At 33.9% G+C, this 50,999-nt stretch overlaps 1 protein-coding gene and 1 long non-coding RNA gene across 12 annotated transcripts; both read right to left on the bottom strand.

Moving 5' to 3' along the window:
• Nucleotides 1-31,868: 31,868 nt before the first annotated feature.
• Nucleotides 31,869-37,169, bottom strand: LOC110665728 (uncharacterized). 7 transcript variants are annotated; one of them, XR_002496967.2, is made up of 8 exons: nt 36,033-37,167; nt 35,358-35,486; nt 34,478-34,633; nt 34,131-34,312; nt 33,294-33,386; nt 33,104-33,170; nt 32,584-32,711; nt 31,869-32,513 (listed from the first exon to the last, which is right to left on the bottom strand). It is a non-coding gene; the product is annotated as an uncharacterized LOC110665728 (long non-coding RNA). The 7 variants fall into 7 exon arrangements; XR_002496965.2 differs by having other exon boundaries at nt 31,869-32,711; nt 36,033-36,294; nt 36,897-37,167; XR_002496969.2 differs by having other exon boundaries at nt 31,869-32,711; nt 36,033-36,187; nt 36,897-37,167.
• An 876-nt stretch (nt 37,170-38,045) lies between these two features.
• LOC110665727 (myb family transcription factor PHL6) lies at nt 38,046-44,395 on the bottom strand. Of its 5 annotated transcripts, none has more exons than XM_021825970.2 (9): nt 44,076-44,395; nt 42,261-42,342; nt 41,243-42,148; nt 40,748-40,949; nt 40,440-40,516; nt 40,307-40,346; nt 39,040-39,112; nt 38,861-38,930; nt 38,046-38,562 (listed from the first exon to the last, which is right to left on the bottom strand). In XM_021825970.2, the coding sequence occupies exons 3-9, from the start codon at nt 41,945-41,947 to the stop codon at nt 38,236-38,238; spliced, it is 1,494 nt and encodes a 497-aa protein (XP_021681662.2). In that variant the 5' UTR covers nt 41,948-42,148; nt 42,261-42,342; nt 44,076-44,395; the 3' UTR covers nt 38,046-38,235. The 5 variants fall into 5 exon arrangements, with proteins under 5 accessions (XP_021681662.2, XP_021681664.2, XP_021681663.2 ...); XM_021825972.2 differs by having other exon boundaries at nt 41,243-42,165; nt 42,261-42,335; XM_021825971.2 differs by having other exon boundaries at nt 41,243-42,161; nt 42,261-42,335.
• Between the last annotated feature and the right edge of the window lie 6,604 nt (nt 44,396-50,999).

Here is a 50,999-nt window from a genome sequence, read left to right as displayed (position 1 = left end):
TTTTATATTTTAAATAAAATATAAATATTATTTTAATAAATAAATTTATAATATTTAATAATATATATTATAATATTTTTATTATAAATATTATTTTTTAATTTAAAATTAAATTAAAATTTAATAAAATAAAAAATTAAAATTAAAAAAATAAATAATTAAAAAGATTTAAGAAAAGTTGATGCTCTAACTTTTTTTAATTTTTAATTATTTTATTTTATATTTTAAATAAAATATAAATATTATTTTAATAAATAAAATTATAATATGTAATATTATATATTATAATATTTTTATTATAAATATTATTTTTTTAATTTAAAATTAAATTAAAATTTAATGAAATAAAAAATTAAAATTAAAAAAATACATAATAAATAATAATTATTATTAATAATAATAAAATTAAAAATTTAAAAAAGCGTTAAACTTTTTTTAAATTTTTTTAATTATTTATTTTTTATTTTATTAAATTTTAATTTAATTCTAAATTAAAAAATAATATTTATAATAAAAATTTAAAATATATATTATTAAATATTATAATTTTATTTATTAAAATAATATTTTTAATTTATTTAAAATATAAATAAAATAATTAAAAATTTAAAGAAAAATTGGACGCTACTTATAGTAGTGTCCCATTTTTCTTAAACTTTTTAATTATTTATTTTTTTATTTTTTATTTTATTACATTTTAATTTAATTTTAAATTAAAAATAATATTTATTATAAAAATATTATAATATATATTATTAAATATTATAATTTTATTTATTAAAATAATATTTATATTTTATTTAAAATATAAAAAAAATAATTAAAAATTAAAAAAAAAGTTGGACGCTACTATAAATAGCGTCCAATCTTTAAAATTTTTTTTTAATTAATTTTTTATTATCTAAAGGAAAGCTGAACGCTATTTTGAATAGCGTCCAGCTTTCCTTACAAACTTTTCATCCGGACGGACCTTAAAAACGCTATTAGAGTTAGCGTCTCATACTCAGCTGGTCACAATTCACCACTTTTTGGTAATTAATTTTAAACTCACCTGTTTTGGTAAATTTTCATTTTTTATTACCCTTTTTGGTAATTAACCCCATTTTGTGGACTTCTCATAAGCAACGTATAGTGGCTCGCAGCTCCACCAAGGTAGAATATCGGGCCATCGGAGCTGCAGCAACTGAGGTAACATGGCTAATGTCTTTACTCCATGAAATTTCCATGGTTCCCAGTCAAGCACCGGTTCTTTGGTGTGATAATGTCGGAGCCACATGCTTGACAGCAAATCCGATATTTCACTCTCGCATAAAGCACATTGAGGTCGAGTATCACTTCGTGCGCAATATGGTGGCCAAAGGTTCACTTCAAGTTTGGTATATTTCTAGTAAGGACCAAATTGCAGATGTCTTTACCAAAGGCTTATCCAAAGGCTGACATCAACAGCTCACTCATCAACTAACAATTCGACCCAACCTTGGCTCGAATTGAGGGGGCGTGTAACGGTACAATCAGTTTGACTGAGGATAGCTCACTTGAATTCAAATATCTTATCTCGTTCACTGTAACCACTTCCACATTTTGTGTAACAGCCTAGATACTTCTTTATACCAGTGTATATAAATAGTATCAAATGCAATACAATAATATAAGTTCAGTTCATGACTTACATCTACTTTTTATCGGGTTGACTATGGCACCGTTACACATGGTCTGATGATGGAGAACATTCAGCTGAACAGGGAGCTGAATATTTATGGAAAAATTTCAATAATTGTCCCTAAACTTATATAATTATAATATTACAGTCCTTTAACTTTAAAATGTAATATAAAATCTCCTGTACTTTTAAATTTTGCATAGTAACATTTAATTATTGATTTTTTAATTAAAAACTGATGTAAATAGCTCCCGCAAGGCGTTTAGTCAATATTTCTCTCTCATCTCTTATCTAAAGTGTAAAATTATTCTCTTTACGCATGAAAAATTATTCTGATTATAGAGAAAAGAAGGATTCAATTTACACATAGCTTAAGAGAGAAAAGAGAAATACTGACTAAGCTCCGTGCTGGAACTGTTCAGGTTAGCGTCTAACTAAAAAATTAGTAATTAGAGGTTAGAGGGATTCTACTGTATAAAATTTAAAAGTTAATTGGGTTTTATGTTAGATTTTTAAGTTGAAAGACTGTAATATTATAACTAGATAAGTTCAGAGATAGGTATCAAAATTTATCCTTTATATTTATTATACTCCCATTTCTATGATGAACAGCATATATCAACGCCCTAGTAAACATACAATTTTTCCCTCAAAATGAAAAGAGATAAAATATTTATTATACTCCCATTTTTATGTCAAAAAGCTTCTAAATAATTTTAATATAAATAATATTTTTATTCTCACATTTTTTCATTTTACTTTAATTTGAAGAAAAATATTTTAAGTCAATTAAGATAATTTGAAAAATGAAATTTTTTTTCTATTCTCCTTTTTTTTCTCTATTTAATGTTCAAAGAAAAAAAATTGAAAAAAATCAAATTTCTTTTTCTCAAGTAGAGAAATTAATGGAAATTTCGTTATAGTAGGGACAATTAATCGAATCTAGGGAGTTTAGGGTAGAGTGCCTGCAAGACTGTAACACTGTTTGATATCTATCTATATACATATATAATAGCAAAGGACCATCCAAGTTTCTCCCTTCTACATGATAATTCTTAGAACGATAAACTATTTTTCTATTTTTAAAAAATTTCTTGTTTTTTTTTATTTTTTTAATTTTGACTGGATTAATTAATATATTTTTTAATTTAAACATTAATATTTAATTTATAATTGATTATGACATTAGAAATCTAACCATATTAGTCATACCATTGAATATTAAAAGTTTATTGTATATATATTAGTTGTATCATTAAATAGGAAATTTTATTGTATATTACTGTTTTTCTATTTTGTGTTTTCAATATTTAAAAATTTAATTATTGTAAATATTGCTTTCAGAAGATGTTTAATATTTTCAATTATTATATTAATTAATTAATTATGATTAATTGTACATTAGCAAATTTAACTTCAAATTTAACCGCACAGCCCTAGCGAATGAGATGCATGATTCCTGGGAAAGTGCTGTCACAAGGGAGCAATTCTTAGGGCTGATTAATTGGATTGAGGCTCATAGCCGAGAGCCAGCCTCGGCTAAGATATATGGTAGCGGTAATGATGCTGGACTGGCTTTTGTGGCATCATCAGGTCAATGATTTCCGGTTTCAATGTTATTTGGACTAATAATAAGGTATATCAAAAATTTAAAGATGAGATACAACAATCCGCAAGTATACTGCTCATTTAAGCAGTAAAGAAAAAATATCATTTAACAGAAATTTGATGTTTGAATACTAAATTTCAAAATTACGATTATTTAGACTAACAACAAGCTATATCAAAAATTTAAGGATGAAACGCAGCAATTTAAATTAAAATATAAAGAAATAAGTAATAAAGCTAACAATTAAAACTCTAAGCAATATGCTAATTTACTAAATTACTAGAAAGTAAGTAAAGACTAAATTAATTGATGATTTGATTCCAGAGTTGAGATTCATGAAGTAAATTTTATAGGGATTTGGGTAAGCAAAACCAAGTTTAAAGAAAATACAAATTTAAAGGAAATTAATTCTGATTTTCTTTTATTTCTCTTTCAACCAAAGTAAAGAGTATTTTAAAGGAAACTAAACTCCATTCTCATGCGATATTTAATCACTTAAAATCCTTTAAGCACTTTAATTAACTTAAAATTCCTCTTAATCTACTATTTTATTTCTAACACTAGGCAACTAATTTTAATATCTTGATGAGATCAAAGATTTTCATCTCTCAGTCCTTCAATCTAGGATTAAGAACAAAACTTAAAGGGTACCAACAATAGGTATCTAAATAAAGCACACAAGATATGAATCAAAACTTATATATATTAAAATCTAGTTAAAACAATCTAAATCCATAAATAAACTTAAATTATTACACCTAACTCTGAAATTTTAAGTACCTACTTACTCATATTTATATTTATAAGAGGAAAATATGAAATAAAGTAAGAAAACATGGAAATAAGCCTAAAAATAAAAAAACCCATAAGAAGAGAATTCAAATATCTGAAAATAGAAGTTGAGAAAATATCACTATGCTATGCAGTGCAGGTTGGTCTTCCTCCAAAGATAGTGTTCTTCCTTCCTTTCTCCTTTCTTGATTTTTCTCTGTCTTTTTCCTTATGGTAAAAATGAGAATATGATACTTATATATCTCCTAAAGTTTTGCCCTAAAAGTAGTCTTAAAAGAGATAAAGACAAAATATATAAGTGGTGTAAAGTGCAAGAATTTTTTTAGGTAAGCAAATCAATCAGCGCAATTCAACATGCCTCGGCTAAGTTGTGCCTCGTGTTGGTTTAGAAGAAGAGCTTTAGAATCTGCACTAACGAACTGCACTGGGCATGTTAAGGTCCCTGAAATTTTCAACGAGTTTTGGTCTCAAAATTTAATTTGCACGACCCAGTGTTGAATACAACATGCCCCGTGTTAACTTCTGTCATTGACTCTTAACTATGAATGCCCTTCAACACAAGACATATTAAGGCCCTTAAAAATCTCGGCTGGTATGTTCCATTAAGCATATTTTCTTCACATTTCTCACAACTTTAAACTTTCAAATCATCTTGAATTTTTCTCATATATACCTTTTTGCCTTCAAATCATATTAAAACCTATTAAAAACATCAAAAATCTAAAAATTAAATATAATGCAACTAAAATTAACAAATTAACTAAAATAAATGATAAAAACATAAAATTACTAAATTAAAAGAGTAAAATAAATATAAAATTATCCTAAAATACTTATATAAAATGAGTTTATCAGGAGAGTGTGCCTGCCTTTGGGTCATATCATTTTCCTTGGGCGGCAACACTGGATACGTCTTGCCGATGCCAAGTGTAGCCCGGAACGGTGACTGGGTAGTGTATGTGCACCTATTGAAAGGGCAAATAGAGTTGATAGAGACTGAGGCTGCCAATTTTTTTGGGTCCCTGATTTGGGATTATCTTAACCTCCTTTAACCACATTCAATAGTTACGCCTTTACCATGCAATTAATTAGCTCCTTAATTATATTTGTAACTTCAGTTTGATTTATTTTTCGACAAGATTGGTGAATCAGTTAATGCATGTTTGATGTCGGAAATGAATTTGTATTATCATCTATATATTCTGATAATAACTTATATTAATTATTGCTTATAATATCAACAGCCTGTGGCGAATGGTGAATCTACCATGAGGCAGCAGGTCAATTGCCACCACTGATCTTTATATATTTTTCGAAGTGAAATTTTTGTATTTTTAGGATTATTCTCGCTTAATTACTTGCTCTTACCCTCACTCAATTAGTCACTACAACTCAATTGCGACAAATATATATATATATATATATATATATATATATATATATATATATATATATATATATATATATATATATATATATTGATGAATAATTTAATTTTTATAACAATATTATAAATGATTTTATTTTAAATTATATATATGCTGTGTAACTTTGATTAAGAAAATATTTCTGAATTCGATGCTATTAACTATAAATTTTTAATTAATTATGAGATTTTTTTTTTCAAATATAAACATCAACTATACATAGAACAACAATTCTTCAAATTTTAGCAAAACTTTGAGGAAACTGATCAATTCTCTATTAATGCTTATCAATATGTTGGACAGATGATAACCACTAACCATGAAAAAAGTAAATTATATAATACACTTGAAGTTTGTGTTTCTTCACTATAAGATCAATTTTCACAATTTATATGCGGGTGTAAAGAATATTAAAATTTAATATTTTTTAAAATCCCTAATGCATTCTTAATAATAAAACTCTAAACAAAAAGAAAGCAATCTTAATTTGCATATATAAACATCATTAGTATGCTAAGGTTTAGAACAGAACTGAAAAAAAAAAAAAAAATTTCTTGCACTTCCCATCCTGCTTTGATCCCACAACGGTTGGCCTTAGCAACTCTTTCAATCTCATCCTTTTTTTTTATTGCATAACTATTAGAAGAGTTGGTATGCATCAAGTGCGCTCAATAATAAATTATTGATAAAAAAAAGGATGAAATACATTGTAAGATTTTATCTGGTAATTAATATTACTATATGAGCCAAAATCAATCATTTTAATGTGGCCCAATATTAATTGATATTTACTTTAATTAATACAAATCTTAATTATACAAAGGTTACGTTAATTGAAGTAAATCATAATTCTAATTGTATAAAGATACTTGATGGACGTACCAGATTAAGTCTTGGATATATATATATATATATATATATATATATATATATATATGAGTTGGTCCTCTCTCTACCCATATGATTACACACATTCTCTTTCATAAAGTCAAAGATATTAGGGTCATCTCAAGAAAGTCTTCTATCTCTAAATTCTTGTGTGTAAATCAGTTTATTAAATTAAAGGGTCTGTCTCAATTATTAGCATGACTCAATTAAACTCCGCATCAAATACGCTTTCTAGATCTGTGAGAATTTATTTGTTCAAGATCCATTATTAGGGTGATAGTTGAATTTTACATTTATGATTCATATTATGTTTATGATTGTTATGATCTATTAAGATTTATTTTATATATGGTATTATAGCCCTAGATTTTGAACAATTAAATTTCTCCATTAAATTTATGGTGATGAACATAATATTAAAAATTTTACTTATTATTAGATATGGGTATAATTAAAGTGTAGTTCGTGAAAGTTTTATGATTAATGTTAATAATTAAAATAATTAAAATAATATTATTAAAATTTGACCCAATTAAATTTTGGGTATGAGGATTATTAACATGACAAAAAATTGTGTTATAAAGAAATTTAAGTTTGAGATCATATTTTCACAAAAGAAATAAATTAAATAAAAAAAATATGTTTTTTACTCAATCTAATTAAAATTTGTAATTAAACCAAATAAATAAACAAATATTAGTTTTATTAAGATACATAATTTATATGCATGTCATATGATATTTGTTTTAGTTTGTTAGTCACTGAAATGGCCAAATTAAAATAAAATAAAATTAATAGTTTATTAGTCACTAAAGTGGCCGAACTATGAATGATATTTACATGCAAATAAAACTTATCAATTATTCATACCAATAGATGTCTATGATGAAAAATGGATTATTGATACCCATTAGTCATCAAAACTTAAGGATTTTACTCAAAGGTAAATCAATTATTCTATGATAGTGAGAATTATGAGGATAATAATATTTTATCAAATATATATTGGATGTCCAAAGACAACATGTATAATTGATGTAAGTTAATTATTGTCCAATCAAGTTTAAAGACATTTAATTTAGGAAAGTATATTATAGTATCTACCCAAAGGAGAACTGTAGTATACTCTAATTGTTTGAATTGTCTGAATCTATTTTAATTTGTGTATGTATAAAATATTTTGCAGCAATTACTTTTCATTGGCAAGCTTCATCTGTTATTGTATTCAATGGGCTAAACTTCTCTGAATGGTGTGAGTAAGTCAAGTTCCATTTAGGTATCTTGGAACTTAACTTAGCATTATTGGAAGACAAACCCACTGCTATTACAGATACAAGCAGTGAAGAAGAGAAGTTGTACCATAAGCAATAGGAACAGTCAAACAGATTAAGCCTTATATTTCTGCGAATGACTATTGCCAACAACATCAAGACAACAATTCCACAAACTGAAAATGCAAAAGAATACCTTAATTTTGTGGAGGAACGGTTTCGTTCTGTAGACAAGTCACTCACTGGTACTCTAATGGCGCAACTCACGACTATGAAGCATAATGGGTCGAAGAGTATGCACGAGTACATTATAGAGATGAGTGATATTGCAGCAAGGCTAAAGACGTTAGGGATGGCGATGGATGATTCCTTCTTGGTGCAGTTCATTCTGAACTCACTAACTCCTGAATATGGGCCATTTCAAATTAATTACAACACTTTTAAGGATAAGTGGAATGTTAATGAATTGCTCAGTAAGCTAGTTTAGGAGAAACGAGACTCAAGAATCAAGGGACTCATTCTGTCAACATTATGGGTCAAGGAGTTGGTAAAGGACTTAAACCAAAGGCGCCTTTTTATTGTCATCTCAAGGTGGCCATCTTGCCGTGTACCCCCTGAGGCGGGGTGTGCGACTCTGTGAGTTGTCGCTCTCTGGTGGAGTTTAATCGCCCCTGCCTGCTAGGATTCGAACCCTTATCACCACGGGTTTGCTTAGCCTCTTACCAATTGAGTGCACTCAATTGGTAAGAGGCTAAGCAACCGTGGTGATATGGGTTCGAATCCTAGCTCAGGCGAAGGGATTGAACTCCACCAAAGCGGACAGTACCGATTTGAGTTGCATCGCCGGCCTCTAGAGGGGTACGCCGGCAAGATGGCCACCCATAGAGGGGCTTGAGCTGGGGCCCACTAAGCCGGGGTGTGACACTACTACTCATGTATCTAACTTGATACAGGGATTTCTTACAATCCAAACCACAAACCCAACTAAAGACTTCCTATTTATGGGGAACCGAATGAAGGCCCCAATTGAAGGCATAGGGACTTACCATTTGATCTTGGACAATGGTTATCACTTAGATCTTTTACAAACTCTATATGTACCTTCAGTTTCTAGGAATGTTATTTCTATTTCAAAACTTGATGAATCTAGGTTAAATGATAAGTTTGTGAATGAGGGGAAGCATGAAAATTGTTAGATTAGAACATTGAATTTAAAAATTTTCTTCTAGGGTTTCATGCATCATGCCACATCCATTATGTGCCCAATTGATTTCAATGTTCAATTGCATATTAAAACACTTTTAATATGTATTAGGATCTACATTTGCCATTTAAGATTTTTGAATTAACAAATTAATTCATTTGGACCCTAGATTGATACAAAAATATGTGCACTAACATTTTGATGCACTGTAGATGTAATTGGTACCTCTGTGAAGCACCTAGGACCCCAAGAGTTGCCCATCTAGCTTGTCCATACCAAGATCACCAATGGCAGCTCCTAAACCAGCTTCTCAAGCCTTGCCAACCAATTAGAAATTAGGGATTTGCCTTTAGAGAGGTTGTAGATGTGTATAAAACACTAGAAATAATTTCTAGCAATTTTAATTCAAAAGAATTTGGGCAATTCTCTTTGAATTGATGAGAAAAGATAAAGAGAGGAGAGAGAGCTATAGGTGGCGACACATTTGAGGGAATAAGAAGAGTGGCTGAATTTTTCTTTCTTTTCCTTTTATAATTAGGTCATCACTTAAAACCCTTGCCACATGTCATCACCTGATTGCATCTTAATTTTAATTGACCTAATCACATTAAGCCAAGTGTCAAAGCTAGATTTAATCTTGACTTTGATCACCTTACATAATAAGAAGACAAATGGCAAACTTATATAGTGCCATGTGTCACCATCTCATGGTGCCACATGTCACCCTGTGAAATCACCAAATTATCCTTGCGTTTTAATTTTGAGTTCTCAACCCAAAATAATTATTTCTCCTCTTCTAATCAATTTATATCAAATATAAATTAATTAATTAATCTCTATTAATTAATTTCTCATAATTAAATTCATATTTAAACACTTTAAATATAAATTTAACTTATACTATACATCCAATAACCTAGATTTGATTTCAAGCCATGCTAGAAACTTTGCAATCTTATTGCAAACTAAACCTATTTAATTAATCAATTAAATCATATTTAACTTGATGATTATCTTGTGTATGTGTGTGACTTACTAGGCTCATCACTAATTGGCAATGAGATATGATATTAACTCTTAATATCATCAGAACTCTTTCTTACCATAAATAATTTCTCTAAATCATTTTAGGTATCTCATAGACCATGGTTGACACCTAGCATAGCATGCCATGACCACCCAATCAGTAACAAGGAATACCTTTAAATGAACCTATAATCATATGTTACCATGCACTAGAATCTCTCTATTACAAAATCTCAATTTGAGCTGGAGTCATGGTTTATGTCAAACCTCATTTGCTATGAATGTTATGTTCTCTTTTAATTCCAATTCTTGATTGATTAGATTTTCATGTCAGAAACTCTTGTCTGACTAAATTTGTCTGTCTTGGCCAGGAACTTGAAACATCAAGAACAATTAAATGAACATAGGACTTTATCCCTATTTACTTAGGGTAATAGATTCCATCTTGATCAACACTTATCTCTATATATGTAACACCCTCACTGTAGCAACTCCGTACATTCTACTGTTACGGTGATCGGTGTCAGTCCGAACAGCTAAAACATCTGGAAAAATATTTAAACTAAAGTGAGGAACCATAATAAACTCAAATATTAATAAGGAAAATTTAGGAAAAATTTTAGAAATAAAATACAATCGAGTTAAATGAGCCGATACTCTAGCGATGGGTAACCCAGTGGGAAGTTGCGGTCTTTGCAGCTAAAGGCCCTAAACTTAGGAGAAAATTCATAAAACAATTTTTGAGACTCCAGAGAAGAGTCATTGAGGGTTCTATAGCATTAGAATGCTAAGAAAAGGTTTAGAAAAATTTTTCAATTGGTACAGACAATTTTAGTCTGTTAAGCCAAACGGAGGGCATTTTGGTCATTTCGTCTTCAGAGATGATTTTTAGCCGACTTTTCCAATTAAATAAATATTTATTATGATCTAAAATATGAATAAATATTGCTAAAAATTGAATTGAAAATGAGTAGAGAAAAGAAGAAAAGAAAATGAAAGAAATTAGGAATTATGACATCATAAGATGTCATTAAACACTCTCCACCCAATCACTATTTGACAAGCAAATTAGAAGGGATAAAAATGACATAAAAATGAGATAAAAATGAAATAATTATAGCAGCCTTCTTCTTCTTATTCCCACACCAAAGAAAAAAAGAGAAAGAGAGAAGAGATAAACCTCCATCGGAGCATACTTCAAGCTTGTGTTCTACCCCCAAAATCACCTCAAAACCCTAGCTTTCCTTCACAAAAACTTCTCCTCACACCTAGAGCAAGACTTGGATAGCAAAAAGGAAGAGAAAAATTGGAGTTTTCAAGCCTTGGGAATTAGCTAAATCAAGGTTAGTGCTACTTCTTCCATAAATCCATGAGTTTACCTTGTGTAGATTATGAATTGAGTGTTAGTTTTGGAAGAAAGAAAATAAATTATGTAAGTATGAAAAACCTTCAATTTTGGAAGCCTAGGGTACTTTAGAGTTTCAATGATTCAAGTGAATTATAGTTGTGAATTGATGCAATTGAACATGAAATTGATGATTAGAACATTTGATAGCATGATGTTTGAGTAAATTGAAATTTTGGAGTTAGGGTTTGGAGCAAACCTAGGGTTTGCTTATGTGTTGGTGAATGGAGGTTCTAATGGTCAATTAGTGACCATTTGGCTGTGTATGATAAGGAAATGAAGTGAATTATGGCTTTGGAATTAAGGTTATGTATGCTGTCCAGTGTGCACTGCAGGTCAGGATGTGAGTCTAGCATGTTTAGGCAGCTGTAACTTGAGTTGTGTAGGTTCAATTGGTGCAAGGCCAATTGGACATGAAACTAGACACATAATGGCACAACTTTGGTGAAGAAACCCTACCCAGAAAACTAAACCAAGTTGACCTAAAAATTACCCTAATCCGGGTAACCAACATGCTGTCTCCGGAAAATGACTAAATGAATAGTGTTTGTTCAAATGGTCATAACTCAGTGTAGAAAAGTTTAATTGATCTGAAATTTTACCAGTAAAAATCTGAGACATAGACCTACAACTTTCATGAAGAAATAAACTCAAATTCTGGACCTAACCAATTCAAATTGCTAGTCCAAGTTAGGACACCAAATCTGGTAGAACCAAATTGCCCGAAGTGCAGTACAGTCACTCTGCCGATTATGGTAAAATGACCATAACTTGAGCTACAAAACTCCAAATGGAGTGATTCAAAAAGGAAATTAAAGAAGACACAATAAGGAACAACTTTGATGAAGAAAAGTTAGCCTAGTTTCTACTGTAAAATTGTCCAATGGAACAGTAAACTTAGGTAATCAAAACTTAAAATTTAGAAATGCATCTAGGGGACTTTAAATTGCAATTGGCAATTAATACTAGCAAATGTAAAACTCAAAATGTGGGATCTTAGTGTAATTAGAATTAACATATCCATTAAGTATGAAAAAGTCAACATTTTGATTGACTAGTAAGGTGAATAGTAATCAAAATGATTAGCAAACTAAGATGAAGACCTAGAACCAATTCTAAGCTTAAATGCTTAGAATTGTATGACAAATGTGGACTACGCATCCTAGTCAAAATTATTAAAGGGAAATTAAGGCCATAAATTTGAAATCTATGAAATGTTCATGGATTGCTTGAAACATGAAAAATAAGTCACCTAATTGATGTGAATAGATAGTTAAGGCTTATATGTCCATCACAAATAGAATTCATAAAATGTTAATAATTCAACTTGAAATATAAAATTTGTAATTACATAAGTAGATTTTTGAATGTATAAATGAGAAAAGAAAAATATTTTGAATACAATGGTACATGCGAACCATTATTTAGAATTGTGATCAATATGAATAACATAATGAATGAATAAATGAATCATATTAATGTATGAATGAGACATTAGTTCTCATTATTGTAGAAAGAAAAAGTACTTTGAGTACAATCGTATAAAAGGATAATTGATGTAAATTGTGATCATATAAATGATCAAATGAATGTATAAATTATAATTAAAATTTATCATGAAATAATGAAGTCATAAAACATAATATATTGATATTTAATGATATTATGTGCCACTGTATTGTCTAGACATGTGTGTCAGATTGGATAGTTTGGCATGCCAATAGGGTATTGTTTTAGCAGTACTGTGAAAGGCTTTATGCCTGTATTCATGGTTTTATGCCTGTATTCATGGCTTTATGCCCGTATTCATGGCTTTATGCCAGCATTTATAGCTTTATGCCCGCACTCATGGCTTTTATGCCTAATTATGTGTTATCATGGCTTTTTAGCCATACTGACTGCATACGTGATTGGCGTTCCGCGTCTCATGGTATGACTGCCCGAGACACCGCAGTGTTCAGTGCCAACGACCCGTTATCCAGTTTGGTCAACCTATCATAGGTTACTTGGGTAGTCTAATTTATTAAAATAAGTTACAAATATTAACAATTAAAAAGGCTAGAAAGCAAATAAATGAGTAAGAAGTGTCACACCATACCCCTCTATAAGGCATAACATGATCCCGTAGAATACCTAATGAACTACCGAACTTCACCTACCGATAACTCATTAAGTAACCTACAAGGGATTTTAAACAATTTTCTTACTATTGACAAGTGGTGAGCACTTTGTAATAAGTATTTAAAACATTTAGTTAAAATTAAAACTAGTTAATATTTTTGGTTCATTTTATTTTTCCGCAAATTTTATAAAATTTTTGACAGAGTTCTGTTTATGTTTTGAGAAAACAGTTCTTCAAATACCTGTAAAAACCACTTCTAAAAATTTTTCTCAGCCACTACTTCAAATTCTCAAACAATCTCAAATCTCAAGATTCCACAATCAACATTTCTCAATTTCCAAAATTCAATAATCCTCAAAATACTAGCAATACATTTCATTCAAATTAAATAAAATAGTTGTACTCATATTTCATTAGAGACAAAACAATTTATATACATCCTTACAAAATTTACATCAAAAGAAATACAAACTAAACTTTATTACAAACTTCATACAAATTTTGTACAAGCTGCTCAAGACCCATTTTACATGTCCATACATTTATGCGCAATACATACATCAAAAGAAATATTTACAATTAGGGTATAAATTATACCCGATCACTTCAAGCTGATAGCTCCTCACACCTCAGCAGCTCAGTCTGCTGCTTCTCTAGTCTCTAAATCTGCGACAATAATAAACGCTTTCGCTGAGTACTAGGACTCAGTGGTGCACAACATATTAAAATAATCTTTATGCAAAAATAAAATCACATTTATTCAAAATTTAAACTGAGCATGTGAGTTAAACACAAAACATAATTTATGAGATTTTAATCCCAAACAATTTCATTTTGAAGTATCAAATCACATTTCATAAAATCTACAGTTAGATCATGCCATTCGAAACAAATAGAATCTCAATAGCCAGAGGCTAAAGAGAAGTCACATCACAAGGCTAGCTAGCTCAAATATATGGATATCCATTCACATCCTCTTCTATTGGCACACCTCAACACTTCTCCAGAGAAGGAATCAAAATTCGAAACTAATTACCCCCACTAGTCGTGCTAGTGAGGTGTTCAAATATATGGTCATGACACTGTGGTTTCAAAACTTATGTTAATACTTTGCTAAACATTGTCATTTCAAATATACACAACTAACTTTCAACAATTTCAATCAAAGCATCATAAATAATGTCTAATTCACTTTTTCAAATCATTCAAAACAATATGCAGCAAATAATTTACAAAAATTACACGTTGTGCACAAACCTCAAGCGAGTCGCCTCTTGGCCTTGACTCGGTACCTCAAGTTCTTTCCCGATATTCTTTTCAATTGAAACACACAATTTTACAATGTTTCAGTACTAGAACTTAACATAAACCCAAAATAAATTTAGCTTCACTTTCACCTAACTCTAATGTGCTAAACTCGACGTTCTTGAAATTTTTGTGTTTCAAGTTACCATTCACTATACTATTCAAGTCAAATTGTTGACTTTCTAAGACTTAATAAGTATGGGAACTCCAACTTCACCCACATACCACATTTTGGTCACTAAATTTGTTGGTTTTTGTCATTTTCTCAAAACTTAGGTCTTTTAGGCAAAATTGCCAATTTTCAGTTTTGGAGTCCTAAGTTGCACTATTTCATTGGTCCTTTTACTGTTGGAATTTGGTAAAACTTTCTTCATAGAAAATGTTCTCTATTATCTTAAGTTTATTCTCCTTTTTGAATCACTCCAATTGGAGTTTGTTAGCTCAATTTATAGCCAATATACAGTTACTGTTCATGCTGCAAAATTTAGTTCTACAGATTTATTACTCCAATTTCATTCAGTAATTTGATCAAGTTAAGTCCATAATTTGGTCTAATTTTCTTCATATGAAATCTTCTACTATGTCTTAGGTTTCCATCGGTTCAAGAATCGCTTAAATAAGAGTTTTCTAGAGAGACTTATAGCCATTGAAACTTTACTGTTCATATGGTAAATCTGCAGTTCTGCAGATTCAGTGACTCAACTTCGCTCAATAATTTGATTGGGTTAATGGAATAATTTGTGTTTGTGTTCTATCATGAAAGTTTTAGGTCTATATCTCATCTAACTACTGGTAAAATTTCAGGTCATTTTGACCTGCCTAGCTCGAGTTATGACCAAATGAACAAACACTGTTCATTTGGTCAGTTTATACAGGGCAGCCTGCAATTTTCCAACTTTAGTCAATTTGTTCACTAGGTTTTGGTCACTTTTTGAGCATGCTTCGTAAATGAAAATTGTGTCATTTAGTGCCTATTTTCATTCCTAGTTGGTCCCATACCAATTGGACTTGTAAAATTTCATTTTTAGTCCCTCAAAGTTGACTTTTGGTCATGTGCATACCCAATCCAAATTTGGCTTTGATTTAAACACTTCTAACACACTTAATTAGGTCACAAATGACTATTTCTCACTTCACATTAGGTCAAAAACACTATTTACAAGTTTCTCACATTTTTGGTCTCTAAACCCTAATGTCTAAAACCCTAAGTTTGTCCAATCTTCACAATTCATGTAATCTAATTATACAATTTACATATCTAACATCTATTCACCAAGATTTCATATTTAACCTAACTAAATATCATCAAAACCTTAGGGTTCCATGGCTGCCACAATCTCTCTTCCCTTATTTAAGCATGATTTCCTGTATTTCTAATGCAATTTCACCACACATAAACTTAAATTCATGAATTCAATAAGAATTTAAACTTGAAATTGCACTTACCTCAACTTGATTTTGAATTCTATAATTTCCCTCTTCTTTTCTTCTTTCTTTGATGACCAAGCTTCTTCTTAAGTGACTAAATCAAGTTTTTGTGAAGCAAGTATGGGAGAAGTTGAGGTTTAGTGAGGGTTTCAAAGCTTGAAGACAAGCTTTAATGGAGTTTGCAATGGTGAGGGAGAGAGAAGGATGGGAGGCGGCAACAAGGAAAAAAAAGATGACCAAATGAATTTTTTTGTTTCTTTTCTTTTGTTTTTATCCTTATGGAAGACCCAAAAATCCCAATTAAATAAATATATTAAGTATTATTTTTATGGCATCATGCATGAAGTCATGCATGATGTCATCACCTTTTGACTTTTCTATTTTCCTTTTTTTTTCTATTTATTTTTCTATTAGTTCTTTTATTTAATTCTCGATTCCAAAATTTTCTTTTCTCCAATTTTATTTGACAGTTAGGTCAGGAGTCAGCTCTCGGGGTCAATTGACTAAATTGCCCCTCGCCGGTTTAACCCGATTTGTAAATAATTCAATATTTCCTCCGGCTCCTTGACCTAATTATTTGACTGGCTTAACAGTTCTTTTTCATGATTTTCTCTTTTCCACTGTGTTCGTAATGGTCCTAAGGACCACAGCGTCACATTTTACGGTTCGAAATTTGAGTTTAAAACGACTTCGCAGTCGTTCCCGATAAGGTCACCCATCGCTATGACTCTCGGCTCGTTTAACTTCTTATGTTCCGTTTTTCTTGTTTATACTTAACTAATTAGACATTACTAATTATTTGTGTTTATGGCTTCTCTAGTTGTCTTAAGCGTGGTTCTAATCTCCTTAATTGTCCGGACCGACTTCGGTCACCGGAACCGTGAAATATACCAGGCTATGCAAATAGGGGTGTTACAATTCTCCCTCCCTTAAATAAATTTTGTCTCGAAATTTTACCTGGCATCAATCTCTGAACAACTGTGGGTGCTGTCTCCTCATGTCCTCCTCTCGTTCCCAAGTAGCTTCTTGGCCCGAATGATGGTTCCACAGCACTTTTACCGACGGTATCTGCTTGTTCTGTAGCTGCTTCACCTTGTAAGCCAGAATCTCTATGGGTTCTTCTTCATATGTGAGTTCTGGATTTACTTCAATTTCCTCTACTGGTAGTACATGAGATGGGTCTGATCGATACCTCCTCAACATAGACACATGGAAGACATTATGTATCTTCTCCAACTCTGGAGGTAGTGCCAAACGATATGCCAAAGGACCCACTCTTTCTAGAACCTCATATGGCCCAATGAAACGAGGACTCAGTTTCCTCTTTCTGCCGAATCTCATAATTCTCTTCCAAGGAGAAACTTTGAGGAAAACTTTCTCACCCACTGCATACTCAATATCCCTTCTCTTCAGATCAATGTAGGACTTCTAACGGTCTGATGCAGTCTTAAGTTGATCTCTGATCACTCTAATCTTCTCCTCAGTCTGCTGAACAATTTCGGGCCCAATCAACTTCCATTCACCTACCTCATCCCAACATAGGGGACTTCTGCATTTTCTGCCATACAAAGCTTCATATGGAGGCATCCCAATACTTGATTGATAGCTGTTGTTGTAAGCAAACTCAATCAAAGGCAAGTGTGTATCCCAACTGCCCTAAAATTCAACCACACAAGCCCGTAGCATGTCCTCCAAGATCTGAATTACCCTCTCAGACTGGCCATCTGTCTGTGGGTGGAATGCCATACTGAAATTCAATCTAGTTCCTAGGGCTCTCTGAAGACTACCCCAGAATCTAGAAGTGAACCTAGGATCTCTGTCTGACACGATGGATACTAGCACTCCATGCAATCTCACAATTTCATCGATGTATAACTTGGCCAATCTTTCTAAACTGTAGTCCATCCGGACTGGCAAAAAATGAGCAGACTTGGTTAGTCTGTCAACAATGACCCATACTGTATCATGACTCTTCTGTGTCCTCGGAAGTCCCATCACAAAATCCATTGTTATTCTCTCTCATTTCCACTCTGATACTGGTAGTGGATGTAACAACCCAGCGGGTACTTGATGCTCTGCCTTCACTTGCTGACAAGTTAGGCATTTGGAAACAAACTCTGCCACATCTCTTTTCATACCCATCCACCAGTAATGCTCCTTTAGCCCTCTATACATTTTTGTGCCACCAGGGTGCATGGCAAAAGGAGACTCATGTGCTTCCTTCAAAATGATCTGCCTCAATTCAACATCATTAGGAACACACATTCTGCCCTGGTGTAGAAGTAGACCATCATCTCTGATTGAGAATTCTGGTTTCTTGTCCTGTCGGACTTCTTCTATCAGCTTCTGATACTTCTGATCATTCTGACCAGCCATTCTAATCTGATCAATCAACAATGGCTGTACATGCCATGCAACTGCTGTCTGTCCATTGTCATTAATCTTTAAGCTGGCATGCAATGATCTTAACTCATGTACCAAAGACAAAGGAGTAACCCGTAGACTTGTCATAGTCTTACGACTTAAGGCATCAGCCACAACATTAGCTTTCCTTGGCTGATAGTCTATCAGACAATCATAGTCTTTTATCAACTCTAACCATCTCCTCTGTCTTAAATTTAGCTCTTTCTGGGTGCCCAAATACTTCAAACTCTTATGATCTGTGTAGATGTAACACTTTTCCCCATACAAATAGTGCCTCCAGATCTTAAGAGCAAACACAATAGCTGCAAGCTCCAAATCATGTGTCGGATAGTTTCTCTCATGCAGTTTTAGCTGGCGTGATGCATAGGCAATGACATTTCGATCTTGCAACAATACACAGCCTAACCCATTGTGAGAAGCATCACTGTAAACTGTGTATTCTTTACCCAAAGTAGGTAAAGTAAGGACTGGAGCTTCAGTCAAACATTTCTTCAATTCATCAAAACTCTGTTGGCATTTATCCGTCCACTGAAATTTTACATCTTTTCTAAGCAGCTTGGTCAATGGAGATGCCAACATGGAGAATCCCTTCACAAACCGACGATAGTATCCAGCTAAACCCAGAAAACTGCGAATCTCTGTGACATTTCTGGGTGGCCTCCAATTAAGGACAGCTTCAATCTTACTTGGATCTACCTTAATGCCCTCTTCTGATAATACATGCCCCAAGAAAGATATTTCCTTCAGCCAAAATTCACACTTCGATAATTTGGCATATAGCTGTTTCTCCCTCAAAGTCTGCAATACAATCCGCAGATGTCTATCATGCTCTTCTGCATTCCTCGAATAGACCAATATATTATCTATAAATACCATAACAAACTGGTCGAGGTATGGTCTGAAGATAGTGTTCATCATATCCATAAAAGCAGCCGGAGCATTAATTAACCCGAATGGCATAAATAAAAACTCATAATGGCCAAAGCGGGTTCTAAAGGCAGTTTTAGCAATACTCTGCTCTTGTACTTTCAGCTGATAATAACTTGATCTTAGGTCAATTTTGGAGAACACAGCTGCACCCCTCAACTGATCAAATAAGTCATCAATGCAGGGCAATGGGTATCTATTCTTTATTGTCACCTTATTCAACTGCCGATAATCAATACACAAGCGGAGAGTGTCATCCTTCTTCTTAACAAATAGCACTGGCGCTCCCCAAGGTGACACACTAGGGCGGATAAAGCCCTTGTCAAGCAATTCTTGCAACTGCACTTTCAACTCTTTCAATTCTGCAAGTGACATTCTATATGGTGTTATGGAGATTGGGTCCACACCAGGCATAACATCAATCTCAAACTGCACCTCTCTTTTTAGAGGTAATCCTGGCAATTCATCAGGAAACACATCCGAAAAATTACATACAGTAGGGATGTCTCTTAGTTTTGGACTCTCCACTTGGGTGTCTATCACATGTGCCAAGTATGCTTCACACCCCTTTCTGATCATCCTTCTGGCCAGTGCAGCTGAAATGATGTTTGAAGGTAATAACTGCCTCTCCCCATATATTAATACATCACCATACTGAGGAAGACCAAAAGTGACTGTCTTCAGTCTACAGTCAATCATGGCGTGATGCCTGGCTAACCAATCTATGCCCAAGATGATATCATACTCTCTGAAGGGTATTTTAATCAAGTCTAACAGGAAAACATGTCCTTGGATCACCAAAGGACAATCTCTATAAATTCTGTTGACCCAGACCTCTTGTCCTAACGGACTAGTTACTAACACTTCAAAACCCATTTGGACACATGGAACAGCAAGTGAACTGGCTATGCTAGCACTAACATATGAATGGGTTGAACCCGGATCAAACAACACAAATACATCTTGCTCAGAGATAGAGAATGTACCGGCTACAACATCAGAAGTCTCAGCCTCTTCTCACTGTCTCATTGAATAAACCCTGACTGAAGCACTCCCTTGTCCGATCGACCAATCGCCCTCGATCACTGAAGTAGTGCCTCTACCTCTGCCTCTTCCTCTGCCAACTGACTGTGAACCTCTGGGAGCAGGACTCTGAATAGATTCCTCGGCAGTAGTAAGAGTTGGACCATATCTCGGAGATGGAGCAGTAGTACAGTCTCTTGCTAAATGACCCTTGCCTCCGCAGTTAAAGCAGGCTCCAGTGGCCCAATAACACTCCCCCCATGAATCTTGCCACAAGTCTCACAGGGGCGCGTAATGTGAACCTCGCTCGATCACGGACGTAGGGGGTCTCTGTCTGGAAAATCTGCCCTTACCAAATCTTCCACCTCGACCCCTGCTGGGTCCACTAAATTTCTTCTTCTTCCCAGAAGTCCTACTAGAACTCTGTTCTACTGACTTTTCCCCCTTGTCTTTTTTGGATTTCTCAACTTTCTCTGATTTTTCTTTTACTGGGGTTGCTTCTGATTCAATTCTCTCCAGCTCAAGTGCTTGAGACATAAGTTCTGAAAAATTGCTGTGTCGAAATCCCACAACTTGCATCCTTATGCCAGGCTTCAAACTCATCTCAAATCTCTTGCACCTTGCCTTGCTGGTAGTAAGGAGACTCCCTGCATAGTGACTTAAGCGAGAGAACTCCCTCTCATACTTTGCCAGTGATCGGTTCCCTTGTTTCAAACTTAAAAATTCTTGCAATTTCTGATCAATATATGCATCTGGGATGTATTTTTGTCTGAACTCTCTGATGAAGTCATTCCAGGTCAGCACTGGTGGTTCAGCCAAGCTGTGGGGGATGGTCTTCCACCAATCATACGCATCCCCTTGCAGTAGCAACACAAAATACTCAAACTTTAGTTCATCTTAGCAATGCAGCTTCTTAAATACTCTGTCCATTCTTTCAAGCCATTGCTCTGCCTCTAAAGGATCCACTGTACCCTTAAATTCTGCAACCCCATACTTCAGTAATTTATCATACTATCTGGCTGGAGGCAGTGGTTGTGCCACAGGTGTCTGGGGTGGAGCTTGAGCAGGCATACCCCCAGCCATTTGTTGAAACATTGCCGCCATCTGCTGTGCGAACTGTACAGAAAACTGCGGCATTTGCGGGGCTGGCGCTACTGACCCACTGATATTCGGTAAAGCTAGGGCCTCCCCTTGTGCCTCAGCTTCAACAGATTGCTCGACTGAGCGATCCCCTTCTTCCATAACAATCTGGAGTAGGAGATCTCCTGAACAAGTAACATAAGGAGATTTCCCTCCGTTAGTTCATATTCATAATGTAATGCACTGTATGTAATAAATATGGACATTGAGCAGTTATACTTAACAAAGAAAGACACAAATTCACAAGTTAAAACATACTTCAAAAATTTGCTCTGATACCACTAAAACATGTCACATCTTACTCCTCTGTAAGGCATAACATGATCCCGTAGAATACCTAATGAACTACTGAACTTCACCTACCGATAACTCATTAAGTACCCGACAATAGATTTTAAACAATTTTCTTACTATTGACAAGTGGTGAGCACTTTCTAATAAGTATTTAAAACATTTACTTAAAATTAAAACTAGTTAATATTTTTGGTCCATTTTATTTTTTTGCAAATTTTATAAAATTTTTGAAAGAGCTCCGTTTATGTTTTGAGAAAACAGTTCTTCAAATACCTGTAAAAATCACTTCTAAAAATTTTTCTCAACCACTACTTCAAATTCTCAAACAATCTCAAATCTCAAGATTCCACAATCAACATTTCTCAATTTCCAAAATTCAATAATCCTCAAAATACTAGCAATACATTTCATTCAAATTAAATAAAATAGTTGTACTCATATTTCATTAGAGTCAAAACAATTTATATACATCCTTACAAAATTTACATCAAAAGAAATACAAATTAAACTTTATTACAAACTTCATACAAATTTTGTACAAGCTGCTCAAGACCCATTTTACATGTCCATACATTTATGTGCAATACATACATCAAAAGAAATATTTACAATTAGGGTATAAATTATACCCGATGACTTCAAGTTGATAGCTCCTCACACCTCAGCAGCTCAGTCTGCTGCTCCTCTAGTCTCTAAATCTGCGATAGTAATAAAAGCTATCGCTGAGTACTAGGACTCAGTGGTGCACAACATACTAAAATAATCTTTATGCAGAAATAAAATCACATTTATTCAAAATTTGAACTAAGCATGCGAGTTAAACACAAAACATAATTTATGAGATTTTAATGCCAAACAATTTCATTTTGAAGTATCAAATCACATTTCATAAAACCCACAGTTAGATTATGCTATTCGAAACAAATAGAATCTCAATAGCCAGAGGCTAAAGAGAAGTCACATCACAAGGCTAACTAGCTCAAATATATGGATATCCATTCACATCCTCTTCTACTGGCACACCTCAACACTTCTCCAGAGAAGGAATCAAAATTCGAAACTAATTACCCCCACTAGTTGTGCTAGAGAGGTGTTCAAATATATGGTCATGACACTGTGGTTTCAAAACTTATGTTAACACTTTGCTAAACATTTTCATTTCAAATATACACAACTAACTTTCAACAATTTCGATCAAAGCATCATAAATAATGTCTGAATTCACTTTTTCAAATCATTCAAAACAATATGCAGCAAATAATTTATAAAAATTACATGTTGTGCACAAACCTCAAGCGAGTCGCCTCTTGGCCTTGACTCGGTTCCTCAGGTTCTTTCCCGGTATTCTTTTCAACTAAAACACACAATTTTACAATGTTTCAGTACTAGAACTTAACATAAACCCAAAATAAATTTAGCTTCACTTTCACCTAACTCTAATGTGTTAAACTCGACGTTCTTGAAATTTTTGTGTTTCGAGTTACTATTCACTATACTATTCAAGTCAAATTGTTGACTTTCTAAGGCTTAATAGGTATGGGAACTCCAAATTCACCCACATACCACATTTTGGTCACTAAATTTGTTGGTTTTGGTCATTTTCTCAAAACTTAGATCTTTTAGGCAAAATTGCCAATTTTCAGTTTTCGAGTCCTAAGTTGCACTGTTTCATTGGTCCTTTTACTGTTGGAATTTGGCAAAACTTTCTTCATAGAAAATTTTCCCGATTGTCTTAAGTTTATTCTTCTTTTTGAATCACTCCAATTGGAGTTTTGTAGCTCAAGTTATAGCAAATATACAGTTAATGTTCATGCTGCAGAATTTAGTTTTGCAGATTTATTGCTCCAACTTCGTTCAGTAATTTGATCAAGTTAAGTCCATAATTTGGTCTAATTTTCTTCATATGAAATGTTTTACTATATCTTAGGTTTCCATCAGTTCAAGAATCGCTTAAATCAGAGTTTTCTAGTGAGAGTTATAGCCATTGAAACTTTACTATTCATATGGTAAATCTGCAGTTCTGCAGATTCAGTGACTCAACTTTGCTCAGTAATTTGATTGGGTTAATGGCATAATTTGGGTTTGTGTTCTTCATGAAAGTTTTAGGTCTATATCTCACCTAACGACTAGTAAAATTTTAGGTCATTTTGACCTGTCTAGCTCGAGTTATGACCAAATGAACAAACACTGTTCATTTGGTCAGTTTATACAGGGTAGCCTGCAATTTTCCAACTTTAGTCAATTTGTTCACTAGGTTTTGGTCACTTTTTGGGCATACTTTCTAAATGAAAATTGTGTCATTTAGTGCCTATTTTCATTCTGAATTGGTCCCATACCAATTGGACTTGCAAAATTTAATTTTTGGTCCCTCAAAGTTGACTTTTGGTCATGTGCATACCCAATCCGAATTTGGCTTTGATTCAAACACTTCTAACACACTTAATTAGGTCACAAATGACCATTTCTCACTTCACATTAGGTCAAAAACACCATTTACAAGTTTCTCACATTTTTTGTCTCTAAACCCTAATGTCTAAAACCCTAAGTTTGTCCAATCTTTACAATTCATGTAATCTAATTATACAATTCACATATCTAACATCTATTCACCAAGATTTCATGTTTAACCTAACTAAATACTATCAAAACCTTAGGGTTCCATGGCTGCCACATTCTCTCTTCCCTTATTTAAGCATGATTTCCTTTATTTCTAATGCAATTTCACCCCACATAAACTTAAATTCATGAATTCAATAAGAATTTAAACTTGAAATTGCACTTACCTCAACTTGATTTTGAATTCTCTAATTTCCCTCTTCTTTTCTTCTTTCTTTGATGACCAAGCTTCTTCTTAAGTGACTAAATTAAGTTTTTGTGAAGCAAGTATGGGAGAAGTTGAGGTTTTGTGAGGGTTTCAAAGCTTGAAGACAAGCTTTAAAGGAGTTTGCAATGGTGAGGGAGAGAGAAGGATGGGAGGCGGCAACAAGGAAAAAAAAGATGACCAAATGAATTTTTTTATTTCTTTTCTTTTGTTTTTATCCTTATGGAAGACCCAAAAATCTCAATTAAATAAATATATTAAGTATTGTTTTTATGGCATCATGCATGAAGTCATGCATGATGTCATCACCTTTTGACTTTTTCATTTTCTTTTTTTTTCTATTTATTTTTCTATTAGTTCTTTTATTTAATTCTAGATTTCGAAATTTTCTTTTCTCCGATTTTATTTGATAGTTAGGTCAAGAGTCAACTCTCAGGGTCAATTGACTAAATTGCCCCTTGCCGGTTCAACCCGGTTTGTAAATAATTCAATATTTCCTCTAACTCTCTGACCTAATTATTTGACTGGCTTAACAGTTCTTTTTCGTGATTTTCTCTTTTCCACTGTGTTTGTAATGGTCCTAAGGACCGCAGCGTCACATTTTACGGTTCAAAATTTGAGTTTAAAACGACTTCGTAGTCGTTCCCAAGAAGGTCACCCATCGCTGTGACTTTCGGCTCGTTTAACTTCTTATGTTCCGTTTTTCTTGTTTATACTTAACTAATTGGACATTACTAATTATTTGTGTTTATGGCTTCTCTAGTTGTCTTAAGCATGGTTCTAATCTCCTTAATTGTCCGGACCGACTCCGGTCACTGGAACAATGAAATATACTAGGCTATGCAAATAGGGGTGTTACAAGAAGTTCTGAAATAAATTAGTTTAGCTCAAAAAATTTGTTTCTTATAATGGTCTGAAGTAAATGAATTAGTATTAAAAATTTTAAATATTACAAAGTGATTGTAAACAACTTAAAAAGTATCAAGAAAGTGATAAAAAGACTAGTAGAAGAATTATAATTTAAATGACATTACAAATGTGACTTTCATAAGAATATAAATATAAGTATAAATTTTAGATTTAATCGTACATTATATAAATGATTATTGCAAACTTATGACAAAAGAGATTCTAGAGAGCAACATAAATGACAAAAAATAATATACTGTATGGCAAATTTCATAGAAACCCAGTAAAATTCTTGAGTATAGAAAATATGCTCCAATTATTTTTATTTGTATACATTATTTCTTGTTATATTATTGCATCACTAAGCAGCAATATTTAGCGCGATGGATTTGTTTCCTTGCGCAGGTACTGAAGTTAAAGCCCAGCGAATACTAAACAGAAATTTTAAAGTCTAATCTGCAAAGTGTTCAAGGTTGTCACCTCCTCAACAATGCATGTAGATAGGGCCCATATAGATCATATTATGTATTTTATACATTATAATTAGTTATTATTTGTAATGTAAACTATGAATTGTATGTTGAAATATAGATTATGGAACTGTAATTAATTTGTAGATCATGTAAATTATGAATTTATGTAATCAGTCTGTAAATCATGTAAATTAATGAAACTTGAGAATCTATATATATAAATTGTGAATGAATAGAAATGCATGGAAATGAATATGAAATTGAGATATATGAATGAGATGTGAATTATGAGATGGTTATGAGGATAATTGATGAGATTTTTATTGTAAAATATTATTAAAAATTTCAAGTAAGTGAATAGTGAAGTACGCCAACTGATAATAAAATAGGGGAAACCCTATTGTTTTCTCCGTCTAAAAATAATTGATATTAAAATATAACAAGATCAAATTATTAAAGGAATAAAGTAAGATAAGATAAGATAGGGTGCTCCGGCACCAAATGTAGCACACTTCGCTCAGTTACACTGTAGCCGGGTGAGGGGTGTTACAATATATAACTAGTAGGAGCTAACACATGCCCATATACCCATACACAGTACAAGTATGAAAGCAGTATCAAACTCAAACCACCTATATACAAGATAACTGTGTTATCTCAGGTCTAAAGATTATATGCACTGATATAATCTATGACAATGCATTGACAAGAGTAAACTCCATGTGCTTGTCATATGCGTCACTGGTTCGGCCTACATATCATGTATAAATACCTATCATGTTTGTTCTATGACATGAGACTCGCCATTCTATCTTATTTATATCTCATATAAATACCTTGGGAACAAACATTATTACAATCTTTCTGGATAAGTCATGTCCTTATTGTGAAGTATCCTCGATTGTGAATCAATTTATGATACTTTGTGCTAGAAATACTGTCATTCATATTCTTAACAATTTAAGAATAGAATTTCTAACAAAATATCAATGGACCTTTTCTATTACACATAAATACATTATGTAAACGGAAAAGTGAAATTGCCTTTTATTAATAAAATATGTACAAGATACATACTAAATGAAATGCTTTAGGGCATACTACTAACAGTTTGGATATGGATGTTTCAGCTTATTTAATAATAATTCCATTATTAGTACTGGAATTCTTATTAATGGTTTATATAGGCTAAAACTTGATGATAATTTTGCTAAATCCTTGCTGGTCACTTTTAGCAACATTGGAATTAAGCGCAGTAGACTGAATGAAGATTCTGCTTTTTTGTGGCATAAGCGTTTGGGTCACATATCCAAATAATGATTAGAGAGGTTAGTAAAGAATGAGATTCTATCGAGTCTAGATTTTACTGATCATGATGTGTGTATGGATTGCATTAAGTGAAAGCAAATTAAACACAATAAAAAAAGAGTCACAAGAAGCAGTTAGTTTCTTGAAATTATACACACTGATATATGTGGGCCTTTTGATGCTCCATCTTTTAGTGGGGAAAAGTACTTTATTACCTTTATTGATGATTTTTCACATTATGGACATATTTATTTGCTTAACAAAAAATCTCAATCAATAAATGCCCTTGAAGTGTACATAAATGAGGTTGAAAGGCAATTAGATAGAAAAGTGAAAATAGTAAGGTCAGATAGAGGTGGTGAATACTATGAAAAACACAATGAAATGGGATAATATCTTGGTCCATTTGCAAAGTTCTTAGAAAGTCGTGGCATATGTGCACAGTATACTATGCCAAGTACTCCTCTACAAAATGGGGTGGCGGAAAGGTGAAATCGGACTTTAATGGATATGGTTAGGAGTATGATGAGTAACTCTTCTTTACCTATATTTTTGTGGATGTATACACTTAAAACCGCTTTATACTTGTTAAATAGGATTCCTAGTAAGGCAGTCTCAAAGACACCTTATGAATTGTGGACTGGAAGGAAACCTAGTTTAAGGCACCTGCATGTTTGGGGTTGCCAAGCCGAAGCAAGAATTTATAATCCACATGAAAAGAAATTAGATTCTTGAATGATAAGTGGATACTTTATTGGTTATCCAGAGAAATCTAAAGGATATAGGTTTTATGTTCTAAACCATAGTCCAAGAATTGTAGAAACTGGTAATGCAAGATTCCTTGAGAATGGTGAAGTTAGTGGGAGTGTTGAAAGACAGGATGTGGATATACAAAAAAATAAAGTTGATTTTCATGTGCCTATTAAAGTTCTAATATCCACTCCTATTCCACATGTTCCAGCAGTTGTTGAAGGACCTAACAATGCTACACAACATAATGATGAAACACATCCTGAAGAAGCTAACCCACAAGGAGCTAAAGAAGATGAACCACAAGAAATGCCATTAAGAAGATCTCAAAGAGAAGGGAGAACGGTAATTGCTGATGATTACATAATTTACTTGCAAGAGTCAGATTTTAACATAGGAATTATTAAAGATCCAGTTTCCTTTTCACAAGCTATAGAAAGCAATGAGTCTGATAAGTGGTTAGATGCCATGAAAGATGAGTTAAAATCTGTGGAACAAAACAAAGTATGGGGATATTGTTGAATTGCCTAAAGGATCTAAATGAGTTGGGTGTAAATGGGTCTTTAAGACTAAGCGCGACTTAAATGGCAAAATCAAATGATATAAAGCAAGACTTGTTGCCAAGGGTTATACTCAGAAGGATGGTGTTAATTATAAAGAAACATTTTCACCAGTCTCAAAGAAAGACTCATCAAGAATTATCATGGCATTGGTGGCTCGTTATAACTTAGAGTTGCACCAAATGGATGTGAAAACAGTCTTTCTAAATGGATAACTTGAAGAGGAAGTTTATATGCACCAACCTGAAGGTTTCTCAGTTGAAGGAAAAGGCCATATGGTGTGTAAACTTAAGAAATCAATGTACATACTTAAGTAAGCTTCCCACCAGTGGTATATTAAGTTCAATGATACCATAAAGTCTTTTGATTTAAAGAAAAAGTCATTAATCTATGTATATATATCTTAAGATTAGTGGAAGTATGTTTACTTTCTTAATTATATATGTTAATGATATCTTGCTTGCTGCAAATGATTTGGACATATTACGTAAGACTAAAGATTTTCTCTCTATGAATTTTGAAATGAAAGATATGAGAGAGGCATCCTTTGTAATTGGAATAGAAATACTCCGTAATAAATCACAAGAACTATTAGGATTGTCTCAGAAAGCCTGTATCTATAGAATTCTAAAGAGATTTAATATGCATAAATGTTCAGCAGGAATTGTTTTCATACAAAAAGGGAACAAATTCAGTCTCAATCAAAGTCCAAAGAATCATATAGAATGTAAAGAAATAAAATCAATTTCTTATGCTTTAGTTGTGGGCAATTTGATGTATGCTTAAACCTATACAATTCTTTATCCTGGAATTGATCACTAAAAAGCTACAAAGAAAGTTTTATGGTACCTATAATTAACTAAAGATTTCATGCTCACTTATAGGATATCTAATCATTTAGTAGTGGTTGGATATTAAGATTCAGATTTTGCTGGATGTGTTAATAATATAAGTCTATTTTGGCTACTTGTTCCTATTAGTTGGAGGAACAGTATTATGGAAAAATGCTAAAAATAGTCTATCATTATTTCATCTATTATGCAAGCAAAAATTATGGCATGTTTTCAAGTTATAATTTATGCATTATGGATGCGGAACTTTATCTCAAGACTTGGGGTAGTCGACACCATTAGCAAGCTGCTGAGAATTTATTGTGATAATTCCGCAACAGTATTTTTCTCCAAGAACGACAAATATTCCAAAGGTACCAAACATATGGAAGTAAAGTATTTTGCCGTTAAGGAATAAGTTCAGAAACGAAGAGTGTCTATTGAGCACATTAATACTGATCTCATAATTGCAAATCCGTTGACTAAAGGCTTATAACCTAAGATATTTAAAGAACATGTGCTTAGAATGGGTCTTGTTTGTATTAATTAATGATATATTGGCTTTGACACTCTGAGCTCATTGATGTGTTTCTGATATACATTAAAGTATTTCCTGTTTCTCATTATTGTGTACACATAATATTTTGAGTGAATGATAATAGAAAAAGTCTTTTGAGACATTATTATGGACCATGATGTGATAAACATATATCCATTATGTACTTACTATGATAAGTTGTTAGTATTGTAGTATATGGAAGGAAGTATGTGATTAAATAATGTACAACCGCCATAACTCATACTTAGTAATTTATTATAGGAAGATAATTATGAAGTACATTATGGAAATGATTTATTTTTTTATGCGCCCCCTAATATTTATGTTATTAAAGTTTATATCACTTAATTATTGTGCCAAGTGGGATCATGTAAGATTTTGTCCGATAATTAATATTACTATATGGCCAAAATCAATCCCTTTAATGTGGCCCAATATTAATTGATATTTACTTTAATTAATACAAATCCTAATTATACAAGGATTACTTTAATTGAAATAAATCCTAACTCTAATTGTATAAGTATACTTAATGGACGTACCCAATTTAAGTCTTGGATATATATATATATATATATGAGCTGGTCCTCTCTCTACCCATAAGGTTATATACATTCTCTTTCATAAATTCAGAGATATTAGGGCCATCTCAAGAAAGTCTTTCATCGCTAAATTCTTGTGTGTAAATCAAGAAGAGTCAAGAGGGATATATATATACTTTTTAGATCTATGAGAATTTATTTGTTCAATATCCATTATTAGGGTGATAATTGAATATTAAGTTTATAATTCATATTATGTTGATGATTGTTATGATCTATTAAGATTTATTTTACATACACATAATAAATAATTTGACAAGAAATCACCAAAGAATCATTTGACTGAATTTGCCAAGAAATATCAAACGTCTCAATTAATGTTTCACTCCGTCTTTTACACGCAACCAGCAAAAAGCATAAAACAACGCAGAGCAGCTTGAGTTGGCTTCCCCAGCCCTTCGGGGTAGGGGAAGAGGTCTTTGTTTTGGTTTCACCCACTAGGGGTTGATGTCAGCTCTCCCTCTTTCTCTAAGGTCGATGTACAAATGGTTTTGCTTTACTGGGTTTGCACAGGTGCGGAAAAGAAGGGAGAGTTATCTTATTTCCTTATGTTGGTGGGTGATTTGGCTAGATAGTGGTGTTTGCTGTTGAAAGGGGATGATGGCTTGCATAGAAGTCCGCTAGTGAGTATGCATATTCCAGTTAACTTATAAGATTTAATTTAACATCAATGATTCTCTAAGAGTAAGACAAACAAATTATTGCAAGTTTTACTTTAACATCTGCAATTCTTCGTCACAACAAATCAGCAACAAACGCTGTCCATGAACAAAATGTACAACACAAAAAGCCCGCAACAGGTCTACAGGCAAAAGACCAAAACTGCCACCATCCTCATCATTTTCAGGGAGGCTACGCCTATTGTCAAATCCTAACATGACATGAATTTTGAATTAAGCTGTCCAGATCCAGCAAAAGTTGATATAAACACTCATCATTAAACTGAAATTTTGTCAGACATAAAAAGGTAACTGAAACCAGAATCAAGTGGACGAATGCCACAGTTGCGACAACCAAGCGTTGCTGCCTCTGTGAAATGCATTGCTCAACAAACTCAGCCGGATCGTATGGAAGGTGACACAAGTTTTTCACGAAAACAAGCAACAGGATATCCACAAAGAGAGAACACTCTCAACTATTACTTTTATAGATTTCAATATAATCCAGAATACAATTGATCTCTACTATTTATTAGCAATTACAGATCAATCAAGAATATACAAGAATACTAATCTTCAGCTGACACACATGTCCGTCCCATGCACGCTGAGCTAACAACCTCCAGCAACCATATCAATTTCTCACCATCCCAAACGGAATTTCCCGCCACAATTCTAAAGCTTGCTCATTAATCAACACGCCCCATAGGTAACGAGATATCCAAACAGCCAAATTTGAGTCATCATCAAAAACTTTGGCACAAAGTGTAGCATTTTTGGCAACAATAACTTCCCTTTGTTGCTAACTCCAACTGAAGCTCTTCTGAAATCATACTTGGCTTCTTGAAGCTCCTCCCTCACATCCTTAGCAGTGTGGACTCTTACCTGCATTTTTCTTCTGCTAGAATACCATCTACAGTACATCTGAATATCCAAGACAATTTAAAAGCCTTTGGCATATCATAACAGAAGTGCTATTACTGCAGGGGATGAGTACCACAGATAAGAGCAAATGCTCTGAGTGTTTCATGTGTATCTATTGCAGACTTTCGTTGTTCCCCTGATACCTTCAGCTTGTAAAGGGCAAGAAGCAAAGCCTGAAAATATTATTCAGTACCAGTGTTAATCACAGAATGACATACAATAACAGACAAAACAGTGAACAACCGTGGGCAATTTGGCATCACTAAGACAGGTCATACGATTTGCGGCCTATGGAGAGGTGGTTTTATCTTCAAATTTACATACTCAACAGCAGCTGCACTAAAAGAATGCCCCCTGACAGTGTATGCAGCCTGCAACAATCCAAACAATATCTCATCAACAGATTCTCACAAACATGAAAACCAGCAATCAATCACACACACAAAGACCATAGCCTTAAAATTGTTTATTTCGTAATTAGAATGGCACTGAGAAAATGTCTATTTGATGTCGATTCACTCTTTGTTGACAAAATAAAATTAGGACTGCCAAAAGCTCAGATAGATATAATCATATAAAAATCTTCTCAATTTTAGGAGAAGAAAATTATTTAAATTGATCACTTATTGCAGCCTCAATCATGATTCATGAACCATAGCCATACATACAGCAGATGCATATAAAGGCTTTCACTCACACCATGGCAGTTCCCTACACCTCAAAAACAAAGGAGGGGATTGGAAATGTTCAGTTAATAACCAACCTTTTGCATCAGCGAGAATTGAGAAGAGCTTCAAATCACTTCTTGGAACTCCATATGCCAACTATGCCTGCCAACAATTTAGAAAATAGAGAAAAAAAATGAAATGTTTAACCTGTTTAATACTTAAAACCTACTTGGTGTCAGTTATGCTAGTAAATTACATGTCAGAAAGAGAAGCAAAGAGTCCTACATGCATTATCAGTGCATTGGACGAGTTGATCTAGAAAGAGAGCTTCTCATTGCATGTCAAGTGGATAGGGTTCACTGTTGCTCAACGAGAAACCTGTTCTCCAAAGTCCAAACAGTATAACCAAACAAGATATAGAGATATAATTTCAGACAACTCAACCAAGCAACATGACTATATCTTTACCAAACAATACTCGTTTCATTCAGTGCACACAAAATGAAAGGCAAAACCTAAACTAATGCACCTAGAAAATGAGTTAACATGCATGTGTCCGTGCACAACCTCAAATAGATTAATGCAACAGTAGGGTGAAAAGCATACAGCATACAATTCAGGTAAAAAACCACCAGAAAAGTAAAACAATATGAAAGGAAAAGAATGCAGTACATAAATTTCAGATTTTGTGGGCCTTTAGGAAATATTGCCTATAAAACCATCAATTATATGAATTTGTCACTATATCTACAAACATTGTGGCTCTTGGGTGTGAATTCTAGATGAAGAGACATTATCTTAGAAAGAAAATGAGAGATATCATGCACTAAGATAATTGTAATTCATAAGGAATGAAAAATGGAAAAATAACATAAGTACACTCATGATGTGGAAGCCAATGAAAAGGAAGTCAAATCCCAACCAAAATAAAAAGTGGAAGAGCTAAAAGCAAACAATCTAGACAAACTGAATGCAGAAAACTTTCTAGATTAGAGGTACTTGAAAAATGGTTTCAGTATTTATTTTATAGTAATAGTTTTTTTTATCATTTTGAAAGCCTTACAAACTATAAATTGGTCAACAGGTAAGAGAAGATATAAGATAGAAGGGCCTGATATCAACCTTCTTAATGCCCCTGAGGCATACTCTAGTTGCTTCTTCCCAACTGACATCCAAGAAACTCCAGTTGCCAAACCATAGTTTCCAATGTCTGGCCAACTCAACTTTCCAAGCACTATATAGGGATCGAAGACATTCTCTGAAGCCAACACTTCAGAATTACTCTGTATATCAACTTGGGGGCTCTGCACCCAAAAAGAAATCACGGAGGGCTCAGATGATTACCACCATGATGAATTGGAAAAATGTCCTCACGGTGATGCAGGTGAGGATTGACTTTCCATTGAAGATGACTTGGATGGAATACTAGAATCTTCCGGAAACATGAATACATTTTGCATACATCTTACCGTTTTCTCTGAAAGTTGATTAGGGCAATCTGAAAGGCCCTTAGGCGTCATTCCTTTTAAAAACTTCTTGAGCTCTGCAAGTTGAGTAGGTTCAGTGTCCATCTTCACAGATATATTCTCATGAAAAAGTGCAGTTGACTTCACTGCATGCTGATCCTAAGTATCACATGTTAAATGATGAGTACTTCAGAGATAAAATTTTTGGCAAATATTTTCCACCATCCATTTGAAACTAATTGATTCATTAATATAATTATTGACTATGTATAGAAATATATTATAGAGAGAGGGAGAATATTCACAAGAAAAGAAGAATAATCAACAACCAGGCTTTAGACTATCCAAAATTTTTGAGATGGTACATTTCAGGTATCTGTAGGTTCATTTTGTTTATATTTATAGGCAAATTCTATTTGAGAAAAAAAAAAATCAATGTCTTTCCCTTATTTATGCAGCAGAAATCCACCAACATTAGTTTCTTCCACTATTTAATACCATCAATAAAGTAACTGCCCTGTTGCAATTTCCTTCATGAAGGAACAGAAAAATCCTCGTAGATCCTCCTCCTTTAGGTGTTAGACTTGAATAGCACCATTCACTAAATTATAATTCTGATTTGTTACTACATCGTCTAATTGATTTAGGTGCTTGCACATGGACACTCCATTCATATATCAGATCAAGCTCAAACTTTTCTTATCAGAAAAGTTTTGCCTTTTGTCAATAAAATATGAAGACCAAATAAAATCATTGCAGACTTCGAACAAGGAAACAGTAGCAACCTGCTTTAAGGTTGATGTTTTCACAAGGACACCATGCTACAGCAGTCATCATGCATATAGTATAAAGCTATACAGCAAAAAGAAATCCAGACAGATACCTCCATAACTGACTGTATATAAGCTGTTTCACTGGTTGATTCTATAAGGTGGTCTTCACATGAGATATCCTTGTCAGAGTGATGCAGTGCAAAATTGGAATGCTTTGGACGCCTCAAAGAAGATGAAATCTGGAAAAAGTTTGAAAACTTCATAAAAGCAGAAATTTTGGTAAATAAAATATAAAATGCATACCATACACTAAAAAGGAAATATATTTCTCATACTTGCAATATTTAGCTAGATAAAGTTGCAAAATCACTAATAGCAAGAATAAGCAAAGCATATTCACAATCGAAGTGAAAATTTTGGTTCAAACTTCAAATGTAATTACTGCTTCTGCCAATGCCAATATTTGGACATTGTCCGGGTTATTTGGCAGCCTTAAAAAATGTATGATAAGAAAGAGAGATAGGAAAACTGCCAATTCACATGCAACACAAATAAAAAGGAAACAAAAATGTAAATGTCAATGAACACAGGACAATGAGAGAATGGCATTATCAATTAACAACAACCAGCACTGCAAAGACAGCAGGAAGAGCAACATCAACTTCATATGTTTATAAAAAAGTTGGGCAGAATGTGATCAATATAAAATCTAGCCCAGAAAGAAGAGAAAAGGAAAAGTTCTTTAACTAGGAGAAATAATGTGTCAAAAGAAACAGATTAATTACCTATGCTTTCATATTTGCTGAGCAAACAGCTATGGACTGAGAAGCTGAACGCCTCAAACGATATTCAACAAGCCTCCGCTCATTTCTCTCTCGACTAAGTTTGAAATGCAGAGAGACAATTTCTTGCTCAAGTTTTAAAACTAGGACTTCCAGTACTGCACTAGTGGATAGAAGGTCTTGAGCCAGAAGAAGCAAAAGGGGAGTTTTCAACTCAACTCAACTCAGAGTTTTCAACAATAATTAAATACTCCTAATAGAAACCCTGTCCACAAGTGAAACAGAAACCAGAATATGTAGACCAAGAAACAAAAAAAAAAAACGTAACCATTTGTAGCAAAGTATTTCAACAATTGTAAAGATCTAAAATTTTAATCCATTATGCAATCAATCTATTACTGAGACGTAATCACCAAACCCTACAGGTAATAAGCTCGGCGCAAGCTCACTCAAGTCCCTTTCAATACTTTTCAACTATTAAGTGGCGCGTCCTAGCAGTTGGTATGGAGCAGGGGAACATAGTAAGATCAATTGGTTAAATTTGAGGCAACAACTGATGGTTCGGATAGTACCATGCGTAACAATAAGCAAAGCTTACAACACTGAATTAAACATGATACTAAAATTCGGATTGAATCGTGGATTACTTGGAATTTAATATGCCATCAAATTTTGAATCGGGCCAATTTAACAAGGTTGGGTTGCAACTAATAACAGTGTTGCAGTGAAAGGATATTCAGAATTAAAAATTAAAAAAACAAAAACGCCGGTAGAGATGAGTTAAAGAATTTCAGAAATTCAAAAGTTTGTCCTCACTTGAAGGACCATTTGAAACATAAAGGGACTTGGAAAGGTAGAAGAAGATACCAGGCAGGAAAGAACGTTCAATCATTTACCGAAACAACTCGAACTCTTGAAGCATAATTGCTCGTTTCCGTACCTTCTCTTTTGCAGGAAAATACTGTAAGCGTGGAAAAAAAATTCTTCACCTCACTCTCAACCACTTTGCCCAGTAAAAGTGAAAAAACTCTCGACCAAAGTCAAACATGTCATCGGATGTACGGACGTCCGGTGTCAGCAATCTATAAAGTTGGAAACTATTTTCCTCTCATGACTCATGAGATATTCACAAATATTTTTTACCGTTTTTTGAATTTTGATGGGTTTTGTGCAATAACAAAGACTTCATTTTAGAAAGCAATAATAAAGAATATTTATTAAAAAAAAATATTTATGAAAGGCGAAAATTTAACTATTGAATTTATTAAAAAGTCTTATAAAATGCATTGCCATGATAAAAGAAATTAAAGTATTTCTTTATTTATATTTGAATGCCCACTGAAATTTTTTTGCTATAAATGCACATAATTGCTAAAGATTTTTTATTTAATATTATATCATATTAAACTCCTATTTAATATGTTTTAAAAAAAAAACTTCTATTTAGTATAATCTCCTTAACTAAACATTTATTTAAATACTTATGAGTTTTAATTCAATAGTATTGAACTTATAAGATTTTACGTTTAAATTGTAATTAAAATTAATTATTTTAAAAAAATTATAAAAATCACAAAATTTGGAATTAATTGTATAAAAAATTATAAAAGTCACATTAAATTATTGAAGTAAAATTTAATAAGACGTGCATAATTAGAGTAAAAAATAAAATTCAATACAAGTCTTAATTAATTTAAATAATAGAATTGATTAATTTACTGTAATGAATTTCTCTTGTTTGTCAATTACTTTACGTGTTGGTAAAATAATTAGGATTTTTTATTTAAATAGCAACAACTGGATTTTGTATGATTATGTATTTTATCTAAAATCGTGTAAATGCATTCATAACGATATGCACGTATGATGTATCTAGGATTAAAACACACATATACTTTTACATTATACATGTGCATATTTATTCCAGAAATTATTTTTTCAATGTTTCTGTGACTTTTCATTGTTTCCGATTAATTCTTTGATGTTTTCTTGATTATCTTCAAACCATACGATGAGTTGAGGAAACAAATTTCAAATGCCACTTCAAATTTAAATCGTGCGAACTGCCAAAATGTCCTGAGAAACAAATCAAGCAGATCTCAATTCAATTATTACTTTACAAGAGATTCACAAAGTCTACAAGAGCTGCACAATGTTGGACGCATGCAAACAATGGACGATACTACTACTGCCGATGGTGAAGCCATCAGTATTGCACAGGATTCTCAACCACAACCTCTTTCATTGCTGATTCTGGCTTCTCCTCTAGATGCACCTTTTTAACGCATGCTTGTTGCTCAAAGTCACTTCTATCAGATGCCCTCTGCTTTGATTGTGATGACGAGTCAGTTTTAGACTCGGCTGCGCGGGCATGCAGGGCACCAACCAATGGTGATGGCTGTGCCAGCTCAGAATCTTGAGATGACAAACTTTTGGGAGAAAGTAACGCACTGCCAGCTTTCTGTTGTTCCTCCAAGATCTTCTGCAAATACCTTGCATGTTCCTCTATCCGCAGCTGAAGGGTTCTTTGTACCTATGCAAAGGACATGGAAATGTCAATTGTTAAATGCCAAAGAGGGCGACAACTACTGTGAAACTTTCAGTAGTTAAAATTGATGTGTAGACTGTGAAATGGTTGTGCATTTATATTCTCAACAAGAAAAAATATTGAATGTCAGCGTGTGTGAGAGAGAAAAAGCAAAATAAAACCAACCATTAAACTAACGAAGGATGAAAGAACTCCCAGCTGAGTAATCTAAAAGAAAACTAAAGCTTGCTTTGCAAAAATTTGTCGAGCAAGTCTTATTAGTTAATGTAAGAGCATGACATACCTCAAGCTGCTCATGCAGCTGTTTCTGAACTTCCATTTGCATGCGCAGTGCCTCAGTGATTTGAATTGTCCTATGATAAGAAAAGAGCAAAAGAAACTACGATATCAAGAAAAAAGGAAAGATATCCATGTCAAAATGCAAAAGCGAATTACACTTATATATATATATAAGATATTAACCCTTTTCTTCGCTCATCAACTTCAATGCCACCGGATGCTGCTTTCTTTTCTTCTGAGCATGAAGCCTTCTTCTCTGCAAAACAAAAGGGAGAAACAAATGTCAACAATTCAAAATGCACACGATTTAATTTACCAGATACAATAATTGCAAGAAACTAAAAAAGCTAAAATAATAAACAAAAACCATGAGTAATATATGAGAAGAACTAGTAATTAAATGAACCAAAAAAAAAAGTTGATGTCAATTGCCATTGGCCTGTATTTAGGTGTAGCTATTATAAACTCCTTCTCATATAAGAATGAGCTCAGCAATTCTTAAATGAAATATTTGTCATGAAATTCATTTAGTATCAATTGAAGTATGCAAATAATTGAAATAATAAGTATATTGACATTGCAAGAATCTCAAAATAAATATTTGATTCAAGGATTACTAAGTTACTTCTTATACGAAAATGAGCTTATAGTAGTTTTCACATAACAATGTATAGAATTTTTTTAACGCTACAAAATAATGAATAGATAATTGTGTTTCGTAGAGTCACATGTACATGTATGAGATATTTGAGGCAAGTTAAAAGCTCTCAAGGTGGTACTGTCTGTCTATGTTCTCTTGGGCATTAGTATTTGCAAGCAAATCATTCCATAAGTAGTCACTCTGTTAGCTGAGTGGGGTTGTCGGTAACGTGTATAACTCAGCTAGTAGATCGAGTGAAACCACTCGCAACATATATACACGTTTCCCTAAGCAAGCAGAGTTGCATGAGGAAATTTGAAGCCCAGACCATAATATCTATCTCTATTATGCCGTGTCCACCTTTCTCCCCCTTCTCCTGGGCAAATAGGAGAAACTGAACCAACCCCAACACCGGCGCCCCCCCCCCCCCACCCCCCCCGCCCCAACAGGACTAATCTTAGTCCTCTCAAACTGTTGTAACTCCGAGGATTTGATGGCAATACCTCTAGCTTGAGCACTATAATAACTTGGCAAATGTGGAGGCATTTTTGCATACCATTCTCACTTGTGCAGTATATCACTGTATGAACAACTAGCAGAAAGAAACAGTTCACAATAAACTGCACACTCAGCCCATGCCACATCGAAGATGGCAGTGAATTGAACAGCATAGTGAAAAACAGAAGTAAGAAGAAAAAGATTTGAGGTTCCTCAGATTCGAAAGCTGAGATGTTAATTTTGAAAAACATTTATGACAAAGGACAAAAAAGAATGATAACAACAATGATAACCATTATTTCCTTTTATTACCTTCTTTTTTCTCTGGCAAATACTTGGCAATTCGATATTTCTGGGGGGCAAAAAAAAGGTACACAGAAAAAGTTTTACATTCTGTCATGTGAAATCAACACATACGCAAGTCAAGATAATTTTAGCTGGGTACCTGTAAATGGCTTTTCACATGATAGATGGTCAAACCTTCAACATTCATCAGCTTTAGAACCCCCTTTGGAGTGGCCTCTGCTTCCAAAATAAACCAAGAATCTTCATGAGTATATAAAAAAATAATAATAAAAAAAGCAAAAAAAAAAATTCTAGAAAACCTACAATCTAAGAATATTTGACAAATCATTGATCAAAATATTTAACAAAATTTATAAATTAATTCCAATAACTCAAATAGATAATTCCTAAATTAACCACACTGTCACTTAGTCCTACTTGTTAGGTACAATAGGCAGAATAACTTACTTTCAGCTCCACCAAGTTTGTTGACGGCCTCTACAAAACATTCATGAAGCTCAGGCGTCCATCTCATTCTTGGCTTGTGCATTGTGGCTGGCCCAGGTGAGGGGTGACTTGAATGAGCATCAACAGATGGGACCATAGAGGCAAAATTCTGATTGCATGTCAATCCCATAGCTGTGTTTGATTCAGATGTTTCGTATATTTCCTAAATAGCATCAGTATCCAGGGAAACGCATTAGCTAATTGAAGATGATACAGGCCCATGTCTCCTCTTAAACTTTTGTTTTCCAAATGCAATCAGAAAACTTCAGGAAAAAGCAAAATCATACACTAGAATAAATTCAATATTTAGAAGATCAAGTTGTTTATGCCAAAGCACCTCTATGGTGCCATCCTTGAACCTTAAATGTCCCTCTTATTGAGAACACCATTTTTTATATTGCTTCATTATGTCAATTTTAACAGGAAGATAGCAAACAATAGCTACATTGTACTTACATCAACCCTGGGATTTTCTCCATGGTCTGTAATGGCTATGTCAAGTTCATTAGACAAAAACTGTAGCTCCAATTGCTCTGTAAATGCTAAATTGTCACTAACACAAGTTATACCATGAAAACTACCCTCTGAAGCATCTCCTGGCAAATTAAGGAAGTCTTTCACAAAAGCATCTGAATGCTCTTCCTCGACATGTGGATCGGTTATATTCCCATTGAAAAGCAGGGTAGATTTTGTTGAATCAACAGCAGAAACAGACTGGCTGTATGTGGGAGGATGTGGAAGAAATGGCAAATTTCCAAGCTGCCGATTAGTTTCAGAGCTTGATGATGATGACAGGTATAAACTGGTGCAGAACACTGAACATCGTTGAAATGTAGTCCTAGAATGATGAACATGAGAAACAGGAGACAGAGGGCTATCTGGTCCAGATTTTAAACAATACTTTGGAGGTTGGACTGTAGATGCTTGCATAATTTTTGGAGAGCCCTGAGACTCTGTTGGTATGAAAGGGGACGGACGTGAAGAACATTCAGTTGTCATAGAACTTTGACCTTCAGACTCAACGCTAAAAAAGCCATGAATTGGGGATATGGTAGTGAAATATGGCTGTGTGATTCCTTTAGACTCGCTTTTTGCTACAGATATAACACCATTGCGATTCATAGCGGCAACCCGACCTTTATCCACCTGCCAAATAAACATATGCTATATGCCAACTTGGTAACATATGCTTCTGTCGCGTTTGAGTAGAAAATGTGATATAGAGTAACAATGAAGAAACAACATATGGTCAATTTAAAGTTTCTTTTGAGTTCCAAATCACACTGCTCCAGTTTTTATACAGGCACCATTTTTTTTCCTTTTTCTCTCCTATTCAGCAGCCAGCACCCAGGCGTTACATTTCTGTAGCCAAAAACTTTCTTCAGCAATAAGGTATATATAGTTGATATTAGCTCATTTCAGCAACCAAGAATTATCATTATCTACTATATTTTGCAGCAAGAACTTAACTCACATGTATTGGAAGCTAAAGGAACTCCATCCAGTCTATAACAAGGTTAGCAGCAAACGGTCTTCTGCAGAAAGAAACCTGTAAACTAAACAAGTCTTAATCAACACTGGGAAAAATAACATATATCAAAGCTTCTGCCACTGGTTGATAATACACAATTCTTCTTGCTTTAAAAAGCCACTAGAGAAATTTTAGTGGTCATCTAATGGATAATCAATCCATAATAGGACAACAAATTGAAGGCAAACAACTTGGCCATACAAGCGGCCTGTAACTGCAGTGTGTAAGTTTACAGATCAAAGCACAGTTAAGTCATAAAAAGATGTATGATTCACTTATACACCAACATTAACAACAAACCCCTATCACCAGCATCTAAAAAACCCTAATTGCCCTGTGTCAAACAAATTACCTATACTCTAAAGTTGAAACAACATGCACAAAGAGAAGAAGAAAAAAATAATAATTCAACAAAGGAAAAAAATTTAATAAAGAATACAATGGATGAAAAATAAGAACTCCTATTCAGTATGTTTTTTCTGTCCATACACATCAACGCCTCTCTATAATAAACATATGAATGGGGTGATTGGCATTTGTAGAATCACTGATCTCAAACTTCTTATACCTTTCAGACACCAAATATTTCAATGGCTTGCTTACCATGTGAACAGAAGTATCCCCACCATCCAACTGTCTCCGTGAATCGATTCATCAAAAAACTAAATGGAGGAGAACCTTAAAGAGTTTAAACAGTCGAGACAGCAGAAACTAGGAACTGAAGTGAATTGAATCCGTTTAAAGAACATCAATGTTTTTCCAATACAAAATGGTAAAGCTTGCAAGCAATACAAATGAAGCAGCTAAGGGCAACATGTCCCAAATCCTTGCTTTGAAATGCTAGAAATGCAGAGTATTGCATGATTCGTCACTGGCTTTCTCTCACTAACTCTAAATCCTCTCAATCCCCATATCATCCAACCTCTTACATTTCCTAACTGAAATATTGATCATAACAGTCAATCGCCTATCTTCAACCACAGTAAATTTTAACAACCAACATCATATCATATTTCAAAGTCAATAAACATCAAAGGACATGTCTGAATCCTAGATTTACTGATACACAAATTTGTATGTTTAGAGAGTCGCTAAGGAAGTCTATGTATTCAAATATACACGCGCGCGCGCACACACAAAAAAAAAAAGAAAAAAAGAAAAAAAAAAAGAAGCTAAAGCTAAATCAATCCAACTGCAAGAGCATACTTGAATCGCATATCAGCTCGTACAAGTGTATAACTACTAATCCAAGTACCAAATATTTAGTTAGATATGAAAATCAAACTCACACGAGCACAGCTCCCTCACATTATACTACACAAAACCCATCATTTTAGTTTTCGCTCCAGTGATTACTATATTTTCCATATTATCGTCACTAAAATACATTTCAAATTAGTCAATTTTCAGTACTTTGTGATTAACTACTCGACAAATCATCAACAAACTTAAGGAAGATTAATGAAATCTTGATAATTTTATTTTCAAATTCCACAAAAACATTTAAAATGGTAACGGGATGGCATTTCCAAACAAATCGATGTACAGAAGCACACGACTTATCAGATAAACGCCCAATAAAGGAAACCAGCTACAATTAACTGTCTAAAAGCGAAAAATTGTCACTCAAAAGAACAAGTGATCAAAAAAAAAAAAAAAAAAACCAAGAGAATAGATAGATAAGGCCGGGCGCATAAAACATTCAAAGAAACAAAGACACACAGATATAGAAAAAGGAAGAGAAAAAAGGAGACTAACCTGAGATTAGTAGATCCTGCTCTTTTGCTTCCAATTGTGGTTCTTGTTATCAAAGAAGTGAGAGGAAAATAATTAGGAAGAAAGACGGAAAGCAATAATCTTTTTTTGATTTTGGCAGCGACAAAACAATGATAAGACTTAAGAGTGGCAGTTGCTTCGAATCTAACGTTGTTTATTTGTAATAAAATGGAATCCAAAATTTCTTTCTTTTTTTTTTATAAATAAATAATTCGGCCAAAGAATTTGGTAATTGTATTCCTAGAGTAAAGCTAGAAGGGAAGCAGCTGGCATTGGCATTTCACATTTGGGATTTGGCTGCGGGGACGAGTCAGTTTTTAAGTGAAAGCCGAAGGATGATTCACCAATCGCCATTGAGGAACGAGGACGTCTTGGACTGGTTTGTTTCAACCGCTCTGGCTGCGGGTGCAAGTTACGCACCAATGGAAGGTAATTAAATTAAATTAAATTAAATTATCCAAAATTAAATGAAATTGTAATAAGCTCATGACGTCATCTTTTTTCTTTATTCATATAGATCTTATTCTTAAGTGCCCGAAAAGACTGCAACAGCTAGAAAAATAAAAAAGCATCACGCAAATCTGTATCATTAAAGAAAAAGCAGTGGGCATTGATTTCAACTCTCAATTATATATTTACATGCAACTTGTTATTGGCTACCATTGTTTTAATCGATCAGACGTGGCTCTCGACTTGAAATGGTTCTCTAGCGCTATTATTTTCCCCTTCTTTTAATATACATTATTTTAAGAAAACAATCATCAGTTTCCATTATTGTCAATACCTGTATCCATCAGTCTCATCTCCCAACAGATAATCTCACGCCGCAATAAGTTTTTTTTTTTTTAACTGAAAAAAGGTAAATATTCATTAAGCCAAAAAGGATACGAGAGCCTCCGTGTCTACAGGGTTACCAAAAAAATAAAGTAAGCATTTCGCAAGGAGCCGAATCCCTTGCCTTCCAACAAAAGAAAACTTACAAGAAGATAAACTGGATGCAAGTGCTTGAATATTCCTCACAAGACCTTTAATGTTGATAGTTGGTTTAGAACCAGACAAGGCTTCGATGACTATGAGGAAGTCACCTTTTATTATAACATGAATTTTTTTTTTTTAAGGGTGTTTAGTTTTATTATATATTTTTAAATTTTAATTTAAAATATATTTTCAAATTTATAAATTAATTTAAAAATAATTATTTAATTATTTAATAAAATTATTTAAAATTAATTTTTAAATAATTTAAATATTTAATTAAAATTCACTTCAAAGCAACTTAATTTATTAAAATAACAAAAATTGATTATAAGCCAGCTCAATGATTTTTTGGAAGTCCAAGGAGTTGTTTCGAAAACAGATGTTGTTTCTATTCTTCTAGGATGCCAAAGCAGGAAGGCTGCCATTAAAATTAAGTTTCTACCTTGCGGATTTTGAGGCAAATAGCCCGTAACTTCAATTCAACACCCTTTGAATGTGGAGCCGTGGAAAAGAGTCGATCTCAATCCACGGGGAGAATGAAACAAAACTTCCTTAGCAGTGAGACATTCAAAGAACAAGTGTTTAGTAGTCTCTCGAACATTACATATGGGGTAGTTCAATTCCATAGCCGGGATCCTCTTGTGAAGAAGCTCTCTTGTTGGCAGCCGATCAATACAACATGACCGTAAGAAAATGTCAATTTTCTTAGGGATATTGAGGGACCATAGAACCTTCCTAAACTTCTCAATGGTCGATTAAGAGGAAGGACTAGGACCTACAACTATTTGATTCCTCAAGGAGTTCTAAATAGGATGAGCAACATGGTAACCGAATTTAACAATATAGGAACTATGAGAAGTGAAATGCCAAACCAAAATGAGCTTGGCCCTAAATAAAATTACTTGGCATGGAGAGGATACACCTAACCTTTTCTTCCTCGAATTTCCTTTAGAGAACATAAATATTTCAAGAGGAATTTACCCACATCTCTTCATTGATGGGCCCATTGCACCGAAGGGTCATGGTTAGCTCTCACCTTTGGTAAGTCAAGAAAAACGCTAGGAATCCAGCGGTCTCATTTACATAAAATTTAGGATCCGTTATCAACTTGCCACCGTAAACCCCTTTCTAGCACGCGTCTTCCCTATAATTTACTTCCCCAACCCCAAGACAGTCTGTTTCCTTGTTGGGCATTACGGAAAGGAGAACGAAAAATATTTTCCTTTAAGAAATCTTAATAGCAAGAGTCAGGATTGGAGAGAATTCTCCAACCTTGTTAGCTAGAAAAGCCAAATTAAAGCATTCCAAGTCTCTGGAGCCGAGAGCACCACATTTTTTTCTAAGACAAAGCTTTTCCCACAAAATCCAACGCATCTCTTTTTCGCCATCCTTTTGACTTCGCTAAAAATTGACCAATGTTAGAATGTAAGTCTAATTGGAATTAGAAAATATAATTAATTTAGAAAGTATAATTAATTTAATAAATTTAGAAAAATTTAAATTATAAAATTTAATAATTAGAGTCTTAAAATGATTAAGTTTTAGTGGTATATATATAGTTGATTGGTCATTATATGGAATGTATTGCAGAGAACCCACAAAGTAGAGAGACGTGTTGAATTCCGTGAGTTTTGTTTGAGTGATTTTGAATGTGAGAAAAATAATTATTGATTGTAATTATTTTTTCTTGATAGTGGATTTATTAGGCAGAGTAGGCTTACGCCGAATCACGTTAAATTTTGTGTTCTTTATTTTATGTGGGTATGATTTTTCACAACAAGTGGTATCAAAGCCATGGTTCAAGACGGTGAACACAAAATTTGAGGTGGAGTTGTTCGATGGAAAAAATCATTTCAATTTGTAGCAAAGCACTGTGAAGGATGTCCTTGTACAATAAGGATTAATTAAAGCATTGAACGAGAAGCAACCAGCGATCATAAAAGAGGATGATTGGGAGGAGTTTCAACAAAGGGCTGTGAGTATGATTAGATTTGACGTTAGCCCAAGATGTGAAGTACAATGTCTTGGAAGAGACTTCACCAGTTATTCTGTGGAAGAAATTAGAGAGTTTGTACATGTCAAAGTCACTCACAAATCGCTTGTACTTAAAGAAGGAGTTATTCTAACTCAGAATGGATGAAGGTACTGATGTGAGAGATCACCTTAATATTTTTAATAAATTAATTACCCAATTGGCTAGTGTTAGTGTGAAAGTTAATGAAGAAGATAAAACCCTTTTGCTTTTAACCTCTCTCCCACACTCTTATAAAAGCTTGGTGATAGCTCTAACAGTTGGGAAGAAGACTTTGAAGGTGGAGGAGGTTACCGTAGTTATCTTGGATGATGAGAAGTTTAAGAAGATAGGTAGTAGCAATGAAGGTGGAGCTTTTATTGCTGGTTCTAGTCATGTCAGAAGCAATCTACGTGGAAACAATTGGAGAAGAAATAGTAGATCGAGCTCGAGACCACGAATAGACCATGAAGATAGAGAATGCTACTACTGTCATGAGAAGGGTCACATTCAATATCATTGTATGAAGATGAAGAAAGATTTTGTAGAGTTTAAATAATTCAAAAAGAGTCACAAAAAAGAAAAAGAAGGAATTGATGTAATTGTAATGGATGATGGTGTTGATGGGGAATGTTTGAATGTGGATGATGATAAGAAAAAGGCAAAAGATCCATTATAAGATGAGTGATTAATAAATTCTGTTTGCCCATTCCATATTTGCTAAAAGAATGAGTGGTTTGATGTGATTGAAGAAAAGAAAGAAGAAAAAGTAAAGCGAGCCAATGGGAACAAGATAGATGTAACACCCCAAAAATTTTAAATTTATTATTTTATGAGTAATATTGGTATTTTAATTTTTATTTAAATTTTAAGAAATTATTTGAGAATTTTCGAATTTTAAAAATCGGGTTCGATTTTTCGAAAATATAAACTTTGATGATTTTTAAAAATTAATTTAAAGACCACGTAGCAAAACTAAAGATATATTTGAAGTCTACGAATTTTTCTGAGTTTTCTGAAATTTTTTTGAAATTTTTGGACCTCATTTTCGGTCCCGAAGCAGAGTAAAAATTTAAAATTTTATAGTTCGAATCGAACCGGACCGGTCGAATCGGACCGGCTCCCCCCCTCCTTTTTTCTTACTCCCGCGCGCGTCTCCTCCTCCTTCTCTCTTTCTCCCGTTTTCTCTCTCCTCCCGCCCTAGCCCGCCGGCCAGTCACTTCCCCCGCCACCCCAGCTCACCGGCGCGCTGTCCCACCTCCTTCCCCCGGTCGGCCGCCGCCCCAAACGACCGGAAAATGCGCGCGAACTCCCCTCCCTCGCACGCGCCACGTTTCGACTTCCCGGCCAAAATCCAGCCGATCCGACCACCGATCGGACCGAGTCTTGTGTCTAAAATCATCTACTCGTCGGGAGCTTTCTATAGACACCAAGAACGCCGAAATCCATTGAGCGGTTTGTCCAATTTTTGCCCGGGAAGTTTTAGCCTATTTTGACTTTCGGGCTAGATTTCTCGCAAACCGTGAATCCCACGAGAAAATCGAGAGTACCAGAGCGCTCCACTCGTCGAGAGCTTCGCAGCGACATAAATTTTGAATTTTTCCGACACCGTTTTTCGGTGGGTCCCACGGAACTTCGCAGTGTTTTTCCGAGCATTAAATGAGCTTAGAAAATTCTGAAAAATTTATGTACTAACCCCCGTGTTGTGGGCTTCGTGTAGGTATCCTCAATACGCGAAATTCGGCGATTGACCGGATTCGCAAATTTCGCCGCATGCAGATTCTGGAAAAGTCTCGGAATTGGACCGAGGTTTTGGCTACCCTCCCATTGTCAGACGTCCCGAGCGCGTTCCCGAAGTCGGAATCGGCAAAGGTAAACCCGAACCTTGCTTTTTCGTAATTTTCTAGTGCTTAAATAGGATTAAAAATTCATAAAATATTCGTGGTAGCTCAGAAAATTTTGATTCTTTTTGCAATAGCCTAGTAATATTGCTAAGGACCGCGGGGCAAAGTTTTAGAATTTTTAGAGCTTGTTTGGGTAGTTTTTGCAAAAATGATCAATTATAAGGACTAAATTGAAATTTTACATATTGTGATGGATGACTGATTTGATGGGCCCAGGAGGGGCTGTGTGATGTGATTGAGTTGTGGATATGTGGATTGTGAATATAGAAGTGTGTTTTGAGCCATTTTGCAGGTTGGGTAGGTCCTAGGTATAGGGGAGACTCTGCCGGATTTTCGGCACGACTTAGGACGTATTTGGTCTTTTCTTGATTGTATTGAGTCATTTGTATTAAATAATTGTAATGTAATTGTCAGGTGAGCCAGGACAGCCTTCTTCCTCCGCCCAGCCGCCACAATAACCGTTGTCAAGTCTGTGAGTAAAATATTAATTTTAACCGTTGTCAAGTCTGTGAGTAAAATATTAATTTTAATTGTAATTTCACTATTATTATATGTTCAAGCATGCCCATGCATCACTTATATGCATATATCTATGTAGATAAACTTTAGGCACGATTTATGTTGCATTGATAACTGTTAAAGTGCCATGGATGTTGTTGTGGACTATGGATAGGACGGGTAGTCACGGCTTGAGTTCTTCGCTGGGACCTGATCCTTCGGGGGGTAGTCACGGCTTGAGTTCTTCGCTGGGACCCCCAATTTGGTTTATTAAGCGAAAGTCCGGCTTGAGTTCTTCACGCACTGTGTTGGATTTAAGAGAGTCAGATAGAGGATCAGCTCCCATATATTATGATTGATACTACAGGGTGTGTGAGTGCTCCAAATTACCTTTTTGATATTATGATGTGAAAATGTTGTTGATGTTGCATTTCACTCTACAGGGTGCATTAGTTTTAGATAGTTATAGAGATTATGGTTAAAATTGATATTTTACTCTCTGAGTCGAACGCTCACTCCTGTTCAATATTTTTCCAGGCCACAGGAGGATATTTTTGAGGTTAACCTGCTTCCTTTCCTCGCAGGTTGTTTATCAATGTTTGTGTAATTTTATTAACTCCTAGAATTTTCGCATGTGTTAGAAGTATTTATTTGATTTTAGTCTGTAATATTATGATCATGTTGGACCTGTAAACATATAATAATATGCCTGTTTGATGGATTGGATGAGGGAGCGGAGCTCCCATTTATTTTATGCTGATGAGTATGTGGAGGGTGAGCTGAGCTCCCCAATTGATGATATATTTTGTTTACAGGTCGGGTGAGCCAAAAACTCCCCGTTGAAAGGTCCACTTTATGGCCGGACTCCGTCCGGTTGATTTCTTGATATTGGGCCCAAATGGGCCTTAGAGTTGGATTAATGAATAGTTAGGCTTACTACGGGCCTCGGGGGCTTTAGGCTGGCCCAGGTCCTAGTGCCGGTCCGGCCCATAGGTTGGGTTGTGACAATAGAAGTTGAAGGTATTGGAAAAGTGAAGATTAAGCTACACGGTGATCAAGTAAAAGTGTTCGATGAAGTGAGATATATTCATAAATTTGAAAGGAACTTAATTTCCTTGGGTAAATTGGATTTTTTGGGTTATGGGTGTTCGATTCTTGGTGGAGTCATGAGAGTTAGCTGAGGTACTCTTGTGATCATGAAGGGTGAGAAGATTAATACAAAGAATATCTACAAATTGGAAGGAAGCACATTGATTGGAAGAACGCAAGTGGAAGCAAGAGGCAACATTAACAATTAAGAGTGCAAGGAAGTACCCAAGAGAAAATTGACTTTTGCAAAAATTGTGAAGATTAATTCCATTAGACTTGGAGGTGGAGATTGTTAGAGTCCAAGTCCAATCGGAATTAGAATGTATAATTAATTTAGAAAGTTTAGTAGAATTTAAATTATGAAGTTTAATAACTAGAGTCCTAAAAAGACTAGATTTTAGTGACCTATATATATGAATAGTTGGT

This window comes from Hevea brasiliensis, chromosome 13 (genome assembly GCF_030052815.1).
Source record: "Hevea brasiliensis isolate MT/VB/25A 57/8 chromosome 13, ASM3005281v1, whole genome shotgun sequence".
Taxonomy (NCBI): Eukaryota; Viridiplantae; Streptophyta; class Magnoliopsida; order Malpighiales; family Euphorbiaceae; genus Hevea; species Hevea brasiliensis.
The sequence above is the reverse complement of the archived record's forward strand: the minus strand, read 5'-3'. Positions and strand labels throughout refer to the sequence as shown.

Excerpts from the sequence above, each read along its gene's own strand:
- LOC110665727 (XM_021825970.2), bottom strand. The coding sequence starts at position 41,947 with ATGTTTATTTGGCAGGTGGATAAAGGTCGGGTTGCCGCTATGAATCGC. Across the intron at positions 40,950-41,242 it reads GAGAAAATCCCAGGGTTGAT|GAAATATACGAAACATCTGA; the intron begins GTAAGTACAATG and ends GATGCTATTTAG. Across the intron at positions 38,931-39,039 it reads GTTGATGAGCGAAGAAAAGG|GACAATTCAAATCACTGAGG; the intron begins GTTAATATCTTA and ends TTCTTATCATAG.